The sequence below is a fragment of the Wolffia australiana genome, chromosome 7 (genome assembly GCF_029677425.1).
Source record: "Wolffia australiana isolate 7733 chromosome 7, ASM2967742v1".
NCBI classification, from domain to species: Eukaryota; Viridiplantae; Streptophyta; class Magnoliopsida; order Alismatales; family Araceae; genus Wolffia; species Wolffia australiana.
The window spans coordinates 1,792,564-1,864,652 of record NC_135841.1 but is presented as its reverse complement, the minus strand read 5'-3'; the positions used below and the strand labels follow the sequence as shown (position 1 = coordinate 1,864,652).

General features: G+C 43.3%; 3 protein-coding genes across 3 annotated transcripts; 2 read left to right on the top strand and 1 right to left on the bottom strand.

The window, feature by feature from the left end:
* The first annotated feature begins 175 nt into the window (after window positions 1-175).
* Window positions 176-4,041, top strand: LOC144705240 (Transducin/WD40 repeat-like superfamily protein). Its single transcript, XM_078577826.1, has 5 exons — window positions 176-345; window positions 472-616; window positions 2,083-2,264; window positions 2,364-2,559; window positions 2,810-4,041. Coding segments are annotated over exons 1-5 (1,548 nt in total). The 5' UTR covers window positions 176-343; the 3' UTR covers window positions 3,833-4,041.
* An 11,359-nt stretch (window positions 4,042-15,400) lies between these two features.
* LOC144706062 (Ku70-binding family protein) lies at window positions 15,401-18,460 on the top strand. Its single transcript, XM_078578936.1, has 5 exons — window positions 15,401-15,525; window positions 15,718-15,839; window positions 17,056-17,193; window positions 17,472-17,555; window positions 18,177-18,460. The coding sequence occupies exons 1-5, from the start codon at window positions 15,432-15,434 to the stop codon at window positions 18,312-18,314; spliced, it is 576 nt and encodes a 191-aa protein (XP_078435062.1). The 5' UTR covers window positions 15,401-15,431; the 3' UTR covers window positions 18,315-18,460.
* A 753-nt stretch (window positions 18,461-19,213) lies between these two features.
* On the bottom strand, window positions 19,214-53,964 carry DIS1 (Actin-like ATPase superfamily protein). The gene is made up of 10 exons (XM_078578422.1): window positions 53,467-53,964; window positions 52,746-52,980; window positions 52,448-52,672; window positions 45,182-45,328; window positions 31,007-31,099; window positions 30,637-30,756; window positions 29,385-29,495; window positions 28,929-29,054; window positions 28,751-28,849; window positions 19,214-19,507 (listed from the first exon to the last, which is right to left on the bottom strand). Exons 1-10 carry the CDS (start codon window positions 53,511-53,513, stop codon window positions 19,427-19,429), a joined length of 1,284 nt encoding a protein of 427 aa, XP_078434548.1. The 5' UTR covers window positions 53,514-53,964; the 3' UTR covers window positions 19,214-19,426.
* Between the last annotated feature and the right edge of the window lie 18,125 nt (window positions 53,965-72,089).

Below are 72,089 nucleotides of genomic sequence, written 5' to 3'. Positions count from 1 at the left end.
CTCTCTATCTATCACTCTTTCTATCTCTCTATCTATCTCTCTCTCTCTACTGTCTCTCTATCTATCTCTCTTTCTCTATCGTTATCTCTCTCTCTCCCTCCTTCCCACCACAAGCAAAGCATCATCATGGTTATATTTAACTGTCAACATCTCTTTTTTTCTCTCTAAATCGAGTCGTATGCACTCAGGAATCCATAAGTAGAAGAATCCATCAGGGTGGAGAAATCCCATTCGGGGCTTGGCTCTCGGATGAAGAATTCTGACGCTTTTTTCGCGGAAAACTCGCTGAAACCCACAAAAGATCTCATCTTGCGATTGGGTTCTCCCTCAAATCGATCAACCCATGTGAGTGCCCACGATAATCTCATCTCTTCTACGCAATTCGGCGGTATTTCTGAATCTTAATTCGTTCCCACTTCTTCGATTCTCGTCGATTTTTATTGACGCGGTGGCATTTGACGGCGTAATCAGGTTGACTACAAGAGAGGCGGAGGAAGAGGCTGGAAGGGTGGCGATAAAGCTCGCCATTAAAGATCTCCGGAAGCGGCATTCTGTAGAGGAAGGAGCTCATGCTCCTGCGATTCTCGCTCTGCAGCGCAGCCCGTTTGCCTCGCAGGTTCATTTCCTTGTAAATCTACCGCTTTTTTTCTTCTCTATCTTTGATTTTCTTCTTCTTCTTCAAGTCGTATGTGGCCTGTTTTTCCTTTTCTTTTTCTTCTCTCACCGGAAGGCTTGAGTGCAAATGCCTCTCTTGATCAGACGGATGAAAATAATTTCCTCTGAACTAGTACGGTATTTACATTGTTTCTTCCTAATTTGTTAACTCTTGATCGTAGACGGATGAAAATATTTCGTATAATTTTTTTGTGTTTTTGTAATTTTTGTACTTACTTAGCTCCCGATAGAATAGGTGGACAATATTTTTTGGTTGTTTTTATTGGTTTTTCATCTGGATTAGCTCTTGATCAGATCGATGGAATTGTTTTCTGATAAAATTGTGTGCTTTTATGTTGCTTCTGCTCGATTAACTCTTCATCAGATGGACGAAAAATGTTTCCTAATGTTTTTTGGGCTTTCATTATTTTTCTAGTCGCTAAGCTCTCGATCAAATACTTTTAAAATACTTTCCAGTGCTTTATAGTTTTTTCTTCTTGATTAGCACTTGATTAGAAAGATAAAAATTGTTTCCTGGTGATATTTTGTTTTTTTATTGTTCCTCTGCTTTGTTAGGTCTTTGTCAGATGGATGACAAATATGGTCTATTAACTTTTTCTGCTTTCATAGTTTTGTGTTGCTTTATAGTTTTTCCTTCTTGGTTAGATAGATAAAAGTTATTTCGTGAAAAATTTTGTGCTTTATTGTTTTTTTGCTCGATGAGCTCTTGATCAGATGGATGAAAAGTGGATAATAATATTTTTTTGTGCATTCATATTTTTCTGCTTAATTAGCTCTTTATCAGATGGATGAAAAATATAATGACGAAATAAATTCAGAAATTCCATAGATTTACATGGATCAAACCAAATTTGGGTTTCAAATTGATCAATTCTCGTTTGAAACTGTTACAACCCCCAATCGTAACTTCAGTCGTTCTTGATGAAACCCGACAATGTTCACAATGGAATAGCAAGAGTGTCGAAGAGATGGAAGAGCGAAGGAAGGAGGGGATGAGCGAAGGTTTATGGGTTGCACGACGTCGTCGAGCTGGCTGAATGTACAATGCCATGTGCTCATGGTAGCTCCCCGATCTGTCATAGGCTTGGACGTCTGCGCGAGAGATCGGGTTAGGGGAGGGCTGAGACGCGAAGTTGTGCGATGGCACTAACAGTTGTTGAAAGCCATTTTCTCCTTTCCGATAGCCGGCTTAAGTAAGCCCGGTTACTGGGCCTATCTGGGCTGGGCCATTGTCCTTTTGCTTGGGCCAGGAACGATGCTCGTAGATGCGATTGCTTATCACATCAGAAAATGTCAGTATTATTTGTTTATCAAATATCTTTGATGATACTCATACGAGTGAAAAATAAATAGTATTAAGAAAAAGAAGGAAATGGTGGCCTAATCTGTTTCTCAAAATTTTTGCAGGGCTCGGAGTGGAAAGAAAAGGCAGAAAGTCTTGAATTGGAGCTGCAACAATGTTATAAAGCACAAGCACGCCTCTCCGAACAGCTTGTAGATGAAGTTTCAGAATGCAGAGCATCAAAGGCCCTTCTTGAAGAAAAATCGGCAGCTGTGAATAAATTACAAAATGAGGTAGCTCAGTCAAGGTTTGATCTGTCCACTTTTTCATTTTCACTTGTTTAATTGATTCAATTTGTATGTGAGAAAACTATAAATCTTAATTTTACTAATAATCATTTTCACAGGGAAAAATGTTTGAAGCTCGAACAGGATCTCGACGAGAAGTCAAGAGCTTTTGATCTTATAGGGCAGGAGAATGAGGTGCTTAAAACCAAGCTCGAAGAAATAATTAAAAAACTCAGGAGCACTGAGGCCGAGAACAAGATGCTTATTGAAAGAATGATGCTGGAGAAGATGAAAGATGCAGAAAAACTCAACGAGGTATCTCACATTTCTACATCTTTACAAACTTTGTGAACAGTTAAATTTTCATGACATTTTAAATCAGACAAGAAATGTCAGAATCGCATGTTCTTTTCTATCAATATTTTGACAGGAGAAACCTCGGCCTCTGTTGTCAGGATCATATATTTGTTAAATTGTTCTCATAATGTCTCCCTCGATGTTTTTTTATGAGCAGGGATCATAAACTATGCAACTTTTATCTGATCTTGATTATGTGATCTTGTAGGTTAATTCCATGTACCAGGAGTTGATGGATCAGCTCAAAGTCAGCGGCATTGAGCGGCTAGCAAGGCAGGAGGTGGATGGTGTAGTCCGCAGGATCGAACCTGGCCTCAAAGTGCGAGCAGACTCAACCTTCCCCTCGACATGCTGCCACGTCATCCGGGCCCACGATGGAGCTTGCGGCTCCATCACCTTTCTCAACAACTCCGCCAAGCTGGTCAGCGGCGGGCAAGACCGCAAGGTCAAAGTCTGGGACTCGGCCTCAGTTAACACAGTCAATGACCTCCACGGCTGCACCAGCTCAGTTCTCGATCTTGCCATCGCCCACGACAACCGACTCGTCATCGCCGCCTGCACCTCGAACAATCTCTTCGTCATCGACCTGACCTCGGGACGTACCCTTCACACGCTCTCCGGCCACCGTGACAAAGTCTGCGGTGTTGACCTACCGAGAACTCCAAGCCGCCATGCTGCCAGTGCTGCCTACGACCACACCATCAAGCTCTGGGACATCGGCACGGGTTTCTGCACCAACACCATCATGTCCAGCAGCAACTGTAATGCTCTCTCGTTTGCCGCCGACGCGTCGACCATCTGCTCCGGCCACGTGGATGGTGGCCTGCGGCTCTGGGATAGCCGATCCAGCAAGTTGGTCAACGAGGTGGCGGGCCATTCGAGTGCCGTGACCTCGGTCAACCTGTCGAGGAGCGGGAACATGGTGTTGACCAGTGGCAGGGACAATGTGCACAACCTCTTTGACTTGAGGTCAATGGAGGTGTGTGAGAGGTTTAGGGTTAACGGGAACCAACTGGCGTCAAACTGGAGCAGGTCCTGCATCAGTGCTGATGAGAATTACGTGGCAGTGGGATCTGCCGATGGATCTGTTCATATCTGGTCTAGGATGAATAAAGGAGTGGTGGCCACTCTGAAGGGCCATACTGCGCCTGTGCTTGCTTGCTCTTGGAATGGGCTGGGGGGGCCTTTGGCCTCATCAGATAAGTCTGGCACTATCTGCATTTGGTCTTGAGATTGTGGGTCTTCCTTTATTGGAAAGTTATGGTGAAATTAGGAGCTATCTGGCTGTGGCATAGTGGATGATGATGTGTCTTTCCACATTTGTATATGGCATGTATATTTTTTTATTCCCTCTATTATGTGGTTGCTGTGGTAGGTTGAAGGGCATTCTTTATCCCCCAGGGACTTGTTTTTAATGAAAGCTTCAGATCCTGGATTGAATTTTTTTACCAGAGTAGATAAATGTGTGTCATCATCAAAGCCTGACCAGCACCTTCGTAATCAATACTATCATCATTAGTCTTCTCTTTCTTCCTTTCACTTTCCTTTTCGTTCTTTCCCCATCATGGGTCTTCCTTTCTTTCCTTTTATACAAGGCTCCAGAGGGATGAGTAATGTCCACATGGTCTGTTGTATGATGATGATGTTTTTTTTGTCTATTATCTGGTCGGTGAAGTGTGTTTGAAAGTCTTTTTTGCTCCTAGTGGACTGTTCATTGAAAACTCCTGATTCCTTAACTCGCTCTTTTTGAGGATTTGATCCATTAATTGGTATTACAGCAGATTTGGTGTCGTCAACCAAATTTTCATTATAATCTAATTGCCTAATGGTTATTGGGAATCCCAGAGGTGTTTAGAGTTCTTTAAGATGAATATCATGCCAATTTGCATGTTTTTGGCAAGTAATAATTCTTCTAAAGGATACACATGTTCTTTTAAATTTTCTATTACTTACGGCTATCTTGGCAAAGATTAGCCATTTCGAGCAATTCATAACTGTCTCACCACGTTTTCTTTGGCATTGCCCATCATATTTTTCCGGAAGCTTATCACCTCTCTCACATTCAATGCAATCCAAGAAATGACAAATGACTTCATGTTTGATTGATATGGTGTGGGAGAACATAAATGTGATACCAAAGTTATTTGATACAAACCTATGTGGGGACCATCAATGCTTGAATTAACATGGGTGGAATAGTAAGAAAGTGTATTAAATATAACACCCTTTTGTGCCCTATGGTAACATAGTATCTAAAAACAAAAATAAATGGGAATGTTGCTCTAGACTGTTTGTTACTGCATATATTGAAATGATTGAGAAACAGGGCATTAGAAATGAGAAATATAAAGCTTGAGCCTTAATACAGAGGTTCAGATCTACTCACTACAAAAGAAAGAGAAGCATCCATGAACACATAAGGCGGATGTGTGACATTGTAGGAGAAATACCAACATTTGGCATAATATGCTGGAAATATTCCTAGTTCAGTAACACATGAGATCAAGAGTATCATCTTCTCATTTAAAACTGGGAGTCTGATTTGGATCTGATGTTGTTCTCTCTTTTTTAGTCGTATCCAGTTGTTGATTTGCTACTGGTGGGTCTCCATGTAAGCAAATCTTGCATCAATGGGGAGATCCACAACAGCGTCAACTCCACAAAGAAATTTCATACTGATATGTTCTTCTGAAGAGATGATCCTATTGACCTGCGAACAAATCAAGAATTGAAGTCATCAAACTCTCTGTAATTAATGCCGATTAAGAAATCTGTTGTTGATCCAGTAACAAATTTAAAACTCTGATTTTAGCAAGAGAAAAAATGTTTCTAGATAGTCTAGAAGAAAGGGTGGAGTGGAGACTTCTCAGAGAAAATCCCCAAATTCTCTAAGGGAATTTTTCATTTCATTTACATATTTTTTGTTCAAATGTACTACAGATCGAGATCAATGAGATATAGAAGAAGAATTTGTGTATTCTATCGAGTCTAACAGTAACATAGTTTTAGCCTCATGATCTCACTATTTTATTTACTGCCTAGTTTAATTTCAAATTTCAATTTCAATGTTTGATTCCTTAATAAAGGCTTTGACAATCAATGACCATCATAAGTTGTGTAGACAAATCAGCATATGTTAAATTGCAGATGACGTAACAAAATCATCATCAACTTTTTTAAAACCTTACTTTGATGATGACAGAAAGTGACAAAACTTTCATCGTCATTCAAATCTGTGGGTGATAACGAATGTTTAAATGATGATGGTGATTTTCATCATTGTCTAAAAATACTAGTTTGAGTATTTTTGGTGTGGTTCTATTAAATGTTTGCCATTAAAACTTTTGGAAGTTTGATATTGAATTTTAGTAAATAGAGGACACAACCATCATTCAAGAACTCATATTGCTATAAGATGATCACGAGCTAGCAGCCATCATCGGGGACGTCGTCCGGACAGGTATCAAGATTATTGTCTGATACCAAGATGATGTCGGACGTCGTCAGGGACGTCATTTGTACGAGTATTGAGATGATGCTCTGATACCAAGATGATGTTGGACATCGACAATGATGTTGCCCGACAGATAATTCCCTAAGGGAAAATGAAACTACGTGATGGGATGAACCTAGGCGGATGTACGTGCAGGCCCTGACTCGTGGGGTTTCGTCAAGCTCCGAGCTCCGAGGTGGGCGACTGGTGTCGGTGACGGTGACCTTCTGACTCTCGTCGAAGCGACGACGGTGACTACAATGTCAAGCAGAATAACTCTGTTGGCACTCGCATGTAACGGATGGGCTTGACCCGTACCTGGGAAATCACTGATGACGTAGTTTTCAAGATAAAGTCTCTCACCTAAACTAACCTGAGCGCGATGGAGCGCAGCCAAAAATATACTAAAAGACGTAATATAACTGACAAGCAAGGGGAACGATGTAACTCGTTGGTGGCAACATTCGTCGTTGGTGTCTTCATCGGTGCAAGGACCAGTATGGGCAGCATGCGGTATAGCTTGACAGCAGGCGGGAATGCGGCGCTGGAGCATAATGCAAGGAGGTGAGCGCGAAGTGAACGGAGGAGCGGCAGTGAGACCGCGCATGTATACGTCTGAGGTTTGGCGAGCACGACCAGAGGGGTGTCCGCGAGTGTGAACTGCAAGCAGTACATACAGCACGATGCTGGATATGTGTAGTGGCAGCAGTTGGTGGCACCGGCCACAGTGGAGGAAGCCTGGGTGTGGCAGTGCAACACATGCTGGGGTCAAGCGGACGATGGTACGACAATGGAGACTGGCCGGCATCACGAGCAATTGGGCGCCAATGCAGCAAAGCAATCGACAAGCAACGAGGGGACCTAGGGCGTTGGTGCAGAGCTCCAAGACCGTCGCGTCGACCCGTTCGTTGACTCGGCTGGACAGTCAGCAACTAATGATGTTGCCCAATAGAGGTACAAGTGGGGTTGACTGGCCCTAGAAGCAATAGCTGATAGGGGAGCGGAAATCGGCAACGACTCTAGCGGGGCGGCACGTCCCGGTGTCAGTGGGCCTTCGTCGCTGCAGAGGGCGTTGTGTCGTACTACTCGGCGGGGTGAGTGCAGTGCGTCCCTAGAAAGATGCATGCATCGGAAGCTCAGAGCATTCGGCCGTCGTTGACAGAGCGGCGGCATTCGACACTTGTCTGAGCAGCAGTCAGCTGCGGAGAGGCCGCAGGGCTTAACGCCAAGCCTGCTACGGAGCCTGCGTGGTAACAGGCAGTCGCGATGTTGTCACAACATGCACCACCTCGTCAACGCGCCACAGCATTGGTCGTTTGCGTCGTGATGTACCATGTCACGTCACGCGACTGTGTGCATGGCGCAATCCGCGAGCGACGACTCCAGTGAACAAGAGCGCATGGACGGCGTCTAAAGGGACATCCGATGGGCGTCGACAACCGGTATCGGGTCTGGATTGGCAGTCGCGGCTAGCGGCGGCGTCCGGATTGGCAGCAACGACGGTTTGGCACAGCTCCTCCCCTTCCCTTCTTCCTCTCTCTCTTCCTCTTCTCCCATAAGCCAGCTATCGAACAAACTCCAAACTCGATAGAAAAATTACAACTGGTCTAAAATTCTAGGGCTCTGGGGCACAATGGCCCTTACTAAGGGCAGAATGGCCCTAGGTAAGGGCATAAGTGCCCTTACCGGGGGTTCTTATACATAGGACCCTCCTTTTAACACAAATAAAAAGAGATATGTTTGACGCGTATGTGTGACAATACAAACACATATGTGACAAGATGGATATCGACACAACAAAAACAAAAATACAAACATGATAAAACGATGAAGGCGATACGAAATCAAAATGCGAGAAAGATATGAACGTGCTTTCACCCGGAGTATTTGAACCCGGGTGCCTTACTTGCGCCTTGGCGATCCAATCAGGCTGGACGTGAATTGGCGGGGCTGTCGATGACGACAATGGTGGCTCCAAAGACGTTTCCAGTAGAGTGGGCTGGCGCGCTCCATCACTATCTGTTAGGCATCAACTGTCAGTTGGCAGTGATCACCTTAGCTGCCAAGCATTTTGGATGTCATCGGTCATCACCACAACTGCTAGGAATAGATTCCTCCCTTCTGCGAGGTGCCTGGGTGCCAGATCACCTTGTTGGAAATATGTGTCTGGTGAGTCAATCTTGTTCAATAGTCATCAATGCAATATATTTGTTATGATGCACATGATATTATTATCGATGATGATGGGAATGCATGTGATGACTAAGTGAATTATGATGAAATCATATTATGGTGATCAATACTCTTTACAGATATGTTCTAAACATTCCTATCTGAAAGATAATCAGGAAGGGCATACAGATATATGGAAAGAATAGCATTATCTAGTCCCATTCATATGACTATGGTCGATCCGTACCCATTATTGAGGAGACACTAATGAAAAACAATAGGTGCTTTTCGGGGAAAGAGTTAATATAATTTGTCCCTATGAATTCTTTAATGGTATCATACCTAACTATCAGTCAAATGTATTTATGTCATGGAGATGACAGTGACCCTTAGATATTTAACACCAAATACGCATTGTGGATGGAAATTTGTGTTTTGAATAAAACCTATAAGTCTCTTAACATGATATTTCAAATCCTCATATGTCTGATGTGACAAGTTCACAGAGGTGAGTGTGATGTAAGGAGGGAATAATCCAAAATATAAGATGAGACTAACTCAAGAGTGTGGTTAAATTCTTATATAGGGTAGTAGAAATATCAGAGCAGCAGTACATACTAGACTGACCAATTAGGGTTTGTGTTTATGTGTAAGTAAATATAGACCATGAGGGATATAAAAATAATTGTAGTCAGATATTATATTATATCATATGAAAAATTGATAAAGTTAAGATTCAAAATGCATATGCAATAATACCATTAATATTCAAAATATTTTTAAAATCCATAAAAACATCAATGGTACTAGGGCACTTAAGTAATGAAAGGAGGTGGATTTTTCTATATACATTTCCCTTTAAGTAAGATAATTATTTTCTATTAGTTTACATATCCATTTTCCTTTATTTTAGTTTATATTAGTTTATATTAGTTTTTATACCATCAATTATGGGATTTTACTTCGGGAAGTAGCATGAATAATTGGAACATAAAGTATCTTTGAGTAAAATAGTAAAGCCCATATCCCTTTATCCTTTAATCCTTTTTACCTTATAATTTCAGCATGTGAGTTCACCCTAAATCTTGACTGGATATTGGGTAGTGTTAATGGTTAATCTCCTAAAAAATGCTAAGGAAATGATTGTCTTTGAATTAGTATTTTGTGAAAGGAATTGAGGCTTTGATTGACTTTATCCAAACTCAATTCTTCCGCAGAGCACTGAATAAAAAATGTCATCTTAAGACTGAAAACATAAATAATGATATCAGTTAGAACTGAACAGCTTCAATGATTTATTAGTTACTTGAGTGAGCCTTGTTAAGCTTTTTTGATCTATTAATGATTTCTGTTAGAATAGGAATGAGTTGAAGCAAAATTGTCACATTTTGTACCAAGAGGCCCTCATTTCTCTACCATCCCATCTGTGGTTCTTATGTTGGGAGACCTTTAATAGAAGCTATTTTAATGCATCATATATTATTAATATCTAAATTTAGAAGTTTGATATATTCAAAATTTATTGAAGGGGAAGAGCAACCTGATTCAGGGACATAGGCATTGCTACCATACCTAGCTAAAGTAAAAAGCTTTATGGCTACAGAGAAGTGGACATACATGTATGTTTGCAGACAACGATATTGAGTAAATATATTTTAATAACTTCAAATTATTTTTAAGATACAGCAAAAATCAAAATAATGACAATGCTTCAGCTTAATATTATAGGTGAATTTTGAATTTGTGGAGTTTGTGGAGGTTATAATAAGATGAATAAAGGGCAAAGGTGGTTGAGAAGTTCTTTCCTCCCAAGTTAAATGGCAAGTTATTTGCATCCTAACAGGCCAAAATGATGCCATTATTTTTTCCAGTCTTTTCAAGTATTGAATGAAATAAAATTTAGAAAATACATGTTGAAATGAAATTTTCTGCTGGCATTGAAATACTGTAATCAAATATCTGTGTATATTGATACATAAAAGAAAATATATTTGCAAAAAAAGATAAATGCAAATACAAAAGATCCTCATTTTTTCTGGCCAATCTTTTACAAACAAAGGATTGAGCTGAGTGTAATTGCAATTGGGCTAACAAACAGGAATAACTGAATCACGCAAGTTTAATTTTATTTAACATGTTCAAACTCAAATTTGATTGCTTTCCAAACTTCACAAGTAGAGGCTAATTAATTACCTTCACGAACAAGGTCATGACCCTCATTATGAGCTTGTACACAAGCTTCTAAAGCTACATGTTTACCTACTGCACTAGGTGCATTACCGCAAGGGGGCCCTATTTTCCTCCGCCAAACTGTAGTACGGAATCATCTCCAAAGATCTCGGTCAGTGTAGACATATGCCAAACATGAATACCACCTGAAGCTATAGAGATAACACCCAAGCATAGATACCCAAATTTGAGTGAAGAAAATACCAAGACTTATGTCTTTTTCGATAGAGCACCAAATAGTACATCAACAAAACCTAAAGTCATCTCACGCTCACGCTCACCCTCCAGCTTACATTCTACAGTACCAGACTGAATATGTTCCTCACCAGACATACGCAATGATTTAGCTAGTACATGGGAATGCATACCATGGTTTTTATGTCAATCAATATCAGAATGCATTGCACAGTGAATGTGAAGAAGTAGACCGTTGACTCGACAATGATGTGCCAAACTATTATTTGCAGTGAATCCATCTGTAACAACAGTGACACCCAATTCTCTAGAAAACACAGCTTTCTTGATCATTTTTTCACAAGTACCTGCGGTAGCATTCAGGCAATGCCCTTTAATTTCACCAGTTTCAGCTTGTGCTTTATAAATTGCTTCAACAAATAATAAGAAATGGTCTCTCCAATGCATAAATGGTTGTGAGTTTACATTTTCATCATCCTTGGTAAAATGAATTCCACCACATAGACATTCATAAACTGGTCTACCATAGTTTTTCATAGATAATCCCAATTTCGGTTTGATGGTACATCCTAATAGAGGATGACCATACGTGTTAAATTTATCTCCTTCAACTTGGATCCCATGAGGTGGGCCTTGTAAGGTTTTAGAATAAGCAAGAGGAATTCTCAAATCTTCCAGACGTAGAGCTCATAAAGCTTTAAACCCAAATATGTTACCTACAATGGAAGTAAACATGTTAGTAACAAAACCTTATTCACAAATGTATATTGGGTAAGTTACATAAGCAATATATTAATGTTCTTCTCCAGAAACAGGTTTGATATGGTAGCATCCTCCTTAGTAGCGTTCAAGACTGGTAAGACCATCAGTACGCACAGTTCTCCATGTACCAGGTCGAGATTCCACAGCTACTACAACCCCTGCTTCTTTAGGTGGAACTCCATGTTGAGAAGTTGCTCGGAATGCCGCCAAGATATCAGTATCTTTTGTCTCACACTCAGGAGTACAATAAGTCAAGTTGTAATCTTTAACCCTAGCTTTGAATCCATAACTTGTTTTATACTATGTTTGTGGTGACATAAGTCCCTCCCTACAACTCATTAATTAAGAATTATCACAAAAACAAGGTCAACTCGCAATGGATTGGGCATGAATGAAACATTTGAAAAAATATATTCTCAATTAATTAATAATACCAATGCATTTGATATGTATAGTCTTTGATATGTATGGTGCAACCCAACCTTTGATTTGCAAGTTTGTAGTTTATCCCTCTTTTTGTTTTATTTAAATGTCTTTCTTATCTAAATAGTTATCTAACTGTCTTATTTCAATATTAAATATTCTCTAAATACTCAAAAAAATCCATATTGACAGTAATATATCTTATATATATAAATATTAAATGTAAATATTAGCCTAACTCTTCCATCAACCCACAAATGGGCAAATGGGCAAAAATCCTTCTGAAAAAATAAAATGAACAATGAGATAGAAAAAAAGAGTACTACATAGATTTCAGGTTCGTATTACATAATTACATAAATCATAGATGAAGATATGATATGTTGAGAATTATCTATAGTGGTAGATAAAAGAAACATACTTATTCACGCTTCTTAGACATCTTCATCTACTTTAGTTGAAAAAAGATTATGGTTAAACTTGAAATTCATTCATTGAATGAATAAATTATTGAATTAGATTCAGTTGGATGGTACCAACTAAATAAAGCGCTAACTTTCATTTATTATTGAATTCACCGATCAACTATGTATCGGACATTTTTTTATTTGGAAATATACTATTCCAAAAACTTTTGACATATTTCACTTTACCATCATTATGCAAATAAATCCTACTTCTGGGACTCCGGTTTCACAATAGGAAGAAGAAAACCTTGGGCGTATTGCTCAAATTATTGGCCCAGTACTGGATGTCATTTTCTCCTAGGTAAAATGCCCAATATCTATAATGCCTTGGTAGGTAGTTCAAGGTCAAGATGCAGATGGTCAGAAAATTAAATTTTTTTGTGAGGTACATCAATTACTAGGAAATAATCACCTTTGAGCTGTAGCTATTAGTGTTATAGATGGTTTAACGAGAGGAATGGACATGATTGATACATGACCTCCTCTAAGCGTTCCAGTCGGTGGAGCCACTCTGGGAAAATTTTTCCATATTCTAGGTGAGCATGTTGATCATTTAGGTCCTATAGATTCTTTCACAACATCTCCTATTCATAGATCCACACCTGCCTTTATCTATTTATAGACAAAATTAGCAATCTTTGAAACTAGGATTAAAGTAATGGATCTTTTAGCCCCTTACCAACATGGAGGAAAAGTTGAACTATTTGGGAGAGCTAGAGTGGGTAAAACAGTGCTGAATATGGAATTGATCAATAACTCTGCTAAAGCTCATGGAGGGATATCTGTATTTGGTTGAGTAGGCAAACATACTTCTGAAGGAAATGACCTGTATCTCAAAATGAAAGAATCTGGAGTCATTTATGAAAAAAATATTGCAGAATCAAAAGTAGCACTCATCTATGGTCAGATGAAAGAACCACCTGGAGCTCGTATGAGAGTCGGTTTGACCGCTCAAACTATGGCAGAGCACTTCCGAGATGTTCATGAACAAGACATACTGTTAGTCATTGAAGATATTTTTAGATCCGTCCAAGCAGGAAGTGAAGTATCAACTTGATTAGGTAGAATGCCTTCTGTGGTGGGTTATCAACCTACCATCAGTACATAAATGGGTTATTTTTAAGAAAGAATTACGTATAAAAGGATGGATCTATTACTTATATTTAAGCAGTTTATGTACCTGCAGATGATTAGACTGACCCTACGCCTGCAACCACATTTGCGCATTTAGATGCGACTACCGTATTATCAAGAGGATTAAATGCTAAAGGTATTTATCCAGCAGTGGATCTTTTAGATTCAATGTCAACCATGCTACAACCTGCAATGGTTGGTGAGGATTATTATGATACTTAACTAAGAGTCAAAGAAACTTTACAATGTTACAAACAACTGCAGGACATTATCAGTATCCTTGGATTAGACAATTATCCAAAACGGGTCGTTAAACCGTAGCACAAGCATGAAACATTGAGTGTTTCTTATCACAACTCTTCTTTGTCGTGAAAGTATTTACTGGTTCACCAGGGAAATATGTTGGCCTTGAAGAAAACATTAGGGAGTTTAAACTTATTCACTCAGGAGAATTAGATAGTCTTCCTGAACAGGTCTTTTATTGGTGTGTAACATCGATGAATCTATCATGGAAGCTATTTGAACTGGAGAGCAATTTGAATAAATGACCTTAAACATTAGTGTACTCACACTTACTGGAATTGTTTGGGATTCAGAAGTGAAAGAAATCATTTTATCAACTAATAGTGTCCAAACTGGTATATTACCAAACCATGCTCCTATTGGCACGACTGTAGATATAAGTCAATTGAGAATATACCTAAGTGACCAATGGGTAACGTAGGCTTTTGATGGGAAGATTTTCTAGAGTAGGTATTATTGAGATCATCATTCTACGAAATGATGCAGGGATAAGCATTGACATTGATCCAAAAGAGGCTCTTGAAATAGCAGAAGAAAATTTGTATAAAGCAGGAGGTAAAAGACAAGCAATTGAGGCTAATCAGGCTCCAAGACAAACTAAAACACGAGTAGAGGCTATCAATGTTATTTCCTCTAGTTGATGCATTAGAACAATAAAAGAAGTTCTTTATTAGACAAAAGCGTCTATTTTTGCCCAGAAATGGAAAACAATGAGATTAAGTCTAATATAATAAATACAACAAAAAAATGAAATGAGTATAAGAACTAAGACGAATCCCATTGGCATTATGATCTGATCACACAAAATAATGAATGGGGAAGGAAGATTTTGTACTGATGATGACCTGGTATAAAAATGGCACCAACTTGATGGACCTAGTTTTGGTTAACTCCTGAATTACCTGTTTCATCACCCATTCTGTCACTAAGCATCATCAGTCATTCATACTGACCTCAGAAGCAACCCAAGCCTTCATGCCTTATGAGTTCCATCATCCGATGGCCATGAATTACCATATATTTAGAACCATCCTCTCTGTACCGTCCGTCATCCATTCCATCCAACCCATATGACAAAAATAGACCTAAACTGTAGGGATCAGCACAACCCAACCACAACGACATGTGACATCAACCCCAACATACAAACGACGAAATCACAACGACAGCACCGATGACAACAGACACCAATCTCTACATCATCCGTCTGTAGAGTCCCAAGATTCTGTCGTCCTTCACGCCGACATCAACGTCAACAGACGATGGACGGATAACGATTGCCGATCCCTACTTAACTTAGCACCCTATGTGGAACACCAGACTGAAATGCCATTTTGTCCCGTCCCGTCATCCATCATCCATCATCCACCATCCATCATCCATCATCCATCGTCCATCATCCATCATCCATCACCCGTCATCCATCACCCGTCATCCATCACCCGTCATCCATCATCCGTCATCCGTCATCTCTCATCCGTCATCCGTCATCCGTTATCCATCATCCATCATCCATCATCTGTCATCTGTCATTTGTCATCGCTATCCATCATCCGTCATCCGCTATCCATCATCCGGTACCATCATCCGTCATCCGTCAAGGTCTTTTATTAAACGAGTCTATAAGCAAGAGTTTACAATTCTTACTCGCAATGGAGGACGCCGGCGGCGACGGCGGCGCCGACGTTGGCCACGCCGGCATGTCGACAGAGGCCTGCGAGGGCATGATCAGGAAGAGCTTGAAACGTACGCGCTATCTCTCTCTCGACCTATCTATCTCTCTCTCAACCTATCTCTCTCTCTCTCAACCTATCTATCTCTCTCTCTAGCTCTATCTATCTATCTCTCTATCTATATATCTCTGTTTTTTTTTCATTTGGGATCAGGGGAATGGGGAAGAAGGGATTTTTAGGGCTTGATTCTTGGTGTGTATCGCAGTTCCGATGGTAAAATTCCTCCGTGAGAAGATGGAAGAGGCGGGTTGCCCAGTGAAGGAGCGGTTCTTCAAGGCCACGGTCTGCACTGACAAAGTCAGCGGCGGCTATATGACTGGTAAAGGGGTACTGTTCTTCTTCTTCTTCTTCGTCTTCGTCGTTTTTATCATAATGATCTTCGCGATTTCCTTCTTCGTCTACTTGAATCTTATGATTTTTTATTCTATTTGGGTGTGGGTATTACCTTGGAATTCTTCCGAGTTCTTACACGGCTTGATTTTTTTTGTGTTTGATATGACATTATAGAGATGCTATTTGATTTTGATCGTAACTTGGAAAGAAACAGTAGAGGATTTACTAGATTGATCATTCATGATGCTCAAGTCATCTCTGTCTGATGATCAAACGAAGTTTCAAGAGAACAAAGGATGAACAAGAAAGGGCAACAGAAATGGAATTTCTGGTAGACAATTGGAATTACTCGTCATGCAAATTGTCAAAGTCTATGCCAGATCATCAGAGGCCATCGTTTGTTTTTCCCATGTTTATTTCCATGTTTATTTCCATGTTAGATTTATGTCTCCAATGTCTTACGGGGTGAATTTGTGGCCTTCTAACCTAGTCTTCGTTCATCACCAATGACGAAGACGGGGGGCCGATAATGATTTGATCATCAACATCACCTCTCGTAAGCACCCACTTGTTAGCCTCTCCTTGAAGATGAGAGATGATGGTGCTTTCATCATTATCACCGCCATTCATTCACAACAGGATGATGATGACAGCAGTGGATTCATCATCTTCACACAGGCTTTTATAGATGACAGTTAAGGGGTTTTGGATGGCGATGATGTGTTTTGGGATGATGAATATGTTCATCGTTTGCAGACTCTACTAGGAACTCAGAACTCAACAAAATCTTTGCAGATTATTCTACGCACAGAGGTTTTTCTATCCTGTTTCTTCCAAAGATCTGTGAAGACCTTGATGTTATCTTTATGAAAGAAACTTTTTGTTTAAAAAAATCTTTATGAAAGACGCAAATGTGGCATTGATAATGCAAAATTGTTGATCACTTGAGCTTTTATTGTCCGTATCTTTCATGCCTGGCTAGAAATATTTTCTTCTGGGTTTTAAGGCTTAGCCTGTTTCAATTCCTGCACTCTTTCAATCCTCAACGAAGCAGACTAGTCTTTTCAGTTCGTATTCTTTTGTGCAGACATTTAAGTGGTCAATTTTAATTTTGAGTTGCGGTATACTTCTGGGATGTGGCTATTTTTGCTTGCAAAATATTTATAATAGAAAAATCTGTATAAAGATGGTTGATCTTTTCTATGTTTAGGTTGTTGTATGCAGTAATCATTTGACCTTTCAAGATGAAGTCAATCAAGTAATCATCCACGAGCTCATCCATGCCTATGACGACTGCCGAGCTGCAAACCTGAACTGGACAAACTGTGCCCATCATGCTTGTAGTGAGGTATAGATCTTTGTTTTCACTCCTTCAGTCAACATAACTCATCAAATCCAATAGAACTTTGCTCAAGTTTTACTTCATCTTGTCCAATATGCATTATGAGAATTGTTGGAACTTAGGTCTTTCATGTGATTTTCATATCCCTTATGGGGTCTTTCATGCATTATGAGAATCTGTATAAAGATGGTTAACTTATTTCAATACATGGGATTTAGAGGACTCTAAAGTTTTAAACTTTTTGGACTTATTACGTCACTCTCTTCCGCCATTTAATCATCTAGATTCGGGCTGCCCATCTCAGTGGTGACTGTCATTTTAAACGAGAATTGCTGCGAGGACACACCAAGATACGAGGTCATGAACAGGTCAGTTTAAACTCCATTATGATCTTACTATTTGTTTGCTCAGATAATAAGGGTTTTTTATTGGGTTGGCAGATGATGACAAACTTGTTATTGTCATCAGATGCTGTACAAAATTAATAACTAGACCATGGTGGGGCGATGACGATGAGATGATACCATTATTATTGTCATCGTGCTTTCACTCATCATCAAGAATGTCAAACCCTAGTCAAATATCTATTGTACAAACAGTCCAGAACTCGTGCTTGTCGTATTATTACCCTCTTAAGGCGAATCAGGTTACAGCCTAGAGTCTACCCACTGATTAACCCCGATCTCTGATCCACCAGATCTTTTCCCATAATAGGTTTAGAAAATATCTGTGGTGATGCCCAAGCTTACAAGTGCCTTGTTTTTGTATTATGACACTAACAAGATAAACGGTCGAGATCTCGTGCCCATCACATAATTAGCCACTAAACGTGATAAATCTCATCTTTTAAAAAACCAGGTACAACCAAACTGTCTTTTTTCGACATAGGTTTCAAATGTACCTTTGGAGATGCCAAAATTATTGAAGTATCTTGTTATGTTTTATGTTTTGATTTCTCCTATTTTTAAATGGGTATCCGGATTTTAAAGGAATGCGTGAAGAGACGAGTGCAGATGTCATTAGCCAATAACCCTTATTGCTCTGGACCATCTAAAGCCAAGAATGCCATGGAAGCTGTCTGGGAGATCTGCTACAACGATACCAAACCCTTTGATCGAGCTCCATGAAAGAGGCTCTAAAATAACGCGCCCAGCTGATCTTCTGGCGTTTTGAATTTTGATACGATGGAAATCACCTCATTTGGTCTCTGATTCATATTTATTGTGTGATAACTCGTTGCGAGAAATTTTCTATGGAATTTAAATTTGTCTTATCTTCGACAAGTCCTTGGACACGATCTTGGCTTCTGAAGATGATTTTTTTTTTTAATTAAGAAAGTTGGTGGAAGTTTAGCTTGAAACTATTGTTGTCATTACGTCTCCAGACACACCTGTTAATGATATAAAGTTCTAGAATCTATCAAAGTACTTTAAGATTCTGTCTGGTCATTAGGTCTTCACATCCATGGATGACTCGTGGATTATGATGATGACAGTGATGAAATTGTCATCAGCGATTGGATGACGATGAAAGATGAATTCTTTATCATCGTCATCATCATCATCATCATCATCATAATCATCATGTGTCATTATTACTCTGTTGCCGCATGAATCTCAGTCAGAAAAAAATCCGTTTGGCTGGTGGATGGCACTTAATAAGTCATCATTGTTGCTATCCACATCCATTTTGGCATTAATGAATGAAAATGATTATGACAATGTGTCATCTGTTGCTGGATGATGATGATGACAATTCATCATTGGCATAGTCCACTCAACATCATCATCGACACCTTACTCTACTTGCCAGTTCGAATGTGATAATGAAATAAAGCGAGTTACAGAAAATACGATGAAATCCAGAGGATCAATCATGAGTTAATGCATGCACAACTCTCCGAGAGAAGCCAACAAATGATATGAACTTAAAGGTAGTGTTGCCCTATGTGAAGGAAAATACAAACAGAATACCTTACTGGGAGATCAGGGATCATATCAAATTGCTCAAGAAGTCATGCTGATCCTTCCATAATGCGGCCATACTTATCATCATCATTAAAATCACCAATAACAATCAAGTATGCAACACATTGAAAGAATGGGATTCCTATTCAATTACAATTATAAAGATTTTCCCACCCAAAAAGAATTGTATAAACACCTTTAAATGAACAGATGGCCATCTTTCCTTTTCCAATTGTACATGCACTCTCCGCAATGCATTTGTGCTAGCAACATCAATACATCCCTTTAAAAATGGGGTTTGTGCGGCAAATACTAGCCCCATATTCCTCGTACTCAGCTTTTGTATGACAGGCCTGCGACATCATTCAGCTGCATAAGCATGATTCAAGGCCAAAAAGTTTCTAAAAAGTAAAATTTGAAAGACAATTTCATGTGCTAATAGATTCATGTCATGGGCATTGTCCCCTTTAGCATTTTCTTAGAGAGGTTTTTTTTGTTTGAAGAAAATATGGAAGGCCACCCGGAACCGGTGGCCAACCCGCTATCATTAAATTGTAAATGTTTTGTACAAACAATGTACAAACCCGACCAAAAAAGGACTATCCTCCCCTTCCAACCCAAAAATACACGAGTGCCTCTACGGCATGAATAACGTCCACTACCGAAGCTGCCTTTCCTTTAAACACCACTTCATTCCGATGTAGCCATATCGCCCAGAGCACTGCGAGTAGCCGCCCCCATTCCACTCTGCTTCTGTCTTCCTTCTATGACTGAAGTCCAAAAGGCCTCATCCGAGGAGACATTCACCTCCGGTACCTGTTGCGATGCCCAGACTCTCTGGGCGAATGACACGTGAAGAATAGGTGTGAGCAGTCCTCCTCCCCCCGAGCGCATATAGGACAGTCAACGGGATCCATGGGGGGCCATCTCCGCCGATAGACCCGTGTGATCAGCCTCTGCCTCCGCAATAACCAGCTGAAAAGTCGCACTTTCAGTGGAACTTTGAGCTTCATCAACCTGTGGCATGCCCTATTGATGGTCATGTCGTCCCTCGCTTCTTCTCTAATCTTCAAATATGCTTCTTTCACTGAGAAAGACGACCCCCGGCACATCCAACCGTCTCCACTTTCAGTTGAGGGGCTGAGTGGTAGAAGTGACTCTTGCATCCCCAAAAACTGCTCAAAACGTGGCCCTGATAAAGCTCTTGTCAATATAGGGACCCAAGCCTCGTCCCAACACTCACTGACTTTGGCCTCTGGGTGTCTCGCTAGTGCAAATAGTCTTGGGAACTTCAACTTCATGGTGCCTTGGTTAGACCAATTATCAGTCCAAAAATGGGACCTTGCCCCATCCCCCAATTTGGGCTCAAAGAACTCCCGCACGTGAGGTATCACTTGGCATAGACCGCTCCAAAAGGGGGATTCTCCCCTGACACGAGCCCAACGCCTCTCCCAACCTATCTCAGAGCCATATATATCTCTCAGGACATTGAAAACTAGGCCCTCTGTTGACTTCATAATCCGTTCCACCCATTTGGCCAACAATGCCAGATTCATTGATTCCAGATGAAGGATCCCCAGCCCTCCGTGCTTCATAGGTCTACACAATATCTCCACGCCACAAGAGGCACTCCCTTGCCCCCTTCCTTTCCAGTGCCTCCCCAAAAGAACCTTCTCATAGCCCCCTCCAATCTGTCTACCACTATTGCTGGCATTTTGAATACTGACAAGTAGAATAACGGGATTGCTGACAGGACCGACCGTAGTAGCACCAAACGACTCCCTTTTGATAGTGTCTTGTTCTGCCAACCTTCGAGCCTCCTTTCCATTTTTCGACCACCGGATGCCACTCTGCTGCTGGGATCCGTCTCCCGGTCAACGGAAGACCCAAATAGCCCATCGGGAGCGAGCTTTGAGGTGTGCCTAAAGCTCTTGCACACTGTGCCTTTTCCTCCGAAGAAATTCCGAAACCCACAAAGGCCGACTTGGCTCGATTAAGTTGTAACCCCGAGAAGTCCGCAAATAGTTCATGCAGTGCGGATAAAATACGAGCTTCTCTCAACAAGCCCTCAATGAAGAAAGTGGTGTCATCCGCATATTGCAGGAGCGGGATTCCCTCTGAGTAGCTAGCCATCTGAAAACCCCGTAGTAGGCCCTGCTCGCAAGCTTTAAGTGTGCAGGTGGCCAAGGTGTCCATCGCAAGAACAAAAAGCAACAGTGCTAGTGGACATCCCTGCCTGACTCCTCTTTGTGGGTGGATCCACCCTCCCTCAGCTCGACCGTTGAGCAGTATCGAGAATGGGTGAGACGTAACACATTGCCTCACCCATCTCACCCATTCCTCGCAGAACCCGCATTTGCGCATAACCGACCATAAGAATCTCCAGTCGAGTGAGTCATACGCTTTAGCGAAGTCGACCTTCCACATGAAACCCTTAGTTTTATTCGTCTTCCATGATGATGCAATCTCCCCTGCCACCATCACACTGTCCACCAATTGTCTTCCAGGAATGAAGGCCGATTGAAACGGCCCAACTAGGTCCCCAATTACCACCCTTAGCCGACTCGCCAACACCTTGGCAATGATAAGGTATATAGAGTTTGACAGTGCAATGGGCCTGAAATCCCCCACGTTGATGGCACCAGGTCTTTTGGGCAGTAGAAATAGGTGGGGTCGGTTGAGTCGTTCCAAGCCATAATTTCCTCGCCGGAACTCGTCTAGTGTACCCATCACCTCTGGCCCAACCACCTCCCAGAATTCACTGAAGAAAAAAACAGGGAATCCATCCGGACCTGGTGCACCTTCTTCATTTAAACCTTTGATCGCTGTTTGCACTTCTTCCACTGAGAAAGGCTTCACCAACTCAGCTTGTTGTCCTTGTGTCACCTCGGATGCGCTTCTACCACTCCATCTCCATTGATTTCGAGTCCCTTTTTTAGTCATCTCCCTAAAATGGTTTGCCAACACTCCTCCAACCGCTTGTGTCCCATTAACTTCTCGATCCCCCACTTTTAAACGTAGTATTTGATTCAAGCAACGCCTTCCATTCGCTGCCAAATGAAAGAATCGAGTATTGGCGTCCCCTTCAGATAGCCATAGTTGGCGAGAGCACTGCCTCCAATCAAGCTCGAGCTTCTTGTCTTCCTCCACTATTCCTCTGCAACTTTTTCTCTTTGAGCGTTCAGCATCAGTTAAGCCCCTTACGTCTTCTAATGCATCGAGCTGTTGGACCCGTGACAAGGCCTCATTTCTACGATTGTGTCGTTCTTCTAGGATCTTTTTCTTCAATTTCATCAAGTGAAGATGCAAATCTGACAGTTTGGTAGCCAATTGTGTTGTAGCTGTGCCCTGGGTGGCTTGGGATGACCACCAAGAACTCACCTCCTCCCTGAAACCTTCCTCACTCAACCACGATCTATCCATCTTGAAATATGTGGATCTATTCTGGCCAACACTTTCCTGCCAGATAATTGGGACATGATCCGACAACGGTCTAGGGAGTGCATGCACCTCGGCCAGCGGGTATTCCTCCAACAGCTCCACTGAACAAAGGAACCTATCAAGCCGGGAGAGAGTATTAGGTCCCCTCGTACTCCTCAATGTGTAGATACAGTTCGTAGACCCCATTTCCTGCATGCCCGCGCTTGAAAGAAAGGACCAGAATTCCTCCGAACCCGGGTCCTGTCCTCCAGTCCCATCTGGTCTATCATTCGACTCCTGAAATCCCCTCCAATAAGCATTGGGATCCCCTGGAAGAGCGCAACCACCCCCTCCAGCTCCTCCCATAGTCCCTGTCGGTGAGTCGCGATAACGGGGCCGTAGACTGATGCCACCACACATTGAACATTGTCACTTATTCTTTTGAGTTTAACTGCAGCCACATACTGCCCCGTCCAGGACCCCTCTTTTCCATGCCACCAGTAAACCCCCTGATCTTCCGACTGCATTAACGGCCATGTAACCTGTTGGGAAATAGGTGGTGTGGCCTATTAGGTCCACTAGACCTTAGCCCACTAAGGGTTCCCTCTCTTAATCCAACACAGATAAATCTCTAATACTCTCTCTCTCAGCCCTATGTAAGGGCATGTATCCCTTCCTTTCTAAGTAACTAAGAGCTATCCATCTTCTCTTCTTCAACATGGTATCAGAGCCTAGGTCGATGACCTAGGGCATCTTCCGCATCGGCGTCCAGGGCGGCGGAGGTTTTTTTTTCCCTCTGCCGCCCTGCATCTTCCGTCCGCGAAACATCTCCGGCGATCTCCTGCGTGCGCTCTGCATCACTCGGGCGATCTCTGTCCCACGGCGCTCCCAGGTTAGGACTCCTCCCCCTCGTTGCCTCATCTCCTCTCCACCCTAGTCTCGATGCCAGCTTCCTCGTCGGGGTTCGTCTTCGCATCCTCATCCGTCCCGTCTCCCTTCTATTCGTCCTCGTTCTCGGTGTCCCCCTTCTTGCCGTCCTTGTCCCTCTTCTTGACATCCTCTGGCCAGCCTTCGTCGCCGTCTACGTTCTCTTTCAGCTCATCTATCCTCTCCGGTGGTCTCCGGCAGTCACCGGCCGTCCCCGGCTGCCTCCGGTGGTCTCCAACTGCCTTGGCGGCCTTCGGCCCCCCTTGTCGGCCGTCACCGGCCGTCTCCGGCCTTCTCCGGCCGTCTCCAGCCTTCTCCGGCTGTCCCCAGCCGTCTCCGGGCGTCTCTGGACATCTCTGGCCGTCACTGGCCATCTCCGGCCGTCTTCAGCCGCCCTCATCAGCCACCTCCGGCCACCACCGGCTGCCTCGGAGCCTCTGGCGGCCTCGGTCACCACCGGCTGCCTCGGCAGTCTCCGGCGGCCTCGGTCGCCTCGGCCCCCACAGGATGCCTTATCCGTCTTCGGCAGCCTCCGCTGCCTCAGTCGCCCTGGGGCTCCCTCTGCCGCCCTCCACCGCCTTCAGCCGCCTCTGGCGCCTACGGCTGCCTTGGTCGCCTCTGGCTGCCTCGGTCGCCCTCGGGCTCCCTCCACCACCCTCCACCGCCTTCAGCCGGCTCCGGCGCCTACGGCTGCCTCGGTCGCCTCAGTTGCCTTGGTTTCCCTCGGGCTTCCTCCTCTGCCCTCCACCTCCGGCGCCTACGGCTGCCTCAGTTGACTCCTGCCGCCTCGGCCCCTCCGGCTGCCTCGGTCGGCTCCACACCATCTTCTACATCCTCCTCCGACTGCCTCGGTTGCCCTCGGGCTTCCTCTGCGCCTCAGCCACCTCCGGCAGCCTTGGTCGCCTTGGCCACCTCCGGCAGCCTCGGCCACCTCCGGCTGCCTCGGCCGCCTCTGGCTACCTCAGTTGCCGCGGCCGCCCTGCTCCACCTTCGGCTGCCTCCTGGCACCTCCACCGCCTTGGCCGCCTTCGGCTGCCTCGGGCCATCTTCTCTTTTCAACAGTCTTCAGCCTCCAGCCGTGCTCCACCATCTTTCCGGCCATTCTGCTCCATGCTCTACACCGCCTACTACTACATCACAATTTGGGCAGGGATGACGAGCATCCACGCTCCAGCTTGCGGGGTAGTGTTGGGAAATAGGTGGTGTGGCCTATTAGGTCCACTAGACCTTAGCCCATTAAGGGTTCCCTCTCTTAATCCCACATAGATAAATCTCTAATACTCTCTCTCTCAGCCCTATATAAGGGCATGTATCCCTTCCTTTCTAAGTAACTAAGAGCTATCCATCTTCTCTTCTTCAACATAACCCTCTAGGAAACCCCGGCCCCACCAAGTTCCACGCCCTAGTGTCGCATCTCTCCAGCATCATCTCTTGCAAGCATACTATATCTGCCCCCCATTGCCGCAAATACCCTCCTATCACACCGCGTCTCCCTTCGTCACGGAGACCGAGTACATTCCAGGAGATGCATTTCATATCTGGAGTGATGGTTGCCCCCCTTGTATCTGCGCCAGTAGGAGCTCCACTTTCTCAGCCAACTCTCGTACCGTCAATGGCATGTTCAAATCTCGCTCTACCACGAGATCCGCTCCCTGATTTGGGGGAGTTGCAATCTCCATCGCCTCACTCCCCGGAGGCTTAGGAACTATCGTTCTTGATGGTCCTTCCATTCTCAAACGCATTAGACCATTTTTCCCCGCCACTAGCCATGTCTCCTTACCCTCAGCATCCATCACGGCTAATCTCCCCCGACGGTACACAATGCCTTTAAACTGGCTAAAATCACCCTTCTTGATGCGTCGTGTTCTTTGGGGCATCCTTATCCTCCTCCCTCTTGGGCCTTGCCCCTTCATGGCAACGTCCCCCTCTTGGGTTACCGGGGTGACCAACTCAGCCAATTCCTCTGACAACTGTGGAAGGTCTGACCCACCACACTCAGTTGCCTGCATGTCTGCAGTCGGGGGCGCTGGAGGAATCAATGTCTCCGACTCTCCTTGAGCCTGGCCCCCTATATCTCCATCTAGTATTGGCATGTCTTCCCTCGTCTGCATTGTCGGTTGTGCTTGATTGGGGGAGCTTCGCGGCATCTCGCCCTGTCGCGCCTCTGGACCCCCGGGTACGCAAGGTGCCGGCGGGAGTGCCCTAGCTCGGCAACTCACCCTGAAAGTACTCTGATAGCTATTGAACTGGATTGACTGTGGTATCAGATCTCCCTCTACCATTTCCACTTCCAACACTGCCACGTTGGGGTCCCCAGACTCCAATCCCAACGAAATGATATGCGTGAGTCTCCCGAAAGACTCGACCATCCTCTCCAGTGGTGATCTTCTACGCTGCATCAACGGGACCCCTTGTGCCTCTATCACCACCCCCTATTCGCCTTCTCCGTTCAGCCCCGTCTGTGGGGAGAACACGCCGCCATCTCACTTCCGCACTGTCTGCAATCCTCTGCGTCCAGCCGCAGACCACATCAAATGTCTTCCGTGATACCCCTCGAACGAGCAGGGTATTGGTATTCAACCGCCGCAATTCAGTCTGATCCGCCGTGGGGAAATTCCTCCAGAGATCCCTGTGGACCACCTCCAAATCAAGAATGCGGCCGAAAATGTCTCCCACCAAGCAAGTTTGCAGAACAGCACTACAATCCTCCCTCCCTTCATCAATTGTCTGGTCCGCTTGGTGAGCCTTAGTCCGGAAGGGCTGCTCTATCCAAGCCTGAGTTCCTCCATTTTTTCTCTCCCCTTGACGACAGTTTGCTTGGCGATGGCCTATTCCCTTGCATCTGCGACACCTCATCGGCTCCCTGCAGTCACGTGCGTGATGTCCCATTGTTAAGCATCTGAAGCATTTGTTGGTCTCGTCGGACGATCTCGAGGGCGGGGGTTTCACCACCGCGGCGAACCCACCTTGCAGCTGCGACACCTCATCGGCTCCCTGCAGTCACGTGCGTGATGTCCCATTGTTAAGCATCTGAAGCATTTGTTGGTCTCGTCGAACGGTGCCTCACCACCGTTCACCACCGCGGTTCTCCCTTCGAGAGGTTAGACAAGACTCCCTTTGACCCAATGTGAAGGTTTCTTTGTAAAGGCTCAGAGTCCGAGGTAGTTCTGCAGTTACAAACAATGAACTTGGAGGGACATCTGGTCGCACAGAAATGAGGTGCAGTTCAGGGGAAGGACAGCTTCTACAGATGCAGCCACATACGAAGCGGAGGGATTTAAGGCAGCATGGCTCATGCGCATGACAGGCGGAGAGAGGAGATTTGGAATATGATCGGATTGATGGTGAAGGGACTGTAAGATCCTGATGGGAGGTTCACCGATTCGTCAGGTGTTCATCCCTTTTATATTTAATTAAAAAAACAATGAGCTTGGAGCTGCTGACCAAGTGAGTGGGCAAGGTTATGAGCTCTGGGCAGGATTTTATGCTGAATGTACTGAAAGACAGCCACAGCATGAGCCTACACTGGGAGGGTTATGTGGCTCCTGACAGGGAGGCAAAGAATGAAGTGAATATTTCAGTGGTAGTGTGTTCATAGAATGGAAGGCGTCAGCCAATGAGTGGCGTTGACAGACTTACAGGGATGCTGGGAGATCCATAGATTTGGATAGAGTCTCGCTCATGGAAATGGTTCACTTTTCTGGGGAGTTCTTCTTTGCTAAACTAATGGGTCTCTATTCTATTATTGGCGAGATGATTGGTCAGTTAGGGCTTCTCTATGAGGGGAGTTTTCACAGCTTTTCACCTTTGCTCAGGATCTGTCAAGCCGATGATTGATAGGATGACATCTGAAATACAATCTTTGTGGACGCTCAATCAGACCCGAGGATGGAGGATTTTTTGTGGATGCGGCATTCTTATCCATGTTACACCTATCAAGGGGTTACATGATGACAGGGGTTGGGCGGTACCTTTTTTTCTGTAAAGATATTTATGCAAAGATTAGAGACATAGACTGAGAAGAGCTGGCAATGATTAACCCATACATGTTCATATAAAAGCAGAAGGTTCCCTTGAAGGAGCAGATTTTTGGATGTCTGCTACTCAGGTGGGGGATTCCTGTTGCAACCATTCTGAAGAGATTATCCCCTAACACTTTGCTAGAGTGTGTTCTGGGCATAAGAGGCGAAGAGGACTGCACTCATCTGTTCTTTGATTGCCCATCTACTCTAGTAGTTTGGGCCTGCCAGAAAACTCCGTGTGAGTGTTATTTCAGACAAGACTCTGGATCTCTCTCCACACTGGAATATTTGGGAGGGAGACGGAGAAGGCTACTAGCACTGTTATGGGACATCTGGCTGCATCCATAAGAAATTGTTTTTAAAGGGAGGACGGTTTTCACTGATAGAGCCGTACACAAAACAGAGGGTTTTGTTTCAGGCTGGTTTAGAAGGACATGAATGGAAGGGGAGGGGTGGAGTTTGGACCTTGTAACTCCTGTCTATATACATAATATCGGGTTGATCACTGGTTCCCGCTGATCTTCATTATTTCCTTGAAAAAAAGATTCTCGTTGGCCCAGAAAACTACTGACTTTTCTCGTAACCATACGTAAACATGCTGTTTGCATTATTTCTTAAAGAAAACATGTTACTTGCTACACTTAAGCCAATCTCATCTGTGCCAAAGCAGTCAATAATCACGCATAAATACAAAAATAAGACGGAAGGAACTCTAAACACTGGAAGTTAAGTAAATTTCAAAGGCTTCGAGAGCAAGTAGATTCATATAGTGGGCACTGCTTGTTCAATTTCTTTGAGAAATTGGTAGGAAGATTCTCTCCAGCGAGGAAATTGCCGACTTTTAATCTCTGGACCATACATAAGTATGTCATTTACTACACCAAATTCAGTTCAATATGAGCCAAAACAAGTCAATATGCCTGGACGATTCAAGAAGAAAAGGAAGGTAAGGGTAAACACTAGAGGCTGAAGTAAAATCTTGAAGATACCCGTAAGACGTTCCCCATTTCTAGCCTATGACAAAGCAAATTATCGTTTTTTAATGCATCAAGGCAATATTTTATTCAAACGTACCATTTTCAGATTGATCTTAAGATTTTTTTCCAGAAAAAATTCATAACCTCAATTTAAAGAAGTCCCAAAGTTAAATTTAAGATTAAATAAGCTTAACAGAAAACGGAGTAATTATTTGTGAGATGATTAAATTACCCATGAAACTGACCATACCTCAAAGAATTCAGCAGTTGAAGCAAGAACGGAGCCCCCAAACCAAACTGCAAACTTCTGAATTGGATGACTGACCACATTGACTTCGACAGGTTGAGACTGAAGCCAGACGAGTCAAGCTTAGGCGTCTCCAAAAAAGAAAATTTAAAAAGGAAATAAACAATTGAATAATCCCAACCTTAATTTCTGTCCCGTGACGGGCATCAGAAGCAAGGCTACGGGCATCGACTATCTTCTTTATATCACGTTGCAATCTCCTGTTGAAGTCTTTGAACATGGTTGACCCTCCCGATAACACGATATTCTGCATGGGGTTTGGAAATTTTAGGAAATCGGAGTACACATGCAAAAATGGGCTGTCTGTGATATAAACCCCCACCCCTGTGAGGGTTATTTCTGACATTTCATATCACTGGGGTCATTGTACAATTTTCTCATTTGTATGCATTTCTAAAAGGGAGAACTCCTCTATTTGGAGAGAGCTCTCAAGGAGGCCTATCGCATTTAAAGGGGAACACAACAAAGGGGAAAAAACCAAAATGACCCCCCTTAGTAGGACGAAATGACAGAAATACCCCACACAACGCTGGGATTTATATCACACTGATACCATCACATTTCCTTCTGATAAAACCTTGTAGAGAGCCCGCCTTGTGTCGATTGGGGCTGACTGGATGCAGTTATCAACAACTAGAGGCAGGGGCGTAGTAAATTCATCACTAAAAATCTCAGGGTTAAAGAAAATCTGCAAAATGTAGGATGAAAATTCATGTCAGACCTGACGTCAATTTTTTTACAAATAACCAATACTTGCACTTTTAAGAAGCGAAAAGATATTAAACTATGTGAGAAAAAGAATAAAATAGAATATATAGGTGCGAATCACGTTCCTGTGTATTCATTCAAAGGCGGATTGCTATGTAATATGAAGAAAGAGTCCACATCCGATAGGAACGACAGACCGGAGATGAACATCCATAAATTTCTGCATAAATTAATTAATTATAGCATATAGCTAATGAGAAACGCTTCCAAGCTGTCCAAAGAACAGATTAGGATAGACTGAACTCAAAATTAACCAAACAAATAAAAAGTTGATGGCGTCAGCACAGAAAAATTACCCTGCAGCATAGAAATAAAACACTTTTCCCCATGGCTCGCAAGCAGAGCATGACAACTTTATGCACGAAATTTCAGTGGTGTGTTGCTATTTTACATATATACTCTTCATATTTCTGTCAACTTTTAAAAATAATTTACCCGTTTCTTTTACGGATCTAATAAGTTGGACATTTTTTTTTTGAATTAAATAAGTTGGACATTTGTTTCTTCTTTTCATCCCCTCTTCTTTCCCTGCCATGGAAATTTCTTCCTTCGTCTCAAGATTCAACATGCTTCATGAAATGATTTGTTTTGGGAGAAGGTTCTGTCGGATTGGTAGATGGCCAACCTTTCCACTATCAAACCCTTGTAGACAAGAGGAGAGATCGAGAGACCCAAGAGACGAAAATCAGAAAACACTATTTCTTGATTACTTCTAAATGAGTTCCCGTGTACCCCTTTGACAAGGTACATGTAACAGTGACCTATAAAAAGAAATAACAAAAGATGAAATGACAATAGAGGAAATGTCAAATAAAGGAAATAATTAGCCGGCAGGTTCCATTTAAGTATGAGCTGAACGATTTGCCTATTTAACTAAGTTATTAGAAACAGATTATGACAGTCAAAAAACAAGAATGGTGAGACTTTCAAGAGAGATAACGGAAAACCATCAAGTCCCAAAATAGCAGACCATTTTACTAAAAATTCAAGTATCAAAAACATTTGCATAGAAACAATAAGCAAGAACCGGGAAAATAATGAAGTGAGAAGCAATGGACCACCTCAGGGCCAAGGAACCTCTCATAGCCAATGTCACAGGAATATGGTGCTCCTGTTTTTGGTTTTACGCCAGTCCATTGTTTAATGTATTTAGATGGTTCTTTGTCATATCTCGTAAACTCCTGCAAAGACAAACCAAGATTAATGAAGCTTCTTTCCTAGCCTATAGATATGAGTGTCACCATAATGAAGGATTCTGAATGCAGTTTGGAGACCATATTGTGTTCTATGGCAGTGGGGGTCTTGCCCTGCTGCCCTAGCTTTTTTCTTCTATCTCCATTTTCCCAAAATTGAACAAAATGCTAACCAGAAAAGGAATTAAATGAACTCAAAATTTAAAGAAATTTACATTTCTGTTAATGTCAACGCTACCTTTACAATGTCAGAACACGTGTAACAGTACATCTCCTTAACCTTTCGCGCCACGTCAAAAGAAAATTCTGGGGGCACGTGCTCTCCTCGTTCCTGTAAGAAGCATGCAGTCCTGAGGATTTTGGGATTCAGTAAATTCACGTTTCAAAGAGTAAAACAAATTGAATACTGGTCACTAAATTTGACACAGTAATGGAATGCCAGTCCCTTTCAAACCATCCAAATAAATGAGATTTTCCATTATCCAATAACAGCCGGGGGAAAAACTGATGAAAACTGTCATACAAAAGAAGATTGGTTGTGCCCTAAAAATTTGTGTCAGCCGAGATAGTCTATCTTTATTCTACGTCTTTCTATTTCTTGTTAGCCCAAATTCGTTTTTTTTGCTATTTCTATTTCCTTTTCTTGCTATTTCCTATTTCCAGACATATGGGCCTCGCTGTTAGCCCAAATTCGTGTATCCATGACCTGGTATTTGAACCAGGAATGTAAATGTAATGGGGGTGCTACTGTTGTTCAATCCCGCTACCCTTAGGGTTTCTGGCAAGAGTGACCAGGGGATAGCTATTCCATTGGTGAACATGGTATAAGAGCATTTTGGAGGCTACATCTTCCAGCGAAGAACGTTCGAAGAGTCCTCATTCTTGGTCTGCGATCTAGGTCGACATCCAGAGGCTGCTCTGGGCTAGTCGTACTCATTTTTTTTCATGACAGGATATTGCAATCGCTGTGCTAGTGTTGGTGCTTGTTTCTCAGGAGCTGCATCGTGCTGCATTGGAATCGTGGTGTTTGTTCTTGCCTGTGGTGCTCGTCAGCTCAGTTAATGATCATATTACTCGTCTTGTTCGTCAGCAGAACCGAGAAGTCTGAGTTGTCATTGCAAGAAGTTGTTGTCATTATCGTGCTCGTCAGTTACTGACAGTATTGCAGACCGTATTCTACACCAGTCTTGTTGTCATTGCCTCGCCAGAAGCTGACCAGTTATTGAATCAAGAATTTGAAGGTAATGGAAAAGGAGAAGTCTGAGTCTTATGATATCCAATCTGCTCAGCAGGAACATGAGATATCTGCTCTAATTAGTCATCGGATACCGGAATTCATGAAGTATACTGAGTTGAATCTTCTACATTGGAGTAAGTTTGTTGAAATGGTGCTTGAAGGGAGAAGACTGTATCATCATTTGATTGCGGAGGTACCGCCAACCAGTCCCCACTATGCAGCGTGGAAAGCAGAAGATGACACCGTCAAAACATGGCTTCTTCACAGCATGCAAGGAAATCTCATTCCTAAGTATCTCCTGCTTTCTACTGCAAAGCAAATCTGGGATAAAATCCACAAAAGCTGTCTACAAACGAACATGTTTTTTTTTTGAACTATAACTAGGGATGAACACCCGATGAATCGGTGACCCTTCCATTTGGACCATAGAGGCCCGATACACTCCTTTCAGTCATCTTCAATATCTCCCTACACCTCCTGTCGCATGGGATGACCATGCTGCCATAATTCCTTCTGCTTCATGTATTGCTCCATCTGTAGAAGCCCTTCTTCCTCGGAACACCACCTCGTTTCTATGTAACCAAATGACCCATTACACCGCTAGAGATCGGCTCCCGTCCTTGTTTCCTCTACCCGCGCAATTCTGTGCCGAGTCCCAAAAAGCCACTTCAGATGTCACCTTCAACCTTAGAAGTGGCTGGCTGGCCCAAACCGTGCAAGCAAAGGAGCATTCAAAGAAGAGGTGGTTGAAATCTTCCTCCCGTTCATACATAGCACGCATTGTGGTGAAGTATCTGGGTATAGCCTTTTGCGAAAGACTCTGGTCATTAATTTTTTCCTTGCTAGCAGCCATCCAAAAAATCTTGCCTTCAATGGGACTCTGCATCGCCATATGAACCTGCATGCACTGACTAGTGCCCTGTCATCCTCTTGCCCCTGTCAGATCATCGTATAAGCCTTTCGAACCAAAAAGGGGCCATTTGTTCACTCCCACCTGTCCTTTTCTCCATCCTCTGGTCTTAACTGTAATATGGATTGCTGCATATTGATGAGCTCGGACACACGCTGGTCAGATAAGGCCCCATGTATGATCGGGTTCCACGCTCCCTCCCAGCAGTTACACACATGGGCATCTTGCTCCTGGGCAAGAGCATACAGTCTGGGGAATATCTCACAAAGAATACCCCGTGGCGACCATGCGTCTCTCCAATATCGGAATGCCGTCCCATCGCCTAACTTGGCCGAGAAAAACGAATAATGATTGGCGTTTCTATGAAATAGTAACCAAAGCAGTGCTTCTTCAACAAGGAGATAAAACTGTCCAGGAGTATGTATGTGAGCTTCAAGCACTATGGGATGAGATGGATCTTTACAGGCCTACTGCGGAGACTGATTGTCCTTGCCGGCATTATATTATGAAAGACCGTCTGTATAAGTTTCTTATGGAGTTGAATGCAGATTATGAATCATGGCGGCGTAAAATTCTCAACAGGGAGAAAGTTCCAATGTTGGAGCAAGCTATACAACTTGCTCTTGAAGAAGAATGTTGTATCAAACCATCTCATGTCTCAACTGGGGAAGTTGGCACTGGCTTTATGGCCAATACCAAAAAACAGTCTTCCAAGTCTTATTCACGTGAAGCAAATGACCAGACATCCAAGTCTTATTCAGGAAAGCCTACTTGGCAAGCCCGTGAACCGTGGGTATGTTTGTACTGTAAAAGGAAGGTTCACAAGAAGGAAAACTGTTGGGGCCTACATGGTCGACAACCCAAACAGACCCAAGCTCATGTTGCAAAAGCACACGAGAATTCTCTTGCACCCAAGGAGACAGCAACAGGAGAGCACATCCATGCGAGTGGAGATGATGGCTCTCATATTACTCTTAATGACTTCTACACAATCAAGGAGGAGCTGGAAAGGTTGAAGAATATGGTTTGTCCGGCAAGTACTTCAATGACATGCACTGGTGAGCATTCTTTTCTTGTTGCCCATAGTTCGCATCAATCTACAGAGTGGATAATTGATTCTGGAGTGACTGACCATATGACACCTTTCGTCTCAAAATTTGTGGAGCACTCTGCATGTTCTGGCTGTCATCATGTATTGACAGCAGGAGGAGAGACTCTCCCAGTTACCGGCACTGGAACAGTTAAGATCAAGGGTCTAGGACTCCTAAAGAATGTCTTGCATGTTCCTATGCTTAAAGCCCACTTAATTTCTCCTCAAAAGTTGGTTAAAGATTCTTCACTCAGTCTAACACTTGACTACTCTGGATGTTGTATATTACAAGAAGTTGAACCGAAGAACTGGACCAATTGAGGAGAAGAATGGCTTGCTGAACGTGAACAATGGTGCTGCTGTGTTGCTGATGGCGGAGGGAGGAAGTACCCCTGAAGAAGATAGTCTTCCAATAGTAGAGAAAATCAAACTCTTTCATTCTCGTTTGGGACATCCGTCATTTGAACTCTTGGGAAGAATGTTCCCTATGTTTGCTCGTAATGTGGATCTATCCAGTCTTATATGTGATTCCTGTCAGTATGCTAAACATAGAAGAATCTCCTTTAAGGGCAGGAGAAGTACTAATCCTTTAAATCTTGTGCATAGCGATGTATGGGGACCGTGTATCACTCCATCATTAAATGGAGCTAGATGGTTCCTAATATTGGTAGATGACGGTACTCGTCTGACATGGGTTTATCTTCTAAAATACAAGTCTGAGGTTGCTGATATTGTAAACAAGAAAAGAACAATTCTTGATAGCAAATGAAAGAGATTACAGGGTTTTATAGGAAGCCCTAATGGGCTGACTAGAGAGGGCCCTTAATGGGCTAACAAGAGAGAGAAAATAAAGACATGTAATACCCAGATCAACACTCCCCCTCAAGCTGGAGCGTGGATGTTATCCACACCCAGCTTGGAACAGAGCTCCTCAAACCTAGGGGCATGAAGCCCTTTGGTGAAGATATCTGCAAGCTGTTCACCGGACGGAACATAAGGCGTGCAAAAATCTCCCGATTCAAGCTTCTCTTTGATGAAATGGCGATCGATCTCAATGTGCTTTGTACGGTCATGCTGAACGGGGTCATGAGCAATGCTAATCGCCGATTTGTTGTCGCAGAACAGCTGGACAGGAGAGGGAACTGGACACCGTAGCTCACGAAGAAGCTGGGTAATCCAAAGTGCTTCACACAGACCATGCGCAAGGGCACGGAACTCCGCTTCAGCACTTGATCGAGAGACCACTTTCTGCTTCTTGCTCCTCCAAGTAATCAGATTGCTGCCCAAGAAGGTGCAATACCCAGATGTGGACCGACGATCAACCACAGAGCCGGCATAATCTGCATCGGTGTAGACTTCAAGACGCAGGCCGGTATGGCGACGAAACAATAATCCACGGCCAATGGTGCCCTTCAGGAAACGGAGGAGACGATGAGCAGCATGAAAATGGCTCATGCGAGTCTGCATGAACTGACTCAGAACACCCACTGAATATGCAATGTCCGGGCGAGTGTGGGTGAGATAAAGCAGTTTTCCCACAAGTCTTCTATATGGGCCAGGCTCAGCAAGCTCCTCATCCGCATCGGCACCAAGTCGATGGTTCGCATCAATCGGTGTCGAAGCAGGCTTGGCGTCCTCCTTTCCAAGCTCACAGAGAAGGTCCACCGTATACTTTCTCTGACAAATAAAGATCCCGCTGGAAGAATAGGCCACCTCTATGCCAAGAAAGTACCTCAACGGGCCAAGATGGCGAATAGCAAATTCCGACGAGAGATACATAGCCAGCTCAGTAATGGTCGTCGTATCATCACTCGGAATAATGATGTCATCCACGTACACAAGAAGAATAGCAACTCCCCCTGACGTGGAATGGCGGTAGAAAAGGGTGTGATCACCATTACACTGACGGTATCCACGACGCTGCATGGCCGTCGTGAAACGACCAAACCAGGCACGAGGAGATTGCTTCAAGCCATATAATGCTTTCTTCAGGCGACAGACAACAGACTGCGGAGACGATGGCACTAAGGAAGTGTAGCCAGGAGGTAATGCCATGTAGATCTCCTCAGTCAACTCTCCATGCAGAAAAGCATTCTTCACATCATATTGTTGCAAAATCCAGCCCCGATCCGCAGCAAGGGCCAATAAGATCCGCACAGTATTCAGCTTGGCGACGGGAGCAAAGGCCTCCTGATAATCAATGCCATGTTTCTGAGTGAACCCTTGTGCCACAATCCGGGCTTTGTGGCGCTCAATAGAACCGTCAGAATTATGCTTCACAGCATACACCCAACGGCTACCCACGAGATGCTTCCCGGCCGGTAGAGGAACCAGATCCCACGTTTCATTGTGAGCAAGAGCCTGAAGTTCTTCCGCCATGGCCTGACGCCAATGCGGAAATGAAAGGGCAATGTCCACCGTCTTGGGAAGGGAAGTGGCATCAAGGGAGGTGAGAAGGGCAAGATAAGAGGGTGAGAGGCGATGAGAGGAGATAGATTCCGCCAACGGATAGAGGGGAGAGGAACGGGAAGAGGGCAGCACGGCTAATGAGGAGGTGGCAGGAGGGGTGGAGGTTGAGGTAGATGGGGCAGCAGGAGACGAAGAAGGAAGCCGAGGCTTGCGACGAGCAAGGGTAATACCATACCGTTTTTCAGGCGGGCAGCGACGGATAGGGAGCGGAGGAATCGAAGACGGTGCAGCAGAAGGGTCGAGCGTAGGAGCAGATACTGGAGGAGGCTCCACAGGAGGGACTGAGACGGCGGCTGGAGGCGGGTCGGGAGGCACAATTGCTGGAGGAGCAACAGGCGGAGACACGTCGGGCGGGGCCGGTGAAGAGGGACGAGGGACGAGGATGAGGAATTCGAGTGGATCGGAGGGAGATGGGGACGATGAGGGTTCAGGAGAGGAGGAGGAATAGTAGGGAAGCAATTCATCAAACGTGGCATCTTTGGTGACGACGAACCGACGAGAGGGTGGATGATAGCATAAATAGCCTTTTTGGGTGGAAGAATAGCCAACAAACACACACTTGATAGCACGGGGATCCAGTTTATCACGACCAAGTTGGTGGTTGGGCGCATAGCATACACATCCAAATACACGAGGAGTAAGATGAGTTCGGAGAGAGAGAGTTGGAAAGGAATGCTGAAGACGGTCAATGGGAGTGGAGTAGTCAAGCACTCGAGATGGAAGGCGATTAAGAAGATGGATGGCGGTGGAGACGGCTTCCCCCCAAAAATAGTTGGGCACATGCATATGGAAGAGAAGGCTCCGAGTCATTTCAAAGATGTGACGGAATTTTCTTTCGGCAACGCCATTTTGCTGTGGTGTATAGGGACAAGAAGTTTCATGGATAATGCCTTTGTCTTGGAAGCAGGTGCTTAATGTGATGTTAACGTAGTCTTTAGCATTGTCGGAGCGGAAGCGACGAATGGATATAGAGAATTGAGTTTGGATAAGGGAGTAAAATTGAGGAATGACACGAGATATCTCCGATTTGTTCTTCAAGAAATATGCCCACGTGAATCAAGTAGCGTCGTCAATAAAGATGCATAACCACGGAGAACCGGAAGTACTATGAATAGGGGAAGGCCCCCACACATCGGTGTGAATAAGGGAGAATGGGGTCGAAGAATGAGAAGACGAGATAGGATACGTGGTACGATGATGTTTGGCAATTCGACAAGCAGTACAAACAAAACGATCCACACAATGGCCTTGAAAGAGTTTAGGAAAGAGACGATAAAGAGTAGCAAAAGAAGGATGGCCGAGACGTCGATGAAGACGCCACAAACGCTCGTGGGAAGCCGAAAGGGAAACTGCCGCAGCAGCAAAAGCAAGAGAACTCGAACAAGGACGAACAAGATAGAGCCCCTCATGCTCCTCAGCAATGGAAATCGTCCTCCCCGACACCTTATCACGATAAAAACATGAATTAGGAGAGAAGGTAAGGTCTTGTTTCAAGTCGCGAACAAGGCTAGATAGGGAGAGAAGATGATGAGTAAGGCGAGGAACATGAAGAACTTTAGATAGATGCATAGAAGAGGAAAGGGCCACACGACCAATACCCGCCACGGTGAGAAGATCGCCGGAGGCTGTTTTAACTTTGGAGGAGCCAGAAACGGGTGCATAAGTTTGAAAGGCTCGAGGATTTGGGGTCATGTGGGCGGTGGCACCGGAATTAAGAAGCCAAGTGGAAGAGGAAAAAGAATGGCCAGGAGGGGATGTAGGTGTGGGAAGACTGGTGGACATACCTGCGTGGGCCAAGGAGCATGAGCCCACGACTGGAGGATCAAGCAAGCGGCGTAGACGCTCCATCTCTTCCGGAGTGAAGCTAGCGGGCGAGGCACTAGTCGGGAGAAGACCGTACAGCATAGGCACTTGACCTGGGGGGGGCGCGGACGAGGCGGCTGCAGCAAGGTTGCTCGGTTGTGCGCGTTTCCGTTGAAGCTTGTAGCACGTCTCCTTAGAGTGACCTCGCTTCTTGCAGTAATTGCAAAACAGCGAAGGATCACCCTTTGGAGAATCCTCCGTCCGAGCCGTCGGACCACGTGGCAAAGAGCCGGGTGGTGGAGTCGACGATGGGCGTGCAGACGAAGAGGAATGAGCTACAAGTGCCGAAGCCGAGTTCTGGGCCTGCTGAAAGCGGGATTTGTTCAACCCGCACACTGTGGAGCGCATCCTTGAAGGTAGGACCAGTCTCCCGATGAATAAGCTGAGCCCGTACAACTTCATATTCCGGGTTCAGTCCCATAAGAAACTGGAAAACCCGAAGTTGAAGAGTATATTGGCGGTCCACCGAATGGGGGTCGGGCGGCATGTAGTAGTCAATTTCATTCCACAACGAAATGAGCTCCGTACTGTACTCCATGATAGACCGGTCCCCTTGACGCAGGTTAGCGGCCCGATGTACCAATGCGTGCAGTCGCAATGTTGTGCTTCTTGGAGTGGCTCTCAAGTGCTGCTTCCCAGACCGCCCGAGCCGACTCTAGAGACATGAATTCACCTTTAACACTAGGTGAAATACTGTCCAAGAGCCAACGATGAACTACCCCCTCAACGTCCAGCCAATCATAATACTTGGGATCGGTCCGGGAAGGTCCGTCTTCTAGAAGATGGCGCATGAGACGCCCTTTTAAAGTTGTCTGGACGTACTGGCGCCATTGCAGGAGATTGAATCCAGTAAACATACCATCCGGAGGCATCCGAGGCAAAGAGGATGGTCCAAAGGAGGACGACCAATTCCCGGGCTCGAGAGGCACCGCAGATGCATGTGGCGTAGATACCGGCGTCGAGTCTGGCGTGACAGTAGAGGTCTGGGCTTCAACCGGGTTCGTCATGATGAAAGCAAAGTAGACCACAGTCAGAAGGCGCCGGAACGACGAGAAGCCGGGACTGCAGGCGCCGAGACGTCGGGCGCCGGGACGGTGGGAGCCAGGACGGCGGGTGCCGGGACGTCGGGCGCCGAGACGTCGGGCGCCGGGATGGCGAGCGCTGGGACGGCGGGAGCCGGGACGGCGGGCGCCGGGACGACAGTCGCCGGGACAGCAGCGCGGGGCGTTGGTCGCCGGCGCGCGAGCCGGGCGGCGCGAGCCGAGGGCGCGAGCCGAGGCGGCGCGGGCCGGGACGACGGGCGCCGGAGCGGAAGACGCTGGGACGGTGGACGTCAGAACGGCGAGCGCCTGGGAGGCCCGGAGCGAGACGGCGAGAGACCGGAGCGCGAGATCAGGCGGTCGTGAGAACCGCCGAAGATCGGAGCGCAAGGTCGAGCCCAGGAAACCCAGATTAGGGTTAGGGTTAGGGCTCTGATACCATGTAAACAAGAAAAGAACAATTCTTGATCGCAAATGAAAGAGATTATAGGGTTTTATAGGAAGCCCTAATGGGCTGACTAGAGAGGGCCCTTAATGGGCTAACAAGAGAGAGAAAATAAAGACATGTAATACTCAGATCAACAGATATAATTAAATGTTTTGTTGCTCTGGTGAAGACACAGTATGGTGTACTGGTCAAGAAATTCAGGTTAGATAATGCCAAGGATTACTTTAATACAACACTACGTGAATATTTTCAGAATAATGGTAATATCCACGAGTCGTCATGTGTTAATACACCACAGCAGAATGGTGTCGCACAAAGGAAGATTGGACATATTGTAGAAACAACTAGAGCTTTGCTCATTCATCAGAGAGTACACAAGATTCTCTGGGGAGAAGCCTTGTTGACTGCTACGCATTTGATTAATAGTCTGCCATCTGAAATATTGGGTTATGAGAGTCCATTAGACCTTATGAATCATTTCTTCCCTCAGGTAAAACTGAGAACAGTCTTGAAGCCACGCACTTTTGGATGCACAGTCTTTGTTCACATCCATAATCCTACCGACAAACTCAGCCCAAAGGCTCTCAAATGTGTGTTCATTGGGTATACACCAACTCAAAAGGGTTATATGTGCTACCATCCGCCATCCAAGAAAATATTTATTTCCCTAGATGTCACATTCAATGAATCTGAAATATATTATGGGGCATCTGGGGACACATCTGGTGAAAACTAACTTGAATCCAGAGTACAAGACGATGGGAGAATTGAATTTCCAGTTATGAAGTTACCACCAATTACAGGGGAAGTCGATATAGAACAATCTGACAGCCAAGTACAGACGACAGAAGCTGGAGACCCGGTGTCCATGCAGCCAAATACAAGTGATAACACTGCTGAGAGAGCACAGGATAACACTGAAATGCCACTGCTACAAACTGAGATTGAAGAAACACAAAATATTTTGACAGATGGAGTACTGCCCGAAATTGACCAAGGGTGGCTGATTGCCTTAAGAAAGGGGAAGAGAAAGAGTACTCAGTTTCCTCTATACCTGATGTCACAGTTTGTTCAATATTCACATCTCTCTCCCGGATACCAAGCATTTCTTGCAGGAATTGGTGGAACTTCTACACCTAAGACAGTGGATGAAGCCATGAGGAGTCCACAGTGGAAAGAAGCTATGGATATGGAGATGAATGGACTGATCAAGAATAACACATGGGAAGTTGCTACCTTACCACCTGGAAAAAAGGCAGTAGGATGCAGGTGGATATATACCATTAAATACAGAGCTGATACAAAGTGCTGATACAAATCCCCAAATGCAGGTGGATATATACATTGGAAAGATTTTTTTTGAAAGAAAGTACATTGGAAAGATACAAAGTGCCATTGGTTGCGAAGGAATATACTCAGTCATATGGGATTGACTATAATGAAACATTTGCTCCAGTCGCAAAACTGAGCACGATACATATTTTGATTGCAGTGGCAGCTAACTTGAATTGGAAACTTTATCAGTTTGATGTTAAGAACACATTTCTTCACGGAGATTTAGATGAGGAGATCTATATGGATCTACCTCCTGGATATTATCAGTCTGACTGCAAGGGCCAAGTATGCAAACTAAAAAGGGCATTGTATGGCTTAAAACAGTTGATGAGATCATGGTTTGGAAAGTTCTCCCAAGCTATAAAAGGTATGGGATATCAACCCAGTAATGGAGATCATACTTTGTCCGTAAAAACAAATGTGACTGGAAAGGTAGCTGTCTTGCTTGTATATGTAGATGACATTGTTGTTTCTGGTAACGATGCAGAAGAAACTTTTATTCTAGGTCAGAGACTTTCTCAAATCTTTGACATAAAATCCCTGGGCTTGCTATGTCATTTCTGGGAATTGAAGTTGCTTATTCCCCTAGTGGCATTTTCAGTTCTCAGAGAAAATATATACTTGATATTTTGAAGGAAATGGGCATGAGTAACTGTAAACCATCACCAGTAACCATTGATGCAAATTTGAAACTTGGGTTCTGTGAAGAAGCGCCATTAGTTGATCGAAGTCAGTATCAAAAGTTGATTGGCAAACTTATATACCTTCAACATTCTAGACCAGATAATGCATTTACAGTGGGACGGCTAAGCAAGTTTATGCATCATCCCAGAGAACCTCATATGCAGGCTGCAGTTAAGGTACTTGCATATTTGAAGGGTATGGCTGGACATGGTCTAGTGTTTCGAAGAGGGAAACCACTGGTACTGGAGGCATACACTGATACAGACTATGGTGGATCTGTCCTAGATCGTCGGTCAACGACCGGATATTGTACCTTTGTGGGGGGGAAGCCTAATCACCTGGCAAAGCAAGAAGCAAAAGGTGGTATCACGGTCAAGTGCTGATGTGGAATTTAGAGCAGTTAGGGAATTTGTGAAATTCTGTGTATCCGAGGTATTCTACTGGATCTCAAAATACCCCAAGAAGTCCCACGGTATTATATTGTGACAGTAAATCGGCCATTGATACTGCTCACAATCCAATTCAGCATGACAGAACAGAGCATGTCGAGATAGACAGACACTTTATCCATGAGAAGATCGATGCCAAAATGATCCAAATGAAATATATTCGGTCAGCTCATCAGGTGGCTGATCTACTTACCAAAGGAGTTCCTGGAGAAGTATTTCATCGGCTGTATTCCAAGCTGGGGATACAAAATATCTACCTACCATCTTGAGGGAGGGTGTCAGCCGAGATAATCTATCTTTATTCTACATCTTTCTAATTCTTGTTATTTCCTTTTTGCTATTTCCTAGCTGTTAGCCCAAATTCGTGTATCCATGACCTGGTATTTAAACCAGGAATGTAAATGTAATGGGGGTGTTGCTGTTGTTCAATCCCGCTACCCTTAGGGTTTCTGGCAAGAGTGACCAGGGGATAGCTATTCCATTGGTGAACAATTAGTTCCATGAAACTTATGGTAAATTTATTGCAGCACTTCTCTGCAAAAAGCTTGTTGATGAAATAAGCCTTTAGCGGCTTTTTTTTGAAAGAAAGAAAGGGGAGATCACACAAAGTCTGTGACCCTCCCAATGAGATAATAAATATATAATTGTTAAGTACACTTGTGGCCTAAAAGGCAGTCCGGGTCCTTGGCCCTGGCTTTTATACCATGCAGCCATAAAACCTGCAGCTGTTTGTACCACAGCGTCCATCGATGTTTCCCATTCGTTGAAGATGACTTTGTTCCTGTACGGCTATAGTGCCCACAGCACTGCGAAGGGTCAAAGGCAAAGATGTGTGTGTCGCTGAAGTCCCAGTCAAGGCAGTCGTAACCCTTAAATGGCTGTGCTTTATTTATCCACCAAAGATACATGATAATCAATTTATTACGCTTTCCTGTTGGGTTTATGCAAAGAGAATGAAAACAGTTTATTGTTCCAGATACTAAATGATCATTGGTGTGACTAAATAATAGCATTAATTTTGATTGAACTATAGGGGAAAAGGGAAGGAAACATTCCAATCACTTCCTCAACCAAGATGTTGGACTTTAGGGTAATTCTGAAGTCAAATCTAATTTCTTTTTACGCCTGAATCTGATGTCTCTATTCACCCCATTTGTCTTGATATCAATCAAAATTAAGACTTAAGGTTTAATTAAATCAATCTTGATTCATAAAAGTTGGGTAATGATGAATCACCCAAGATATCTGAACAGCAGTACATAAAACCTAATATTGTGTACTGTAGTTGCTTCCATCTATCTAACCAGTCGTTTCCTTCTTTAGTTTGAGGGAAAAATGCATTTCAATTTCCAATAATTAATTAATTGTTGCCTCTCATTAACAAAGCAAATCACAAAACATGTAATATAATGAGAGCTAAAAGGCAGAAGCACTGATGATAACATCTATGAGACAGAAAATGATAGGGAAGTTACCATTTCAACCATTTAAAGAGTAGGAAAAATATCGGAAGATTTTAGCATATTGAGATAGAATGTAAACCAATGAGCCATAAGATACAAAAAAAGATATAAAAAGAATTTGAATCCTTATAATGTAATCGCCTCCTGTAAAGGGTACGAACAAAAGAATAGAGAAGTGCCAAAAATAACAGCATAATGGTCATTTGTATTCAGGGCTTCCTTCTCCTGTTTGAGGAGAGGGTTCCCCTTGTTAAATAGAGTTTGTGTTAGTTTGGGAGAAATAGAGAGATGTTGAGGAGAGGAGAAGCTCCAGCCAAGGGCGGCGCCTCAGACAAAGTCTTGTAGACAAAAAGAACAAAAAACAAAGAAGTGTTCTCTTGACGGCTAGGGCTTGGGGCCTTTTAAGAGGCCCCATTACAAGGTCCCACGTGTGAGTCACTTAAAGGCTCACACGTGGGATTTTACTTAAGTGAAATTCGAATAAAAAAGAAGAACTCCCACGTGGGCCACTTATAGAACGTGGCCCACTCACAATGGAGAAAGAAATAAAGTGAAAAAAGAGAAAGAGAGAGAGAGAGAGAGAGAGAGAGAGAGCCTCGGTTCAACAGTTTGGTTTTACATCTTCAATTTGATGACTCCCAGGGTGGCAGGAGAGACCCTGGCACCCTGCTCTGTCATTCGTAAGCTATCTCCACGCCTATGAACTTCTATAAAAAGAGTATTCTGAACTGATACAAGAATACAGATGTGACTGTGAAGATTGCCAAAAAGCTCTGAATTAGACTAGGATATAGACTATGAATTGCCAGAAAATTTAGTGATAAAGAAACAATATGCTAATAGCAAAACCAGCAGGCAGTAATTGCATAGAAACTACTGAGGTAAACAAAAGTTTAAGACGGGCTCATGTTGATATGAACCTTCCCAAGAGATACTTGAGGACATGTTGATCTCAGGAAGGAGGTACATTCAGCATCCTATTAAAGGGGACACATTGGCCAAGTAAATAAGAGGGGAATAGCCCTCAAGAAGCCATCGACTAAATTTCTTACATGATTGAGTGGGAGCGGGCTGGAGCAGAAGAGACTCTCCAGGATTCCCCAGAGAGGGAGCCAATCCAGCAAGATCTTGGGCTAGGACGAAACTGATCTGGCAGGTTCGGCTACTCAATAGCTCATCAGCTACACACTCTATATCTGTGGTGGCATTCCGTTTTCTTCTTGTAACTGCTTAATCGCTGTGATGTTGATTGAATTTTGGATTTTTATGGTTCCACTGGATGTTGTTTCTCTCTCAAGATTGCGCTAGCTTTGATCGAATCCATGGGGAATTCACATCACACGTTTACAATTTTCCATTACTTAATTAATGCCAAGAAATCAAGAATAAGCAAACACATTTGAAAGGAAGCTGTTCATTCATTACCCGCAATAGCTGTTGAACAAACAAAGTGACATCTTTCCCTGATACAGGTATGGACTTCATGCTGCTTCCGATAACATAACCATCAGCAACTGGAACAACATGTGTGCCCCCATCACCGACGTCAACAATAACTCCGGTCATTTCGCACTGGGAAAGACATGGTATTGAAAATTTTTAAACAATATATTAAAAATATAAGCCAACATTTTGACAAACACGTCCATTCTTCCCACAAATGACGATCAAAGAAATATAATTAATGAATAACATAAGTTTCATGGCTAGTAATTTATGGACAATAATTTTAGACACCACCATGTTTTCTCTTTAAAGAAAAGATTGCACATTATTAAGTTTTAAAACCATTTGGTCCAACGTGTAGAATGGGTTTTCTTGTTCAAGTCAACAAGCAAGTGAAGTCATTTGGATTCACATACACAGATATTGAGTGAATCCCAAGAGATTAATCCTACATTAAAAATGTTTTTTACATATTCAGATATGGTTTCAATCAATCCTCAAAGGCATGGATCCACTATTTTACTCTTGCAGCGAAATTTGTTGGATTTCATCAGAAGAGAGGGAGATCATAAACTCCTTTGGAGCTGATGGTTCACAAGAAATAAATACTCTTGTATGTAATTGTTGGTAACACCAACATGGCTGGTGGTCATGGAAAAGCAATTAAAACCCTCAGCAATCATTCAACCGGTGGATTTGACATTTAGAGACAAGGCAATTATATTTTCTTAGGATAGTTGAAGCATTTGCAGTTGTTTTCACGAGATATGTACTGCAAACATTTGTAAAAATAATCCAGAAATTTAGGATGTCAACAAAGTGAGACAAATATAGACCCCAATGACAAGTTTCCATGAAAAAATCTGAGAAGGAGGGAAATGAAGAGTATCAATGTCTGGTTCTTATCTCTCTAATTTGAGTGGCCTTATAAGCCAATTCATAAACAATCCAGAAGTTACTCTCCAAACACAGCTCATCTTGTTCTTTGATATCTTATGGGAGGTCTGTAATTATGCCAATTGTGCACACTCCTTAAGTAGATTGTGGGTCCATGATCGTGTTAGGATCTCCAACCGATATAGATGATACAGATAAAACAAGGGATTTGCCAAGGAAGGATCAATGGAAAGACGTGTGTTTGGCAGAGGCATTTCAGATTCATAACCTGAGCTGAAAGGGGGTTGTATCCTAGTATTTGAGGAACTGAACGGGGGTGGTCTACAGAGCATGGATAAATGTGGTATTATACCACAAATTAACCCAGAGAAGCCATTGGTGCCAGTGGCTTGGGCCCTTGGAGGTGAAACAGAGCAAGTACGTCTCAGGCAATGGTTGATCTGATCGAATTGACCACTGGTTTAGGGGCGAAACACTTTGCTTTGCTTCAAGTGGATTCCTTGTCAATGGCAGAGCTCTACCTATAAGGTGATGGGGAAGGTATTGTCACAGTCTGTTAAGACTCTGCCGGTCGACAATACCAAGATCGATATGAACAATCTCACAATAGATCCATTCACTCAAGAATCCATGTATTCAAGAAATGGATAGTATCCTTTAACAAAGAGAATACCAGATTGAGAAGCGTAGGGAAAGAAGTGATGAGTTGTAGATTAGATGGCCGACAGATCTCGACCTCTTCTACGGAACACGACGACGTCTGCCGAATCGGAAGCACCGAGCTCTGGAGAATCTCCACTATAGCTTCAAGAATTCCCATCCCATCCTCCTTCATCAGCTGCTCCCTTTTATTATCATCAGCTGCTTCCTCCTCCTAACTGACTTTCCCGCCTTATTTTCAAATTCTCCCCACGTGTGTGTTACTCCGCACGTGCTATATCTTGGACTGGAGCCTTTCTCTTCTTTGATTGATAGGTCTTTAGAAGACGCCTATCACAGTCATAAATAGTGAAGCATGGCATGTCATGCAGGCGTTTGACCTCTTTCACAGAAACCCCGGCAATATATTGAGCAGTGTGTGGGTCTCGATAGACAATAAAGTGGCCATACTTAGTGAGATAATCCACAATAACGAAGATGAGATCAGAGCCTTTTGAGGTTGGGAAACCTTTTGATGAAGTCCATGATGATATCTTCCCAAAGTTGGTCACTAGTTTGTCCTGTATGCATATCTTCGATTGGCTGCATATTCTTCAACCGTGTGCTTCATACCCGTCCAATAAAAGTTATAATAGAGATGCTTGTATGTCCAGAGGCTGCCAGAGTGCCCGCCAAGGGGTCCATTGTGATACTAACCCAGGATACTGGCAATTAAGGCAGAGTATAAGTGGAATGGCTAGGTGGCCTTAGTACTATAAGAAACCTTGCCGAATGGTATAGTGGGTAGAAGTGTCATCACAAGCCTGAAGCAGTTATAAAATAGCACCATTTGAGCATCCTGAAGAACTTCCTCCCGTAACTTGCGGAGATCATATCGGAACAGGTGAACACAAAATAAAGCCTGTAAGTCATCCATGGTAAAACGCAGGAATAATTCAGTTGCACTGTCCTGGCTTGTAGAGGATCTCACAGTCGAAGGCAACCAGGTTAGATGCCCATTTCTGGTATTGCGGACATGTCTGTCACTGATACAGCAAGAATGTAAGGCTGTGGTGATCCATGAAGGTGAATAAGCATTGCACCAATGAATATTGTCACCAGCGGATGACTGTATGGCAATTGCTCTTGAGTTTTCATTCATATGCTGGCATGATGGTGCAGAAATAGTTGCTGGCTGAAGTAGGTGATTGGTTGAATCCATTGGATGAGAACTAATCTGACACTGATTTTTTTGAGAACTAGAACCCTGATCATAATTACGAGAGTTAAGTATGAGAGAGAAAATGAGTGGTTGCTGCCATGGCACAACCTACTAATTTCGCCCCTTTAAGTAGCTTCTTCGTTGACAATTGGCCCATTATCCTCCAATGATATGCCACTCCACTGATGCTACTCACTCTGCGCCATCAACAACACTGTCCACACCTTCACAAGTTCACTTGGTGCCATCACCGATGCAATACATGCCTTCCTGAGCACACTTAGCACCATCACCACCACACAGCCCGTCTCTAAACCATTGCACTACACTCCTTCACCCAGTACACTCTGCACCTTCACAGGTGTTCTCCATGCCTTCACAGGCACTGTCACTGATGCATGTCACACCATACTGCATCCCAAATCATCAGACATTCAACTAGTCCATTTTCAAGTCCTGCATTGTTGATTAAGAAGAAGGATGGTGGGTGGAAGATATGCATTGACTATCGTGCTTTGAACAGAATTACTACACCAAACCGGTTCCCTATTCCAGTAGTGGAGGAATTATTAGAAGAGCTACATGGATCGATGATTTTTACAAGGTTAGACTTAAAATCAGGGTAGTACCAGATTAGAATGTTCGATGATGACATTCCTAAGACAGCGTTCAAGACCCATCAAGGTCATTATGAATTTCTGGTAATGCCTTTTGGCTTATCTACAGCTCCAGTACCTTTCAGGGACTGATGAATTCCATATTCAACCCATATTTGAGGAAGTTTGTGTTGGTGTTTTTTGATGATATACTTATATACAGTAAGTCAGTACCTGACCATGAAACTCATCTAAAATTAGTATTCAAGCTGTTGGAAAAAAATTAGCTATGTGTGAATTCCAAAAAATGTGCATTCCATCAGGACAGAGTTGAATTTCTGGGTCATTGGGTGACGGCCGAGGGGGTATCCACTGCTGCAGGAAAGACAGAGGCTATTCAAAATTGGCCTACTCCTACCAACCTTAAACAGTTGCGGGGATTTTTGGGGTTGACCAATTATTATCGAAGGTTTGTGCGTCACTACTCCAACATAGCTCTCCCTTTAACAATGTTGCTCAATTAAGCATGCATTTCAGTGGACTTCTGAGTCAGATGCAGCATTCTCAAAATTAAAAGAAGCATTGACAACTACACCTATACTCAGTTTGCCGGACTTTACCAAACCATTTATAGTGGAAACAGATGCATCTGGGTATGGAGTAGGAGCTTTACTCATTCAAGAACAACATCCGATAGCATATTTCAGTAAAACTCTATCAGCACAAGCTCAATCCAAATCCACTTATGAAAGAGAATTAAAATAGCTATTGTTGGGGCAATAAATAAGTGGAAGCACTATCTACTCTTTCGAAGGTTTTGTATATTAACAGACCAAGTATCACTCAAATTCCTCACTGATCAACACGATGTGCCTCAACCTTATCACAAATGGGTTTCCAAGCTTTTGGGATATGAATCTGACATTAAGTACAAGACAGGCAAGAGTAACGTGGTGGCAGATGCGTTATCAAGATCTATGGGGGAATTGTCGATAATAGTATATCAGTTACCCACTGGTTAGACAAGACTCGTTTAGAGCAGGAGATTAATCAAGACCCATTACTTTCTGAGATTAAGAAGTCTGTATTAAGCAACAATGGAAGGTGTAAGCACTATTCCATCCATCAAAACATGCTGTTTTATAAATCAAGGCTGGTCATTCCAAAAAATTCACAGTTGGTTACTAATGTGTTACAAGAATTACATGATGCTAAGGTAGGGGGCCATGGAGGTTTCTTGAAAACTTACAAACGGGTTTATCAGCAGTTTTTCTGGCATGGTATGAAAAGTCGAATCAAGACCTATGTATCTTCTTGCCATATATGCCAAACTCACAAGTCTTCAACACTAAATCCAGCGGGATTGCTGTCACCTCTACCCATACCAGACAGAATATGGGAAGACATATCACTAGACTTTATTGAAGGACTACCAAATTCCCATGGATTCAACTCTATTCTGGTGGTAGTAGACAGATTGAGTAAATATGCTCATTTTATTCCAGTCAAACATCCATACTCAGCTTATGATATTGCTATGATATTCATCAAAGAAGTCGTCAAGATACATGGCATACCAAGATCTATTGTATCAGACAGGGGCAGTGTGTTCACTAGTGAGTTATGGAAGGAATTACACAAGATTCAAGGGACTAAATTAGGACTCAGCTCATCGTACCATCCTGAAACCGACGGTCAAACTGAAGTAACAAATAGAAGTCTTGAGTGTTACTTGAGATGGTTTTCATCAGAACAACCAAAACAGTGGGCAAATTGGTTACCGTGGGCTGAGTACAGCTATAATACATCCTTCCACTCAGCCATTCAAATGACCTCCTTCTAGGCAGTCTATGGGCGGGAGCCTCATCTCATTAGATATGGGAGTCCTACTTCTCCTTTGGACTCTCTGGATACTTTCCTCCAAGAGAGGGATCCCATTCTGGATATACTAAAGAAAAACCTGGTTAAGGCACAAAATAGCATGAAGCTCCAATCAGATAAAAATCGGCGTGATGTGGAGTTTGAGGAAGGAGATTCAGTCTATCCGAGGATACGGCCGTATCGCATGAAATCATTAACCAAGAAGCCTCATGAAAAAATCTCACCTCGATACTTCGGTCCCAATAAAATTATAAAAAGATTGGGACCTGTCGTTGATAAACTTGATCTCCCTCCAACATGCAGATTACATCCCGTTTTTCATGTGTCTCAGTTAAAGAAATCTATCGGGAGTAATCAGTCCCTTTTGGATATTCCCTCTAACCTGTCTGAATCTTTGGAATGGCAGGTTTATCTTGAGTGCATCCTCTCTTATCGCTACAACAGAGACGGAATGCAAGTCCTCGTGAAGTGGAAAAATCTTCCAAATTATTGAGCTACGTGGGAAGATGTCAATACTAATGAACGCCAGTTTCCGAGCTTCCCAATTGGTGAGCAATTGGTCTTCAGATGGGGGAGTAATGATAAGTCTCTACCACGAGTATATCAAACCAAGAAGAGGAGAATGGGGAATTCCCATCTCGCGACAAGTGGGGGATGAGTCTACACATGGGGACAATTTGAATAAGAAGCGCGGGAAAAATGCTGGGAGCGGAAGACCATAAATAAAGGGGAAAAAGGAGCTGAAAGTGTCAAGAAGTTGTTAACCGTCTTCGGCAGGTCGTCTGGAGATTCTCCTCGCGCGGTGCTGCCCAATCCGGACAGCACATCTCCCAATCCTCCCTTATTTCGTGTGTACTTCTGGTCTTCATGGAATTCTTCACACTCTCGACGATTGTTATACTAAGTGATTTCTGAGATCAAATGCAAGATTCGCATTTGATCTATTGTGATCTCCGGCTATCATCCTTCTTTCAGGTGCAGGCATGTCAGTTCATCACACTTATTCTATTATCCAGAGTTGCATCAATATATAGATCCGACGGTATTCATAAGGATCTTAACAAAGCCACACCAAGCATATGCACATCTCTTCTGACTACATCAACTGGGCAGCCTCAGAGATTTGTTGGAAGAATGTATGGGAATAGCAGGGTAGATTCCAGATCTATCAACCACTGGACTTCCATAGAACTTTAGAACCATTCCAAAGATTTCAGCCTCTGGACTCCCAAAATAATCTCTATAAATCTTGAGTGATTTGAAGTCCTTGGATAAATGAGCAAATTTAAGCAGATAACCCTGGGTCGTTGAAGAACTGCATTAGCTAAAAGTACATCCACTGGTACCCTTGGAAGATTGGAATGGAGAAAGCAGAAACTAGGTCTGAATGAATAAAATTGTGGATGGCAACCCTTTCAATAAGAAGACGAACTAGCTGACCTTTGATACTGCACAATAATTTGACTAATCCATGGGGAGATGTTGACTGTGAAAGAGATGTGGGCTGTGAATAAGAACCTTCTGGAATTGGATTTTCATCAATCCGCACAAGATTGTCAGTTTCGTCAGGTACATGAGGCTCTTGATCAACATCTAATACCTTAATAATATTTAAATCTCTCCTGCAGCAAGGCCCAGGGGTAAAATGATCGTCACAAAAAAAGCAAAGGCCCTTTGATATGCAATTTTGTAGTTCAGCTGCTGTTAGTTTTATGTTTATTATGTTGATCTTGTGGAGGAGGTTGAGGTGCCTCGACAGGTAGTATTGATAGTGTATCAAAGAGGAAAAGAAAAAAGGCTTCTGACTAACAGAATAAATAAAGGGAAAGCCGTCCACTACATTGCCAAAGGATGATGCTGAAAGCATACAGTTAAAAGCTGAAAGTACAAGTTTTCTGGTTACGTTCCAGAAATAGAAATACTTAAGTTCTAGATATCACGGATAACAAACTTTAAAAAGAGAATAAGACATTACAAATATGTCTATTCCGAATCAGAAGCATTACCAACCTCTGATGTTGTGTACCCAGCAGCAAGAGCCAACACAGGCTGGACTGCAATATACAGCCCAGGAACATTAAATGTTTCAAACATAATTTCTCCAGTATACTCGCGATTTTCTGGCGCAGTGAGAGGGCTTTCTGTTAGAAGAAAATAATGGTCTTCAGGATCACAGCGCAAATAATTAAATATGCATTGTTGCCACACTTTTTCCATTGCGTCCCAGTTTTCAACCTGCGTTGAACTAAAAACAAAATTAGCACTCCAAAAAGTGAAAAAAAAATGATAATTAAATTTAATTCCCTGCCTGGCCACGTTGAATAGGGTAGCTCAGGTTGTAAGTACTACTCGATCGAGCTCGCGAGAGCGCCTCATCCCCAATCACAAAATCAAGATCAGCCATCACGCCTGCACTGTGCTGCACCATCCAATTACCCTTGCTGGAAGCCCTCGATGGATTAAGAAAGGATTCGTTTACAGCCACAACAGTTGGAATTACGAAGCTTGGTTCAACGTTTCCAGCAAATCCCATCTTAGTATATCTGCAGAGGTAGAGAATCATGGTTACAATGGATGTATGATGCTTAACTCGCCGAATTAACCAAGTAATCATTGATTTATGTGCAGGAATAACGAGAAATGAATTGTCTGAGAAGCAAAATTGAGGAGAAAATATCAATTCTTGTTAAGAGGGAACACACGTATGATGCTTAAACTCGATCGACCAGCCAATTACTCATCCAATATTTTGCAAAACTATAAAGAGAAATTGGCCTAATTCGCGCTGAAAGAATCGAATTACAGCAATCGAGAGAAAGTATCAACTATTTGTGATGCTTAACCTCGCTCAAACAGTAAACCAGTGATTCTAATGTGTGAAAATTTATTGATAAAAGTGCAGAAAGAAACGAATTTTACATCTCGGGCAAGGAAAATTCTAAAGAAGCTATCAACTATCGTCTAAGAAAACGCAAATCTAGAAAAGAAACACATGTCCTGAAATCAAAAGATGAAATGATCTTCATTACCCCGTGCCATTGTCAATGACCACCGCAGGCCTAGATGCGGCATCCATCCTTGAATCTGACTATTCTTGAAGACGGAGAAGAAGCTGTTCGAACACGATCTTTACAATTTTTTTTCTGAAATTGAAGGGCAGAAATACCCAGTAACATCAGCTCACTCGTCGGAGATGAAAAGAAGACCCTTTTCCTGATCTTCTAATTCCAGCCCAGCGAGCACCGCGGATGAACAGTTCAGCCAATGAATAGCTCAGGCGACAACATTTGATCCAAAATGCATGGAAATGGAGAGGATGAAAGGTGAAGGTGGCGGTAGAGAAAGAAGAAGATCGCGCTTCCCCCAACAGCAGAAGCCAAGAGCTCTCTCTCTCTCTCTCTATACTCTCTCTCTTTCTCTCTCGCTCTCGCTCCCGCTCTCTCTCTCTTGCTCTCTCCCTCTCTTTCACTCTCGATCTCTCCCTCTCTCCCTCTAATTATGTCTCTCAGAGTTTTTCTCTCTCTCTCTCTTTGTCTCTCTCTCTAACTTCATCTCTGTATCTCTCTCTTTGTCTCTCTGACTATCTCTCTCTCTTTGTCTCTCTGACAATATATCGTTCAATCTCTGGCTCTCTCTCTTTTTCTCTCTCTAACTCTTTCTCTCTGTCTATCGCTCTCTCTGACTCTCTCTGTTTATCTCTCTCTAACTCTTTCTCTCTGTCTATGTCTCTCCCTAACTCTCTGTATGTCTGTAACTCTGTCTTTCTCTCTCTCTAACTCTCTCTCTGTCTCTCTGTAACTCTGTCTTTCTCTCTCTCTAACTCTCTTGGTCTCTATCTCTAAATATGTTTTTCTCTCTATCTCTCTCTACCTCTCTACGTCTCTCTTTAACTCTCTGTCTCTCTCTAACATCATCGTTCTCTCTGTCTCTCTCTTCCTCTCTCTGTCTCTATCTAACTCCATCTTTCTCTCTATCTCTCTCTAACTCTCTCTCAGTGTCTCTAGCTAACTGTCTTTCACTATCTTTCTCTACCTCTCTCTGTCTCTATCTAGCTCCATCTTTCTCTCTATCTCTCTGTAACTCTCTCTGTGTCTCTCTCCGTGTCTCTAGCTAACTGTCTTTCTCTCTCTCTACCTCTCTCTGTCTCTCTTTAACTCTCTGTCCCTCTCTCTAACATCGTTGTTTTCTCTATCTCTCTCTACCTCTCTCTATCTCTCTTTAACTCTCTGTCTCTCTCTCTAACAACATCATTTTCTCTAAATCTCTCTACCTCTCTCTGTCTCTCTCTAACTCTTTCTCTCCATCTCTTTGTAACTCTCTCTGTGTCTCTCTCCATGTCTCTAGCTAACTGTCTTTCTCTCTCTCTCTACCTCTCTCTGTCTCTCTTTAACTCTCTGTCCCTCTCTCTAACTCTCTCTCTGTATCTCTCTTTTACTCTCTCTCTAATTTGTCTTTCTCTCCATCTCTCTCTAACCCTCTCTTTCTCTCTTTAACTCTTTGTCTCTCTTCGTGTCCCTCTCAGACTATCTCTCTCTAACTATGTCTTTCTCTCTCTCTAACTCTCTCTGTCTCTCTCTAACTCTCTCTCTCTCTCTAACTCTGTCTTTCTCTCCATCTCGCTCTAACTCTGTCTTTCTCTCCATCTCTTTCTAACTCTCTCTGTGTCTCTCTCCGTGTCTCTAGCTAACTGTCTTTCTCTCTCTCTACCTCTCTCTGTCTCTTTAACTCTCTTTGTGTCTCTCTCTAACTCTCCCTCTCTTGGTGTCTCTCCTTTACTCTCTCTCTCTAACTGTCAGTCTCGATGTCTCACTCTAACTCTGTCTTTCTCTATCTCTCTCTAACTTTCTATGTCTCTCTCTAACTCTATTTGTCTCTCACTAACTTGGTCTTTCTCTCTATCTCTCTCTAACTCTCTATGTCTCTCTTTAACTATATGTGTCTCTCACTAACTCTGTCTTTCTCTCCCTCTCTCTCTAACTCTCTATGTCTCTCTTTAACTATATGTGTCTCTCACTAACTCTGTCTTTCTCTCCCTCTCTCTCTAACTCTTTATGTCTCTCTCTAACTCTATTTGTCTCTCACTAACTCGGTCTTTCTCTCTATCTCTCTCTATCTCTCTATGTCTCTCTCTAACTCTCTCTCTCTCTCACTCTCTTTGTCTCTCTCTCTAACTCTCTCTGTCTCTCTTTAACTCTCTCTCTCCTCTTTCTAACTCTCTCTTTGTCTCTCTTTAACTCTCTCTCCTCTTTCGAACTCTCTCTTTGTCTCTCTTTAACTCTATTTGTCTCTCTCTAACTCTGTCTTTCTCTCTATCTCTCTCTAACTCTATCTGTCTCTCTCTAACTCTGTCTTTCTCTCTATTTCTCTCTAACTCACTTTGTCTCTCTGCAACTCTCTTCCCTCTCTCTAACTCTCTCTATGTCTCTCTCTAACTCTCTCTATCTCTCTTTCTAACTCGTAATCTGTCTATCTATAACTCTCTCCGTCTCTCTTTAACTCTCTCTCTATCTAACTCTCTTTGTCTCTTTTTAACTTTCTCTCTATGTCTCTCACTAACTCTGTCTTTCTATCTCTCTAATATCTCTCTCTGACTCTGCCTTCTCTCTATTTATCTCCATCTTTCTCTAACTCTCTCTAACTCTCCCTATCTCTCGCTAACTCTCTCTATCACCCGCTAACTCTCTCCAACTCTCTCTATCTCTCTCTAACCCTCTCTAACTCTGTCTATCTCTCTCTAACCCACTCTAACTCTCTCTATCTCTCTCAATCTCTCTCTATATTTATCTTTCTCTATGTCTCTCTCTACTCTATGTCTCTCTCTAACCCTCTCTAACTCTCTCTATTTCTCTCAAACTCTCTCTATCTTCTCTAACTCTCTGTCTCTCTCTATATCTCTCAAACTCTCTCTCTAACTCTATATCTCATCTAACACTCTCTCTAACTATCTTTCTATCTGATTTAACACTCTCTCTAACTCTCTTTCTATCTGATCTAACACTCTCTCTAACTATCTTTCTATCTCCTCTAACTTTCTCTGTCTCTCTCTATCTCCTCTAACGATCTCTGTCTCTCTCTCTCTCAATCTCATTTAACACTCTCTCTAACTCTATTTCTATCTCCCCTAACTCTCTGTCTCTCTCTATCTCCTCTAACACTCTCTCTAACTCTCTTTCTATCTCCTCTAATTCTCTCTATCTCTTCTAATTCTCTACCTCTCTTTAACTCTCTCCCTCTTTATATCTCTCTAACTCATCTTTCTCTCTCTATATGTCTCTCTCTAACTCTGTCTTTCTCTTTATCTCTCTTGTTCTCTCTCTATCTCTCTCTAACCCTCTCTCTATCTTTTTCTAACCCTCTCTCCAACTCTCTCTGTCTCTCTTTATCGCCTCTAACTCTCTCTGTCTCTCTTTATCTCCTTTAACTCTCTCTCGCCATGTCTCACTCCCTACCTATGTTGTTTTCTGTCTCTCTCTAACTATGCGTCTCTTTTACTGTCTTTCTCTAACTCTAGCTATCACTCTCTCTATGTCTCTCCCTCTATCTCTCTCTATCACGCGGTCAAATCCCGAGCTAGGACAAATGCTCGAATCTGATGCCTGCCGGCCTTAGAGCTTGGAGGAGAACACTGAGCAGCCGTGATCTCTCGCATCAAAAGTCTCTTGCAATAGCTTAAGTTTGCATAGAAAGGGTTAAAGGAAAGGGAGGGCACACTGCACCTGTCGAGGAATAGGGTTACTGCATTGATATCATAAGAGGTTACATCGTAGTCATGAACATTACATCAGGGATGACCAGGGATGCTACTGAAGTAACGAGATGAGGCGCCTTGCGCCTTAGTAGCATCGCCACTATGCCTCGAGGTCTGCCGCCCCGCGCGCATGCGCTCGCCAGCCCTGCCGCTACACATGTGCCCCCGCTCATTGTGCGATCACACACGCCACCCATGCCTTGATGATCACACACGCCACCAGCACCTACGCTGACACATATCACGCGCAGACTGCGCGACGCTGCCGCATTCGACGCCTCAAGCCGGGCGCAGCACGCTCAACGCTACCCGCGGGGGCGCAACGCGCCCATGCTGCATGAGCGCTCATTGTGCGCCACTACCTTAGTCGCGATGTGTGCGATGCTCGCATGGCCGCTGCGCGGCTCTCCGCACAACTCCGCGCACTACACCGTGTCACTACCGCCTGGCCTGCGCGTCCTGCGCCCGTGTGTGGCGCTTGTTGCCCGCGTGCACGCTCTTGTCAGTCCACACGCCTAGCACCCACACGCCTAGCACATGCAGACCTCGCCTGATCCATCCCGCCCAAGCACGACGGGCACGTGCACCACCCAAGGTGTATCACCACTATGGAGCGATGGCCTAAAAGATCAAGTTGGGCTTCACCACCCTTAGGCATTGTAGCACTAAATAGAACTCAGTCATTACAGATCGTGAGTCCAACGCGAACACGCCCTCCCAATAAGCACGCAGACCTCTGGGCAGAGAATACCGCCTACTAGGGACCTAACACTTTCTCGAACAGTCTTTTTTTGCTATGTCTCTCCAAGCCTCTTTGTGTGTGGCTTTGTCTAACTCTGTCTAACTCTGTCTATCTCTCTCTCTCTCTCTCTCTCTCTCTCTCTCTCTCCCTCTTGTCTTTTCAAGGGGCTACTGAGCTTGGAATGAGTGAACATGCACCAAGCCTGGATCTTAAGATAGAATTAGGCATGTGGATCTTATGGTTGTGTCTTAAGACTCTTGTTATTTCTTATCCATCAACATTGTCCGTCTTTGATGACAACAATGGTGATGGTCAATGCCATGTATGGTGTCACTGGATGATGTAGATAGCTTTCTTAACCTTGATGTTGTCGTTGTAGTAGTTGGATTGTGAGTTCTCTTGTACATGGTGACCATCAATGCTCTCCGGTATGTGGCAATGATATATGCAAATTATGTATGTTAATTGTATTGCTAGTGTAGATTAAATTGCCTACATCAAATAAATTTGATAAAATAGAAAACTCACTCAAATGTATAGTAGGAGAGAGGTCATCTCCACAGGGATTGGCCTTTAGACGGGAATTTAATAGTTGAGTTATAGCTAAGGAGAATCTATAATTATAATAAAGATAGTGAAAATAGTTGAAGATAAGCAATTAGTTGGTGGGAGTAAGTATTTAATGAATGAGAGAACTAAGAAAATATGTAATAGAGATGAATAGTAAATGGAGTGAGAGGGAGAACAAGAGAAATAGAGAGATAATTGTACAATATACAATATTAGAGATAATAAAGAAGAAGGGTGTTTGAAAATAATTAATGACACTGTAATTGAGGGTGATGTTAATGTAGGTAGTGGAAGAAATATAGAAGATTAGTGAGATAGATAGAACAATAAAATAGTATTAATAGGCGATAGCAGGTTATTTATTTAATTAATAGTAAGTTACATGTAAGATAGGAGATGGATGTAATGATGATGGATGTTAAGATTTAGTTAGATAGTAACTAAGATATTATGGTTATAAGGTGCAAGAAGTTAATTGGTAGAAGTATTTAGTTTAGTAAAAGGTAAGAAGAAGAATGAGGAAGAAGAAATTAATACTTATAATTGGGGAAAGAAGGGATCATATGTTAATATATATATATATATATATATATATTAATGGAGAGAAAAAAGATATATTCATACATATATATTTGTATATATACTCAGATTTTAGGAGCAAGAAAGATATGTAGAAGCATAGGAATTATCTACTTTAGAAGAGGTTGTTTAAACAGTTTAGTTAAATGTGTAGAGAGATAGAGAGAAGAGGTAGAAGAATTTGAGGATTAGTAAGATGAATTTGAGGGGGAATTTTAGGATTTTTATATTTATGATTAAATTAGACTGATAGTTATATGACATATATAGATAAATATATTTAAGAAGCATTTTTTAATTTTTTTGTAAGAGATAATGAAAAGAAAATGGTTTAATCTGATGAAAAACTTCAAATGCACACCAGGTGTTTGATAGAGTGCCCCCATAAGAATGGTCATTGAAATCTTTGCAAAATCCACTCGATTCATGTTTTGACCAAAACTAATGTAAACTAACGTGTTTTATCCAAAAATATCACCCAAATCGAGTCATGAAAGATACTAGATATGCCCAGAATGAGTCTCTTGCTGTATATGCTTCTCCTACGGTAAGATAGGGTGTTAAAGCCTCAAAAATCAAGTTTATAGGGTTGAGAGAGAAGCTCTCTTGGCCCTACATTCATTGGTTCCTCATCCAACAACTTCTCTATGCTGTAGGACCGTCATATGGTCCCCCCCATCGTGGTCCTCCCCCGACCAATAGGGATGATGGTCGGTGTAATGAAGGACGTTTTTTCTCCCCTGCCGTTGTATCTCCATAACAATAGATTCATGGCTATAATTAGATTGCAGCCGTGGACCCATGACTAAGTGGTGTACCCCTCCTTGCCACATCAGTGTCTTTGTCAGCCACCTCATCAACTGCCCCTTACCCCTGATTTGTCCATTTCTTGGCCCTGCTATCCACGTCAGTACTCGTGGCCAATCAAGAGCCTAATGAGAAAAAAAGAAAGAGAATAAGAAGCACGATGTGAATCTTACCTTCTGATCTTCCTTAAGAAGCTTGGACGGCTGAGATTATATCCTCATACTTAAAATAGCCCATTATTACATTGGCTTAGGGCCAAGTCCGCTCGAATTTTGATCATAATTTCTTACTAATTCTATTCAGATTGCTGCCAGTTGGGCTGAGATCTGTTTCTTATCTTCTTGGCCTGGCCCGACGTGGAGATGAAAAAGGGAATTATCCTATGTAAATAATTCTGAAAAGTTGAAAATGTATATAAATGTTGACAAAGGATGCCCTTTGAATTAACTAAACACTTTTCCGCGTGCACGCGCATCCGCATCCACCTATGGGCCCTATCGGCTCTTTTTGGGCTCGCTTCTGCAGGTCTTTGAGGGGCGCTGATGCAGCTCTTTAGGCACATTAGCGCTCGCCGGTTATAGGCACGTCCGAGTGCTTTTGGACTTGCTTGCTAGTGGCCGGCTTGAGTGCTGGTGGTGTTTGTCTTGTCTGTTCACTCAACCTCCTCCTTTACTTCTTTCACTTAAATTTGTGTCCTAAAAAATATAGAATAACTACTAGAACGAATTTAAAACTCATTTCCCATGAAATAAATTGAAGTTGTAATTTTTTGCACAAATTGCATTCAAATTTATTGTTGTATGCATGAGATAAAAATTCATATAAAGGTGTTGATAATATAGATAAAATGATCCCAAAAATGACTTTAGAATATGCATAATTTCATGATGCATATAGTGTGCATCAGAAGACTAGGGATGTTTTTCAGCTAGTAGTTCTTTGGGACAGGCTCTAGAAACTGGCAAGTAGCTGCTCTCTTTAGGCAGGACTAGTGGTGGTAGAGCTGGAGGACGAAAATGAACGACGGTTTTGAATGGACGGAATGGAACAGACTTCCTGCTGATGGATTGAACGTCCTTGAACCCCCTCCCCCCCTCCCATGAAGACTCTTCGTCTATCGCCGCTCCTCCCCCCCTCCTTTGTCTGTTGTCGCTTCCCCCCCCCCCCCCCCCCCACTTGTTTGTCTCCGCTCTCCCCCTCTTTCGCTGGCCACTGTTGCCTCTTGCCCCTCTTCATCTGTTGACTCTCTCCCCCTCACCATATCTCGGCCCTCTCCCTCTCTCCGTCCATCCCTTATTCCCCCTTGTGCGGTCATCACCTCTCTCCTCTCTCGGTTTCTCGTCTCTCTGCCTCTTCCTGGGCCTGCGGACCTCTTCCTCTTCCTGTAAGTAATTGTTGAAGAAACAAATTTCACATCTTTCTAATTCAGCTATGGCATTTTAAATACACACTGTCAAAATATTTGCTGTGATTCTGCTGGGTCAAAAATATTTGCCGTCGACATACATTGTCAAAATATTTGCTATCCCAAAATTTCATTGCTTTCTAATTCTGATGTAACATTTTAATTACACACTGTCAACATATTTGTTGTGATTCTGCTGGGTCAAAAATATTTGCTGTCCACATTCACTGTCAAAATCTTTGCTATCCAAAACTTCACGACTTTCTAATTCTGCTTTGTCATTTCAAATACACATTGTCAAAATATTTGATGTAATTTTGCTGGGTGAAAAATATTTGATGTCGACATACATCGTCAAAATATTTGCTATCCCAAAATTTCCTTGCTTACTAATTCTGTTGTGTCATTTTAAATATACATTGTCAAAATATTTGCTGTTGAAATACATTGTCAGAATATTTCCTATCCCAAAATTTCATTGCTTTCTAATTATGATGTGTCATTTTAAATACACATTGTCAAAATATTTGTTGTGATTTTTTTGGGTCAATAATATTTGTTCTCCATATTCATTGCCAAAATCTTTCTTATCAAAAACTTAATTGCTTTCTAATTCTGCTTTGTCATTTCAAATACACATTGTCAAAATATTTGTTGTGATTGTGCTGGGTCAATAATATTTGTTGTCCACACTCACTATCAAATTCTTTGCTATCCAAAACTTCACTACTTTCTAATTCTGCTTTGTCATTTGAAATAAACATTATTAAAATACTTGATACATTGTAAGAATATTTGCTATCCCAAAATTTCATTGCTTTCTAATTCTGCTGTGCCATTTTAAATACACATTGTCAAAATATTTGATGTGATTCTGTTGGGTCAAAAATATTTGATGTCGACATACACTGTCAAAATATTTGCTATCCCAAAATATTATTTCCTTCTAGTTCTGATGCGTCATTTTAAATACACATTGTTAAAATATTTTTTTGTGATTCTGCTGGGTTAAAAATATTGCTGTTGACATACATTGTAAGAATATTTGCTATCCCAAAATTTCATTGCTTTCTAATTATGATGTGTCATTTTAAATACACATTGTCAAAATATTTGTTGTGATTTTGTTGGGTCAATAATATTTTCTGTCCATATTCACTGCCAAAATCTTTCCTATCGAAAACTTCACTGATTTCTAATTCTGCTTTGTCATTTGAAATACACATTGTCAAAATATTTGATGTGATTCTGCTGGGTGAAAAATATTTTCTGTCGACATACACTGTCAAAATATTTAGTATCCAAAATTTCACTACTTTCTAATTCTGCTGTGTCATTTAAAGACACATTGTCAAAATATTTAAGGTGATTCTATTGGGTGAAAAATATTTACTGTCGACATACAATGTCAGAATATTTGCTATCCCAAAATTTCATTGCTTCCTAATTTGGGTGTGTCATTTTAAATACACATTGTCAAAATATTTGTTGTGATTCTGGTGGGTCAAAAAATTTGCTGTCCACATTCATTGTCAAAATATTTGCTATCGAAAACTTCACTACTTTCTAATTCTGCTTGGTCATTTCTAATACACATTGTCAAAATTGTTCATGTGATTGACATACATTGTCAAAATATTTGCCATCCCAAAATTTCATTGCTTTCTAATTCTGTTCTGTAATTTTAAATACACATTGTCAAAATATTTGATGTGATTCTGCTTGGTCAAAAATATTTGCTGTCGGCATACATTGTTAGAATATTTGCTATCCAAAATTTCATTGCTTTCTTATTATGTTGTGTCATTTTAAATGCACATTCTCAAAATATTTGATGTGATTCTGCTGGGTCAAAAAGTTTGCTGTCGACATACATTATGAGAATATTTGTTATCCAAAATTTCACTGCTTTTTTATTCTGCTATGTCATTTTAAATACATATTGTCAAAATCTGTTTAGAAATTTATTTGCCATTTTAAATCTGCATTGGAGGGTGTTTTATCTTGTCAATCAGTTCTCTTGTAGTTCTCTGTCCAAAACTCTCTCTTACTCTTTCTTTCACTCTTCTTTCTGCCTCATCCCTTTCTGTCTCTCTTTTTTCTCTTGTTCTCTGTCCAGAACTCTCACTCTCTTTCTCCCTTATCTTTTTAGGCCTGTCTATATGATGCATGGGTTATGCCGCATGAAGGCATCTACATGAGTTTCTTTTGCATTGATTCTCGTCAATCATGTGCACGCCACATGCTTGATGACATCTCACACATTTGGGTGCTTATATCTAACTCATAAATCGGCAAATGTTTATTTCTTCTTTGCCTAACTCACTCTCTTTTCTTTCTGTGCGATCAATTTAGAAATATGTTTGTCATTTTAAATACACAGCATAGTGCTTATCTGTTCTAGAAATTTACAAATATGTTTGTCATTTTACATACACATCAGGGTTTTTGTTATTTTTCAGAAAACTTTGGAAAAATTTCCAAGAAAAAGTATATCCTGAGTAATTTAAACGTAGTTTGGAGTCTAGTGTAGACAATGTGTCACCGCAGACCAATGACGTTGTGCCTGCGGAGGGGGTAGAGGGTGAGGTTAGGAACAACCATCAGGGTTAGAGTCAAAATTTGAGGAAGCCACCTAGAGCAAAAATCTTTGAGTACTTCACTATAGTGGATGACTTGAAGTACATATGTGAATTGTGCTGTGCTATCAACCCTGTAGTAAATGGCTATTTACAACAGCCTAAAGATGGGAGCACAAATATTTTTTGCCAACATTTGCAAATGATTCATCGAACGGTACAAGATGAACTGAAAGGTATACCTACTTCACAACGTTCTATTGCAGAAGTGTTTTCCAATTTGTCATTGACAAAGCAGTACTTCACCGGGGTCACTCTGGAGGCAGAGAGGCAAGAAATGCTACGGCTTACTGCCCGTAGTGCATTGCCTTGGTCCTTAGCTGATACTGAGCCATTCCAACGGGCATGGAGATTCAGAGCACAATCCAACATAAATATGTATGGACGATGGGCTATTAAGGAGAACGGTAGGACAGTGTAAGCCCAACTAAAAGCAGCCATAACGAATAGGTTTAATGACGTCCACCATGTGGCCCTCACGATAGACACCTGGACTACTTGAACTGGCTATTCATTGTTAGGTGTAACCAGCCATTGGGTCAATGCATAATGGAAGCTTCAAGAGCAGGTGCTCGGCCAACGAAATATCAAAAACAAACACGAAGGGGAGACAATTAGTGGACTTATTGCTCAGGTCGTAGAAGATTTCAACCTTCAAATGAAGGTGTGATAAACATTCCAATAACAACTTGGTATTATGGAAAATTATTTTAGCATATGTATCTCAATGTTGAATAACATGTAGTTCTCTACTGTCACCACTGACAACGCTGGGAACAACCCAACTATGATGCACTTTCTGGCGATAAGCTTGCGTGCTACAAATCCAGATTTCAGTAGTGACTGACATGTGCCATGTGTCACACACATCTTGAACCTGATCATGCAGACGGGTTTAAAAAGCCTCTGTGTGACACCCAAGGAAACAGAGATGTCTGTGTTTGACAAAATCAGAGATCCCATCGACACATCCTATGGATGCACTTGGACCTCCCGAGGGGAGGCAATGGCCTGAGTTTGTGAACTAATGAAGGCTATTTGTTGCTCCTCCCAAAGAATTACAGACTACAAGCAAATATGCAAGAATTTCGCAATGTCAAATGACAATAAGGTGCTGGTGGACTGCCCAACAACGTGGAACTCGACGTACACTATGCTGCAAGGTGCCATAGATAAGAGGGATGTTCTTCATCACATGGCATGTGTGCTCATTTCGACGAGCATAAAGAATTATAGCTTAGAGGTAGACAAGTGGCTGATGTTGGAAGATTTTTGCAACATCTTAGAAGTCTTTCTCGAAGTAACAAACTTCATAAGCAGTTCCAAGGTTGTCACTACAAGGATGGTGCTTGTCATGATCAATACTGTATCGAACCACTTTAATGATGTCATGGACTGATTTGACATGGATGGTATATTTGCTGTGATGGACATGTTACCACCCTTACAGAGGGAATCCATCCGGGATGCATGTGTGCCCATGACATTTAAGTTGGACAAATACGAGAGTTTCATAGGCCGAAATGAATGCATCGTAGCAACAACGCTTCTTGACCCGCCAACAAAAAGGGCTCTCCTCGATCCTCTAACCGTTGAAGACTCCATTGTGTACTTGCAATCTTGTCTACATACTTCATTGAGTACTGATGAGCATCCCGATCGAATTGATGTGCACAAGCTGGATGTGGTCAGCAGTTTACTCCTGTAATTACGACGACAATAAAAGAGGCCATAGCTAGCATTAAATCCAATCCAAAAGCAAGACCCATGCAGGAGTTGGATGCCTACCTCCACGAGCCCCTTATTGTAGAAGGTGAAAGCCCTCTTAAATGGTGGATGGTCACAGCTGCGCGCGCTTATCCACATCTCATAAAGTTGGCCATGGAGTACCTCTCCATGCCAGCAACAAGTACACCATCATAGCGACTTTTTTCAGTGGGCGGTCAGGTTGTCACACCCCAACGATCAAGCCTAGACGTCAAGAGCATTGAGCTGTTGTGTGCATTATACTATTGGATGCGCCCGACCACCCAGTCCGACGATGAAAGCCACATATTTCCATCCAAAACCTTGGGCGTGGTAATTATTTCTTTAATTAATTTTCAAATTTTTATTTTAAATGTATTGCCACTTACGACCGTTACTATAGCGTCCAACTACGAGTGAAGCCTGAGTTTTGACTATCTTCGAGAAGTTATATATGTTTTGCTATTCTCACAATTTACTATGATAAGGTTTGAACACAATTCCTGATGGGGGACCATCCAGCTGACGCTGGGATGAGATGAGTCCAACCACACCAGGCTGCTCGCGCCGATGCTCGCCAACAGGGGTTTAAGTACTCTGCGTAAGCATCCTCTATTTTTGTATTATATTTGTTTTGTCTTGTTGTAATTTTTGTTCTTGGATCTTACGGACTGGGCCAGTGTTTGGGCCTCGTCCATGTTATGATTCCCTTTTACTTGTAACCGTGAATAGAGGTCGAACTACGTCTCGCGACGGTTCGTCCTCTACACGACAATCACTTGGCACCTATCCTCACTATATAAGGGGATAGCATGCCCAAGTGAAGGCAGGCATTGTTGAAATTGAAAGTTGTCTGTTCGTCCTATCTTAGTGTTCAGAGAGGTAGTGATAGCTAGGATTAGAAGGTAGAGAGGTCGTGGCTGTCCTCGCCCCACGTAGAGACTACTCTGTGGGTTTCGCCGCATGACATCCTGTCGAGACCACTCCGTGATTCGTTGCCACCGTCCTCGTCGAGACTACTCCGAGATCGAACTTAAAGAATTTCAAGAATCGGCGTTGGTTTCATATCTTCCTCGTCGAGACTACTGCGAGGTCAAGCTTAAAGAATTTCAAGAATCGGCGTTGGTTTCATATCTTCCTCGTCGAGACTACTCTGAGGGCGTGTGTCGTCGTTCATCTACATCAACCGTCCCGCCGGACGCCCTCCATCGTATCACAAGGCTCTCCAAGAATTCAAGATTCCTCCCCCCCCTTAAAGAGTTCTTAGAGCAGTTACAATCAAGAACTCCCAGTTCTTGAACCGCCGTCGTTCGCCTTGACCGCTGTCGCGCGCAAGCTCTAACCTGCGCGCCCGGTGCCTCCGCCGCACGCCCAGTCTGCCGCCACGTGTAGGCACCCACGCCGCGCGCCCGACTCTACCGCCGCTCGCCCTGTACGCTGCCGTGCGCGCAGGCTCTTGCCCACGCGCACTGCTCCGCCGTTGCACGCCCTGGCCGCTGCCGCGCGCATGCCCCCAACCCGTGCGCCCGGCTCTGCTGCCGCTCGTCCAATCCTCTGCCCGCGCGCTCGGCCCCGCTGCCGCTCGCCCTATCTGCTGCTGCACGCGCAGGCACCAGCCCGCGCACTCGGCCCCACTGCCGCTCGTCCTATCCACTGCTACGCGCGCAGACACCCGCCGTGCGCCCTGCCGACCCAACGTTGTCCGGTTCCTGGATCATATGTCTCTTGCCCCACTCCTCGTCTCAGAGGCATCCCATCGGTTCACCATCCCCCTCACGCTGGTCGCCCCACCGAATCTCCTTTGTCGGTCTGCATTCTAACGAACTACTTTGCCGTGGACTACCGTCAACAAGGTACCTACTCGTCTCTCCTCCATTAATTCCCAGTATTATTACTTCCTGCAGTGTCGTCCTCCCTATCGATTCCTTTCCTTTTGAATACCGCGAAAGTGCTTAAAGATAGCCACTGTGTCGAGAGATAGGATTTCTTGTGGAAAAGATTACTCGTTAATTCTTAGATGCTGAACAACCCAGGGCCGTCACACGCCCCTCACTCATGGTCATCTTAGTTGGTCTTAGACAGGGTCATTGGGAGTCTAATCCGATCAATATCTCCTTAGGGAACGTTATTGACTGTCCTCCTCATTCGTAGTTGTCTACTATTTCTCGTCAAGGGTTATAAACCGTCATACATTTTCATATAATTGGATACGAACTAAACACATTATCATTACTGTGACGTAATACGAGCAGTTCGATCCTGGTGCCCCTTCGTATTACATCAGTTCCCTCTCTATCTCTGAATAAATCTCTGTTACAATTTCACTCATTCCAAACAACCCCCACGAATATGCCAAACTAAGTTTACTTTCAAATGCTCTCTTCACCAGTCCCGGCCGTTTCGCCCCCTCACAAGCTTATCAGTCTCATGGTTTGTTCATTTTTTTCCTACCTTCCTTTCTAGCTCTTGCATCCATATAGATGAATTACCTATCTTGTCTCTTAATCTGAATGCCCTCTTATCTCTGATCTTCCTAACTGTTGATTGATGGCGCGTCACCACCGGTCGTCATCGAGCCAGCAACAGAGGAGCAGCAGGACGTCCCCGACTCAGCACCCGAGGAGCCGTCACTACCCAGCTCGCCACCGAGACGAGTCCAGCCACCACGACGAGCCGCTGCAGCAACACGGGATCCCGCATTCCGTTACTTGGCATGACGCGGACGCCGACCACCGGAGCACACCGATACCGTCAATTACTTTATTCTATAGTTTTTCACTTTATTCGTATTGTCGTGTAGCGGGGGAAGGGCCCATATGAGGAACCCCCCCCCCCCCCCCCCTTTTTTCTATGTTAGGCCTGACAAGCCTGTTTCCATACTTTCTTTCCTTATTTTCCTTTCCTTTTCTTTTGTATTTTTGGACTTAAGGAAGGGCCCATCTTCACCCATATATAAGGGGAAGAGGTGGGCGCTTCCCTGACCTTTGACCTAAATCTGAATTGCACTTGTGGAAGGGAAGGGGTCGGGTCGTGGAGAAGAAGAGAAGAAAGAAGAAGAAGAAGAAAGGAAGAAGAGAAGAAGAAGAGAAGAAAGAAGAAGAAGAAGAAAGGAAGAAGAGAAGGAGAAGAGAAGGGGAAGGGAAGGAGACCACCGCTGCGCCGCCCCTCGCTCGAGTCACGTCGCCGCCGAGTCCGCGCGACCGCCTCCCGCGTCCGCGCTGATAAGGCCACCGCGGCGCCGCTCCTCTGCCCGGCCGTCGCCGCCGAGCTCGCGTGGCCATCCACCGCGTCGCGCGCTACCGCCGCCGCGCGCCTGGCTCGCGCTGGCTCGCTGCTCGCCGGCCGCGCCTGCTGCTGCCGAGTCCGCGCCGCCTCCGCGCACGCCGCGCCGCCAGGCCACCGTTGCGCCGCCCGCTGCTGGCGCGCTGCTGCCGCCGCGCCGCGCGCCGCTTCGCGCCGCTAGGCCGCCGGGCCGCTGCTCGCCTGCGCGACGCCGCCGCGCAGCCGCCAGTCGCGCCCGCGCTGCTGATCAGCCGCGCTCAGCCGCACTGCCGGCCGCGCGACTTCGCTGCGCGACCAGCAGGCCACCAGCTGCGCGACCTGGTCGCCGCCGCCATGCCTGCCCGACCGCCGCCGCCCGGCGCGTGTGCTGCCGCCATTCCTGCCGCGAGCGCGGCGTGCGCTGCCACACTGCCGCGCCGAGCCGACCGTGAGTGCGACCTGCTCGACCGGCGCGCCGCAAGCACGACTACCGGGTCCGTCGTGAGCTTGCACCGTGAGTCCGCATCGATCGTCACCGCCGAGCTGCGCCGCGCGCGCCGCCCCTGCTCTTGCTGCTGCACTGCTGCTGCTGCGCCCGGTCGCCTCCCCTTGTCACATGCTCGTGATTGGCATACTCCCTCACCATTGGCTCCTCTCGTGGAAGCTCCTACTCGAGTCAACCGTCGCCCCGCGACGTAGGTACTTTGCTACCCTCGCTTCTTCGGTCCTTATTTCTTACATTACTCTTTTGTATTGCCTCCACCGCGCTCGGGTTAGATAGGTGAGTGAGACAGATTGAGAGAACGACGAAACAAAGACGAGCGTCTTACCTGTCCGGTACGAGTCGGGACGCCCCGACGCGTGTGAGCATTCCAGTGGGAGTTATCCCATTCGACAGCGTGCGCGCCCTCGACCCACCTCGGACGACTTGGAGGGCTGGTTCGACCCAGCTTGGCGACCCCGTCCCCGCTCTGGGTTGGCTCTCATAGCTTGTCGGCGCATTGCACGTACCAAAGTAGGACCATCATCCTCGTTATCGTCATACATACATTCCTGTTCTCCGCATATCCATCGGTTGACGTCGCGGACGTGAACCGATTAGTTAGTGATACGACACCGAGTTCCTACCCTCGGTGACGGTCGGACGCCGTTGAGACGACGTCCGGCATCATTGATGTTGGATGTCCCACCACATTCTCTTGAACATGCCCTTTGAGCTCGCATACACCATCTTGCTCGTCAACACTAGAGCTGATTGGCGACCTGCTAATTCAACTCTAGAGCTGATTGGCGACCTGCTAATTCAACCACTGTATAAATTAAATCCATTTTTGAGGCCCGATCTTTAACTATAAAATTTTATTAATGGTGTAGATAATGACGACGATGAAGGTGACGATACTGAAGGATGATGATGATAATGACGTAAGAAGTACATCATCACTAGCGTGTGACTCATCCGTGGAGCCATTCGTTTTTTCCTTATATGGAAGAAGAAATTTGTTGGCGTATTTTGGGAGATGTACTTGTGGTGGTCTGTTCATGACAAAAGGCTGTTTATGTACTATAAATGTGAGAGAAATCTTATGAAGATTACCCTTCTTATTATGTGTGATATCTTCAAATGTGACATCTTCTTATTTGTTAAGAGCACATTAGTTTTTTCTATGGTGTGATTGGTTTTTTGAAAATTCAGAACAGTAAATAATAATAAAAGTATGATGTTATTCAACTTGTTATTTGGGGTTTCTCATTTCTCTTAAGATGTAATTTTAAACATCTGAATCATATTCACATAATTGCTTTCCCTCCGTCGCCAATACCCTTCGTATTACTATAATATGTATATTTATGCTTTGTTCTTACTCTTCTATTTTTACTTGACTTTCATATTTTTAAAATTTTATTTTTATTCACAATTATTTTATTTTAATTTAAATATATTAATTTCTGATGAACAACAATTATAGCCATTTGTACTGTGTAAAACTGTTTCAGTTCCATGTAATATCCATCATTTTGAAAAAATAATAATTAAGGATTTTAACTGAAAAGGGTGTTAAAGAAACATGTAATGAATGTATTTACCTAATTTAACAACGACCACCATGTAATCAATCTCGTTGTTGAGAAAAATATGAGTAATGGTTTGAAATGAAAAAGGTTCTTAACCCCCATGTAACAAATGTGTTTACCCTCATGGGGGTAGCCCCTCAATAAAGTACATATAATGTGGACATACACAATCGACATAACAAATTGATACATTATATCGATATAAGACTATGAAAGCAAGTATGGATATTTATTTAAATGTACATTTGAATCGGTAAAAGTTAAGACACATTTTTAAGTTTTATAAAAAGTACATTGAAAAATTCGTCACCCATAAAAGTCATCCGTCAGTAACGTCGTTTCTTCTGTCCTTTTTGTCATCCATCATTCGTCACGACAAATGACGAATGACGAATGATGGAAATCCGACTGTTCAGTCATCTGTCTGTCACTACGAATGATGGCGGATGACAAACTTTAAAAGGACGGATGATGAAACATCATCCGTCCTCCTGCTCTAGTGACAGAGGTTTGTGAATCATGAAAAATTGAAAAAAGGAATTTTTGCAAATTCAAATCTTTCCTTTTTCTGCAACGAGCTTTTGATATTGGCATCAATGTGAACAATAATGAAGTTTAGGGGCTCCTCAGACAAACAATGTTGACATCAACATGCTATCATGGTTATGTGTCACCATCATCAGATGTAAGATCCCTAGATGGTATAACCAAAATTAGTTTCTACAGACTGGGAGTTGGCGCCAAAATAAAATAAGTTTGAGGTTGTAAAAAATTCAGAAAATTGTAAAATTTTAAAAATTGGTGAATGATTCTTCAATTAACTTCATATTGGGTTTTCAAATAGGATTAATCATTATGGGGGTATCAAAATCATCAGGTTTTGATAAAAATATATGTTTGTATATAAGTCATAACATCACTTTGCTCCAGAATGTTCTTTGAACTAGGAACTAGTTTCTTTGTGTTTCATCAATTACTCATTTGGATAAATAATTATAGCTATTAGATGGCTGAGTATGATGGATCTTAGGAACATGAACTTGGTTTAGATGCCAAGGAGTTATTCAATGAATAGGGAG

Coding starts and splice junctions, on each gene's coding strand:
- LOC144705240 (XM_078577826.1), top strand. Junction 2,265..2,363: donor AATGAGGTAGCTCAGTCAAG/GTTTGATCTGTC, acceptor TCATTTTCACAG/GGAAAAATGTTTGAAGCTCG. Junction 2,560..2,809: donor ATGCAGAAAAACTCAACGAG/GTATCTCACATT, acceptor GTGATCTTGTAG/GTTAATTCCATGTACCAGGA.
- LOC144706062 (XM_078578936.1), top strand. CDS start 15,432: ATGGAGGACGCCGGCGGCGACGGCGGCGCCGACGTTGGCCACGCCGGC. Junction 15,840..17,055: donor GCTATATGACTGGTAAAGGG/GTACTGTTCTTC, acceptor TTCTATGTTTAG/GTTGTTGTATGCAGTAATCA. Junction 17,556..18,176: donor AGATACGAGGTCATGAACAG/GTCAGTTTAAAC, acceptor CGGATTTTAAAG/GAATGCGTGAAGAGACGAGT.
- DIS1 (XM_078578422.1), bottom strand. CDS start 53,513: ATGGATGCCGCATCTAGGCCTGCGGTGGTCATTGACAATGGCACGGG. Junction 31,100..45,181: donor TTGTTCAACAGCTATTGCGG/GTAATGAATGAA, acceptor TGCTTCTTACAG/GAACGAGGAGAGCACGTGCC. Junction 29,055..29,384: donor CAAGGCGGGCTCTCTACAAG/GTTTTATCAGAA, acceptor AACCCCATGCAG/AATATCGTGTTATCGGGAGG.